Source organism: Zeus faber (assembly GCF_960531495.2).
Source record: "Zeus faber genome assembly, chromosome: 11".
Classification (NCBI taxonomy): Eukaryota; Metazoa; Chordata; class Actinopteri; order Zeiformes; family Zeidae; genus Zeus; species Zeus faber.
In genome coordinates this window covers 10,674,365-10,736,864 of record NC_137205.1, presented here as the reverse complement: position 1 = coordinate 10,736,864, position 62,500 = coordinate 10,674,365, and the positions used below count along the sequence as shown (strand labels likewise).

At 44.8% G+C, this 62,500-nt stretch overlaps 4 protein-coding genes across 4 annotated transcripts; 2 read left to right on the top strand and 2 right to left on the bottom strand.

Annotated features, from left to right (window-relative positions):
- Positions 1 to 2,924: 2,924 nt before the first annotated feature.
- Positions 2,925 to 22,474, top strand: card11 (caspase recruitment domain family, member 11; the record flags this gene model as incomplete). Its single annotated transcript, XM_080009570.1, has 24 exons — positions 2,925 to 3,150; positions 5,277 to 5,414; positions 7,556 to 7,732; positions 10,045 to 10,193; positions 10,289 to 10,468; positions 10,765 to 10,911; positions 11,041 to 11,166; positions 11,310 to 11,504; positions 12,274 to 12,438; positions 13,523 to 13,607; positions 13,692 to 13,891; positions 13,980 to 14,086; positions 14,229 to 14,269; positions 14,398 to 14,521; positions 14,741 to 14,942; positions 15,815 to 15,941; positions 16,023 to 16,266; positions 16,628 to 16,712; positions 17,399 to 17,482; positions 18,115 to 18,232; positions 19,035 to 19,220; positions 20,983 to 21,104; positions 21,185 to 21,300; positions 22,123 to 22,474. 24 exons carry the CDS (start codon positions 2,925 to 2,927, stop codon positions 22,325 to 22,327), a joined length of 3,549 nt encoding a protein of 1,182 aa, XP_079865696.1. The 3' UTR covers positions 22,328 to 22,474.
- A 3,949-nt stretch (positions 22,475 to 26,423) lies between these two features.
- On the top strand, positions 26,424 to 35,590 carry LOC307237031 (carbohydrate sulfotransferase 12-like). Its single transcript, XM_080009642.1, has 5 exons — positions 26,424 to 26,502; positions 30,109 to 30,766; positions 30,899 to 31,051; positions 31,468 to 31,647; positions 32,320 to 35,590. The coding sequence occupies exons 2-5, from the start codon at positions 30,383 to 30,385 to the stop codon at positions 32,866 to 32,868; spliced, it is 1,266 nt and encodes a 421-aa protein (XP_079865768.1). The 5' UTR covers positions 26,424 to 26,502; positions 30,109 to 30,382; the 3' UTR covers positions 32,869 to 35,590.
- Positions 35,591 to 35,954: 364 nt separating this feature from the next.
- c1qtnf6a (C1q and TNF related 6a) lies at positions 35,955 to 43,089 on the bottom strand. The gene is made up of 3 exons (XM_080009418.1): positions 43,000 to 43,089; positions 39,883 to 40,098; positions 35,955 to 38,161 (listed from the first exon to the last, which is right to left on the bottom strand). Exons 2-3 carry the CDS (start codon positions 40,088 to 40,090, stop codon positions 37,614 to 37,616), a joined length of 756 nt encoding a protein of 251 aa, XP_079865544.1. The 5' UTR covers positions 40,091 to 40,098; positions 43,000 to 43,089; the 3' UTR covers positions 35,955 to 37,613.
- Positions 43,090 to 54,170: 11,081 nt separating this feature from the next.
- On the bottom strand, positions 54,171 to 58,096 carry il2rb (interleukin 2 receptor, beta; the record flags this gene model as incomplete). The annotated part of the gene is made up of 9 exons (XM_080009569.1): positions 54,171 to 55,026; positions 55,142 to 55,211; positions 55,350 to 55,443; positions 55,703 to 55,886; positions 56,046 to 56,191; positions 56,667 to 56,760; positions 56,921 to 56,987; positions 57,179 to 57,323; positions 58,018 to 58,096. 9 exons carry the CDS (start codon positions 58,094 to 58,096, stop codon positions 54,235 to 54,237), a joined length of 1,671 nt encoding a protein of 556 aa, XP_079865695.1. The 3' UTR covers positions 54,171 to 54,234.
- Between the last annotated feature and the right edge of the window lie 4,404 nt (positions 58,097 to 62,500).

The window sequence follows — 62,500 nt, the reverse complement described above, 5'->3', positions numbered from 1 at the left end:
CGGGAGTTTGTTTCAGATATGTTGGTGCATAAAAACGGAACGCTGCTTCTCCATGTCTAGTTTTGACTCCGGGGACGGAAAGCAGTACCTGTCTCAGACGACCTGAGGGGTCTTCATGGTAGTAGTTAGAAATCAGTTCTTTGACGGACAGAAAAGCCAGTGTGAAGATCTGAGAAGTGGAGTGATATGATCCACTTCCTTGGTCTTAGTGAGGATTCGAGCAGCAGCGTTCTGAATCTACTGCAGCGGTCTGATCAGGAGACCTGTAAAGACACCGTTACAGCAGTCTAGACTACTTCACGTGAATGCACGGACAAGTTTTTCCAAATTGTGCTGAGACATAAGTCCTTTAATCCTTGATATGTTCTCAAGGTGATAGTAGGCTGACTTTCTAATTGTTTTAATGTGGCTGTTGAAATTTAGGTTCCAGTCCATGACTACACCAAGGTTTCTGGCTTGGTTTGTGCTTTTTTTTCCCGATTGAAGCTGAGCACTGACTTTTAGTCGTTCTTCTTTGGCTCCAAAAACAATTACCTCAGTTTTGTTGGAGAATATTCTGGCACATCCGATCGTTGATTGCTCAGTGATTGAAATTGGACTATAGTCCCCTGGTGATATGGTTGTGTAAATTTGTGTGTTGTCTGCGCAATTATGGTAACATATTTTGTTGTTTTCCATAAACTGAGCCAGTGAGAGCATGTAGATGTTAAACAGAAGAGGCCCCAGAAAGGAGCCTTGGGGAACTCTGCATGTCATTTTTTGTCCACTAAGCTGTGTCGTTACCTATCTGAATTGGCCTTCCTCAGTTGTGGTTTAAAACAGTCTCTGCCTTCGTCTTGGCTTAAACAATCTGGTTTCCAGAAGGAAGATTAGAGCTTATCGAGTGGAGGCTTAATTAAACCTGGCCAGAGACAGGTTTATTTTTGGATGAATGCACTAATTAATCTTAAATTATGCAATGTCTCAAAAGACATTTTCAAATTCTGCATTCATTTCAGTAGGATTAGCTTAGTCCTAATTTATGTTTAACCATGCATTACTGTGACTGAACTGTAAAGTCTGGGGTTAAGGGCTCGGGGGTGCTGTGGATTGCTATGTGAAATGTGATGAACTGTGATTTAGGGCTTTGTAAATAAACTTGACTTGATCCGACTTGAATTCAAGTCATACACCATGGGTCTGTTTCGCAGAAGGGCTTTCATCTAAATCCGCAATTAAAAAATGCCTTTCTGAGACGTTACTTAAGTTAAGATTATTTAGATCGAGACTAGGAAGTCCTAGACTAAGGTGATGAAGGACTAGTCAGCTCCTTCTGTCTTGGTCTTAGTCCAGATAATCCATTTCCTCTATCGTCAAGGTCGACCTGGAGGCCCACGTCCATTAATACAAAGATAAACCTGCCTCTGGCCTGGTTTAATGTAAACCTCCACTTAAACCTAGATTAGACCAATCTGCCTATTGGAAATCACATTGTTTAAACCAAGACTTGGGCAAGTCTGAGACTATTTTAAACCATGACAGAGAAAGGACAATTCAGTTAGTCCAGATTAAAAGTGTTTTACCAAGTTAATAAAGGTCTCAGAGGTCCCCAAAACACATTTTTGAAGTTTTCCTTTGCTGAAAATACCAATCAAGTTACGCATTCTAGCCATTATAACATGCTTCAAAACCATCCTGTTCCAAAATGGGCTGTTTAAGTGGGAGGAGCCACCCTCCTTAGGCCCCGGGTTCTGTGAGCCAATGGGATTTGAGCTTCACTTCCGGGTTCCGTTGTTTTACTGCATAAACTTTCACTGATTTCACCTTATCAGTCCACCAAAATCTGTTTCCTAACAAATTGGAGACGAGAAATAAGCAATCCAGTTGCTGAATCTTCACTCATATTACATCTACAAGGCCTCATTTAAAAGTTTGTCCTGACTTTCGTTGCCGTTCTGCAAGCTTGTGGGGGACACAGACACCGCAATGGGACACGCCACCCAGGGATTGTTTGTTTCGCGTAAAAGTTGGAAAATAGAATAAATACGTCCACAATAAAAACACACCTACAGTCTATCTACCTCATACATTTTCATAGAAAGAAACACATAGCAGAATCATTTTTTAAATACTTACTTCCCTTGTCTGCAGTTGGTTCTTTCTCTTTCTTCTTTCTCTCTTTCTATTAAAAGGTTTGTGCTGGTCTTCCCAGCAACGCTTCTTATTCTCTGGGTTATTCTGCAGCCGTGGGTGGAGTAACTCAGACGGAGGGCAGTTCTAATTCTACTGAAGCCCCAACTGACATAGTTCAGGGCTGCAAATCTGAACGGCGTGTTTCCCCAATGTATGTGCATTTTCATAATAGGTCCCCTTTGACATTCGGGGGAAATTCAGGTTCTTCTGTATTTAAAATGCAGAAAATCTTACAAGATATGGCTTCTGGTAGGACATTTGAAATCCTGTTTTCAGGATCCCCAGGACACTGGCACCTCGTATGGGACTGACATCCAACACAACCATGGGTATCGCTGGTTTCTCTCAACATCGATCGTCTTTACTTTACTACTTCATTGTCATATCTTTTATTTTTTATTTTTTTTAATTTAATTTAATTTCAATTTTTATTATTTATTTATTTATTTATTTGTTTGTTTGTTTATTTGTTTGTTTATTTTTTAAACCTGTCCTGTCAGCATGCTGGGCATACAACACAGAGTATTTGTGCCATTGCATCTAGGACAGAGTTAGTCTGCAAGTGGAGTTCAAGTTCTCAACCTGCAATGCAACTCTTTATTCAGTCTTAAATCATCAAGAACTCCTGCAACAACTCTGTCCTGTGGACGACCTGTAGGATGACGAGAGCACAGTTTTTGGTTATAAAGAACCACTGTCATACCTTTTAGCCGATCCTTCCTGTGCCCCCACCCTCCCCAAAAGGTCTGAGCATGGCGAGCGGCGGCGGCGGCAGCGGTGGCGGCGGCAGCGGCGGGGGCATGTCAGACGACGGGGAGGCTCTGTGGGAGCAGGTGTTGTGCAAGCGCTGCGAGCTGACCCGCCGCATCACTCCCTCCAATATCACCCCCTACCTGCGGCAGTGCAAGGTGCTGGACGAGCAGGACGAGGACGAGGTGCTACACTCCATGCTGCTCAACTCCAAGGCCAACCGCACAAGTAGGAGAGCCAATGAAGGCCTAGCAATGGGGTTGGGTAGCACTTTGTTCAATTTCCAATTAAAAAAAAATGTTTTTCTTGTCATAGATTTTTTTTTAAATTCCAATATTTTTTTAAGCATAAATATTTATACTTATAGCACTTATACGTTACATACAGCTTCGAAATACAAAAAAATCTGTGTATTTTCTAATGACCTTTTAATGTAAATTGAATACCACATGTGGTATTACTCCAATGGATTTATTACTTATGTATTTAAATGTCTTTTTTTTTTAATAAAATGAAATACAAATTTTATAATTCATGATTTTTTAATAGAATATTTGTATTATATAAGGGGTTAATATAATAATTAATCAAATACATTTAGATAATAATAATAATAATAATAATAATAATAATAATAATAATAATAATAATAATAATAACATTTATATGCATCTTTCATACACAACGTGCAACTCAAGGTGCTTTACATAAATAAAAAAATACAGTAACAATAAAAGCAAACCATTAGTGCCCATCCAGCCCTATATTGAATAAAACTTTATTTGGTTTACTCAATTTAATTGCTAAGTTAAAGTATCAATTTAATGCCAAGGCAACCGAAATAGTTGATCCGATTACTCAAATGTAATGATTATTCCATGTGTGCGTGAGGGCATATGCAGTGTTTGAGTGCTTTTCAGGTATAAACTACATTTTATTTTTATTTGCTAGTTTCTACTGGGGTGTAGTGTATGGCCCCAGGCATTAATTATGGGGATTTGTTTGAGGGGGGTTTCCTCCACCTAACGTCAGTAAGGACCCCCACCAAAAACATGCACACATCATCATCTGGCGCGTCGACGAATGCTGCCCACTGCTCCTGGCTGCCCCCCCCCCCCCCCCGGAGGAAGGACAAGCCAACATGAGTTAAATGCAGAGGCATCATTTCACCGGCCACCATCCAAAGCATGTGCATGTGTTGTAGTGTGGTGTGTTGTGTGATAATTAAAAAGATTCTTCTTCTAATTGGGAGATTGGAAATATAATTAGGCCTACATGAAAAAAAAAAACCCGGACCCTGCCATTCATTTCCAGTCATTTTTTTTGTTATTAAAATAACAGCCTACAAATCCATACAGGGCGCACAGAACGCACGCACCACTGCTTACGCCGTGTCGTGGCTCGTGTCGGGGAACATGGGCGATTACAAAGCGGCTTCTTACCAACTGAGGAAGGCTGTGAAAGAGGCAAAGCGTCCGAACAGGGAAAGTGTGGAGTCTCAGTTCCAGCTGTCTGACACCGGACACATGTGGCAGGGATTACGGATTATTACAGACTACAGAGGCAGAGTCACGGTGAATGCTGATGCTTTGGCCCCCTAGTTTGCACAACAGAATCGAGTTCTGCCACCAGAGCTGAGGACACACTCAGCATCTCAGAGCACGACGTGAGGAAGGCTCTGAGACAGGTGAACACCAGGAAAGCAGCCGGTCCGGACGGCATCCCATGTTCTGAAGTTGTGTGCTGACCTGCTTGCCCCGGTGTTCACCATCATATTCAACCTCTCCCTGGCGCAGGCCTTGGTGCCCACATAGAAAGTTGGGAAAGCGATAAATTGAGATGCATTGAGAATCGTCCTGCTTTCCAATCGTTGACAGGTGAATCGTAATCGAATCGGGAAGCCAGTGAAGATTCACACCTCTACTAAGAATATGCCAAAATGAAGTCACTTTGACAAAAATATGTGTTACCTAGAGCGGTCCTGGGGCAGTGGGTCTGAAGCAAAATTTGGGGCCCTTGCCTAATTTGAGGGGCCCTACACAACTTGCGTAGTAAGAGTATTAATAATAATAATAAGGGAGGTAATTTTAAGGGAGGTTTTTCACCATATCGTTCAAATTTCCCCACAAAAAAAGAAACAAGAATACAGACAATATTAATATGCTAAAAATGTGAGCTGTCACGCTAAGGGGTAATGTACAATGTGTGTGCTGACTTAACTGCCAGTTATCATTTATTTTGTACCCATCTCACAAAAAATAAAATTACAATGAATGTGTTGACCCGTGTGTGTGTGTGTGTGTGTGTGTGTGTGTGTGTGTGTGTGTGTGTGTGTGCGTGCTGCGCTCCGCCAGGCCGCATGCTGGATATCCTCCGCACCAAAGGAGAGCGGGGAGTCGTGTCGTTTCTCGAGAGCCTGGAGTTCCACTATCCAGACCTGTACACGCTGGTGACAGGGAGGAATCCCACCCGACGCTTCTCCACCATCGTAGGTGAGATGCACAAAATGTATTTTATTTCAATAAACACTACTGTGACAGTTTAAAATGACAATCCCACGACACACCACTATCCTCTTAACCTCTTAAACACGTCAGAATCATGTTGAACTGCACTTTCTATTAATGCCTTCTGATAGTGATGACTCGCAAAAGATTCGTTCGTAGTGAACAAATCTTTTGAATGACTCTGGAGTTGGGATTCATTCAAAAGAGTAATAACTGTAGTGACTAAATTGAGGGGTCCAGGGCAAATTGAAATTGAATTCATCTGATTTACTCTTTGCGTTCCACCAAAAAAAATAGCTTTGACAAAATTGGACTCGTAAGAATTCCATCCATTCAGCAACTGAATCAAACAAACAAAACGTAGGAAAACAAAGCAACTCTTTTAACAGGGAGAGTCGTCAGGAACCCAATCTCAAAAAATTTGCCCTTAGCTACGTTGGCTTTCAGAATGAAATGTGTTCTGATGAACACAGAGCTGCCGTTCCGGCCGGAACTGATGAATTAGTGCAGCCTTGGCAATTTTGATACTGCAACACAAAAGCTATTTTTGCAGTTGTACACTGTGACAGTTTCGCCTATCACACACCACCCAAGTGGCATTGTCAGGGACCTCTGGCACATAGACACGGACAAAGGGGTAGAAAACACATACGATTATTTTGGAGTGGGGGCTTGATAGAACGAGCCTCGGAGCAGATGGACACAGGTCATGACAGGGCTCCTCTCTCCTGAGTGTGTGTGGGGATGGGGGTTTTACCTGTTGCTCGTTAGACCAACCAACAAGCAACAGGTATGCAGCCACTCTGATCCTGGGTCCCCAATTTCCTAGAGCCAGGTCAGGTGTGGCTGCTCAAACCACACCACATACTCCCGACACCAAACTAAGGCCAGGAAGAATGCCTGGCCGAAGCCTTACCCCAGCCACCAAGTAGAGAACAAAAAATAAAAAAGCCTAAAATACAGACTCTGACATAGAGTTACTATACCTAAAATTACAGACTCTGACCCAGGGTTACTATAGCCAAAATTAATAAAACACCAGACTCTGAAACAGGGTTTCCATACCTTAAACCAACAAACGTCCAAAGAAATTGAACAGATCCAGGGGGCCTGGTTCCTCGGAACAGCACGGTCCACTGGCTTCCTTCTCCCAGAGCGACAATGCAGACTCCCCTCCTCCCTTCCGGAGCGTGCGGCCTCGAGCTGCTGAGTTGGCTGGTGAAAGCGTGGCCGGGCTTGGCTGTTGCGGAGGCTGCTTGGAGGGGTGGCCTGGCTACTGGGCTGCTGGATGGTCCTGGCGGTGGCTGCTGGGCTGAGCAGCCAGCTGCCAGCGGTTACCTGCGGTGGTTGCTGCAGCTGCTTCTCCCCCGGTCCCCCGGACGCCCTGGGTGCTGCTGCTGCCAGTCGGAATAGGGTCGGTGCTGGGGCCGCCCGTTGACCCATTGGTGGTTCCAGGGCGTCTTCGGACGGCCCTTCCCCGTGCCGGAAAGCCCCTGTTCAGGCGGCAGTTTCACCTACCACATGCCACCCAAGTGGCGTTGTCAGGGACCTGCAGCACCGAGACACAGACGAAGGGGTAGAAAACACACTTATTTATTGTGGAGAGGCCGCTTGATAGAACAAGCCCCGGAGCAGATGGACACAGGGTTCCTCTCTCCTGAGTGTGTGTGGCGGATGGGGGTTTTAACTCTTGCTCGTTGGTTGGTCTAACGCGCCACAGAGCTTATAGAGCTTATTGTGCGTAATCACCGCGTGTCATGACATTTCACTGCATATATGTATGACCGTATGTGTATGTATGTGACAAATAATCTCTTGAACTTGAACTTGAACTTGAACAGGTAAAACCCCCATCCACATTTTACCTGTTGCTCATTAGACCAACCAACGGGCCAAAGGTATGCAACCACTCTGATCCTGGGCTCCCAATTACCTAGATCCAGGTCAGGTGAGGCTGCTCAAACCACACCATCCCACACCGCATACACATTAGTTGTTGAAAAACACTTAAGGAAAGCGCTCTCTCTCTCTCTCTCTCTCGCTCGCTCTCTCTCTCTCTCTCTCTCATTCATCAAATAATGTGTCGCGAATTCGCCCCCCCCCTTCCTCTCTCTCACCCGCCCCAGTGGAGGAGGGTCACCAGGGTCTGACCCAATTCCTGATGAACGAGGTGGTGAAGCTGCAGCAGCAGACCAATGCCAAGACGCTGCAGCAGGTGGAGCTCAACAGGAAGAACTGTACGCTGGAGGACGAGCACAAGAAGCTGCGTCTGGCCAACCAGGAGCTGCAGAACTTCCAGCAGCGTGAGGAAAACACACGACTTCATATTCATTTAAGCACGTTTGAAATCGGCAATCCAAAATAATTACACTTTATAATAATAGGTATCTAATATAGGTAAAAAATATATATATTTGGGCTATAAGGGCGCAATGCTGGCAATTGGCCCCCTAGGACCACTGTGCACAAATCACTTCTAAGATGTAATAAAAAAAGAATATATGTCACACAATTTTGTTTCAATTCAAAACCATACCTATTATAAGGTTAAAGAGTTAAACCGTTGTACCAGGATTATTGACTACCATCAGTCGTTAAATAGCAAGACTAAAGACCATCAATTTAATGTTAATTCATTAATTACATTTCAAATTGGACTCAAACATTAATTATTTAATATTCAAATATATAATATTTGAAATATTAATAAATTTTACATACATATATTCATTGTTAATTTTAATTTATAAAATATTAATTGTTGACAATGAATCATTATTCAGAAAATCAGCCTTATTAAAAGTCAGACTATCAATTTTATTTGAATTAATTGGTAAATTAATTCTTGTATTTATTCATTACATTTTAAATTGTATTTAATTTCATTTCATTTATATTATATATTATATATTGTATATATATATATTCATTCTTTAATATGAAAATTTAAAATCGATAATATACAGTATGAATGATTTTATATTAATATGTAAATTTTTTATCTTGAGAATATACAAATAATTGAATATGAATTATTATTGATTATCGCCTACTTTCTGGTAACTGTTATTGACAACTAGTTGTAATGAAAATCAGCCTTATATAATGAATTCATATTCATGAATTATTGTATTTGTTTATTTAATTTACGATTGTATTTCATTATTTAATAGTAAAACATAAAATCATCAATATATGAATAATTTCATATTCATATAAAAATCAGGCTGAGAAAGAAAAGGCAGAAAAAAAATACTTGATAATACTTGATTGAATAATTGATTCTGAGATTAATTCAATGAACCCTACCTGGTAGTTCATCAAATGAACAAAAGAAACACAAATTGTACAGTTTTATTAAAAAATAAAAAATAAATAAACAAACAAACCAAAAAAAAAGCCTTATTTAACATATTCTTATATATTTACTTATTGTCTTACATTTATGTTTCATGTATGCATCAAACACCAAGACAAATTCCTTGTACGTGTGAACTTACTTGGCATTCAGGATCTGGTGACTCAGATACCTGCTACCCGTCTAGAATGGAAACCACACGTGTGGTGGCTGTTCGCAAAGTCTTGTGTCTGAAATGGGTCGACTTCACCACTCTCTGGTGGCAAAGTTATACACTAACAAACGACGTAATTCAAATTTGACTGTTTTCAATTCCTGTTTTTTGTTTTATTCCGATTGTAAGTTAGTTATGTTCCGATTCTTCCTCATTTCTCTTTGACTCTTACAGTGTAGTTAATAAATTGTGTGAGTAGAATGTAAGATAGCGATTGCAACACACTTTTAAGCAATTTCATTCAATGTATTTTAAATAGGGCAACATCTATCTTTTATGAGGAATGCAAAGGCCTGATATCATCTCTAGATAGATGGATGGATGGATAGATACTTTATTCATCTCTGGGGGAAATTACAGTGCCACAGCAGCTCGCACCAGAACAAAACAGGCAATTGAAAATTAAGTAATAAAAAATGGAAAAATAGGAAAATATACAAAAATTAAGAAAATACGAAAATATTTATCATTATTATACAATTATTATTATTATTATTATTATTAGTAGTAGTAGTAGTAGTAGTAGTAGTAGTAGTAGTAGTAGTAGTAGTAGTAGTAGTAGTAGTAGAAGTAGTATTAGTATTAGTATTATTATTAATACACAGTGTTATGAGCAGAGTGGATATAAACAATAATAGAAAACAAATAAATAAATAAATACAAATAAATAAATAATACAAAAATACAAAAAAAATCAATTAAAAAAATAAATGCGAAACAGTGAGTAAAACAATGTTCAATGATGTGATCAGTTAAATTTTAAACCATTTGAATGGAATGCATGTTGTTTTTATTTGCACACAATCCAGACTATAAGCTACTGATCAACGATCCTGACCACTCAGAATCAGAAACCACATCGAAGAAGAACTCGAAAGATTTCAGTTCTATTTTACAGATGGTAGTTTCAGTTGAAAAACTACTACAGTGGTGTTGAAGTTCCGGTAAATCCGCACGTTCTGGTCAAATTGCAATGTTGCCGTCTGCAAACGACAGCGATTTTTTTTTTTTTGTTATTTTTACTTTTTATTTTTTATTTTTAGGGTACAACAAGATGAGAGAAGACAGGAACAGCTACAATGACGAGCTGCTGCGGGTCAAGGACGAGAACTACAAGCTGGCCATGAGGTACGCCACGCTGAGCGAGGAGAGGAACATGGCAGTGATGAGGAGCCGGGACCTGCAGCTGGAGGTACCAAACCACGCAAATAGTCGAGAAAAAAAACACGGACCCATCACACGCCTGTCTAGGTCTCCCTTCCCTTCACCTACCACCCTCTACCCCAGTTCGACCAGCTGAAGCACAAGCTGAACAAGGTGGAGGAGGAGTGCAATATGGAGAGGCGGCACAGCCTGAAGCTGAAGAAGGACATGGAGAACCGTCCCAAGAAGGAGCAGATGTTTGACCTGGAGCACGAGAACGAGGTCCTCAAGATCAAGCTGCAGGAGCTGCAGTCTGTCGTCCAGGTGCTGTGAGAACAAAACGCACAGCCACACGAGCACACGACCCCACACGACCCCACACACACACACACACACACACACACACACACACACACACACACACACACAAACAAACAAAACTGGAAATTGAATGATTTTCCATTGGTCTCAACAGCGAGCTTAACTCTTGGATCACATCAGGTCCTCCGTAATCACATTAAAAAAATGCCCGCCATGTTCTACATTTGCATATATTTATGCGGGGGCGACGTGGAGGATGGTGATTTAATGTCAGCTTCTGCTGGTTGGTGGCGGTTTAGCCGGGTCCGCTGCCCGCGTCGGACAAGACCATCCTGGACATTCTGGAGCACGACAGGAAGGAGGCGCTTGAGGACAGACAGGACCTGGTCAAGCGCCTCTACAACCTGCAAGAAGAAGTGCGACAGGCCGAGGAGCTGCGGGACAAGGTTCGAAAGGGCATTGCTGTGGGATGGATTCACAGAAACCACAAATTGACGTAATCACACGCTCTATCGCAATCAAGCAATTGTGTGTGTGTGTGTGTGTGTGTGTGTGTGTGTGTGTGTGTTCCGCAGTACCTAGAGGAGAAAGAAGCCCTGGAGCTGAAGTGCTCCACCCTGCAGAAGGACTGCGAGATGTACCGAAACCGCATGAATACCATCACCGTGCAGCTGAAAGAAGTGGAGAAGGAGAGAGACCAGGTCACGCATGCATGCACACACACACACACACACACACACAGAAACACGTAGGGAAACTTACACACACATACATGTGTATGTTTACATGTTACGTGTCTGTGTATGTTCATGTTTGCTTACGAGGTGTTTGTCCTACCTAACAGGCGTTCCGGGCCCGGGACGAGGCCCAGCACCATTTCTCCCAGAGCCTCGTGGACAAAGACAAGTACCGTAAACAAATCCGCGAGCTGGAGGAGAGGAGTGACGAGCTCCAGATCGAGATTGTCCGCAAGGAGGCCAAGCTGGTCACTCTGGAGTCCCGCCTGCGACGCCTGTCCAAGGACAGCGGTCTGGAACAGGTGGGACACACAGGCACTTTAAACCACTAAAAACATCATAAACGTGCATAGCTGTGCTTGTTATTATGGCCCATTAATAGTGATGCAAGATTCACAAACGATTCGTTGGTAGTGAGTAAATCTTTGAAATTATTCAGGAGTCTGGAGCAATTTTCCCCTTACAAACTGAATATAATGACTGTGGACTTAATTAAAAAGTACAAGGCAAAAAAAGCCAAGGCATTTGTAATAATAGAAATTGAAATAATAAATTATAAAATTCAATAATTTTGACAGCATTAAATGAACTCTTTTTGCTGAGTGACTCGGCAAAGACCGAATCTCAAAAACGATTTGACCCTTTCATCCCCACAAATCTCACTTTCAGAGTGAATGTTGTTCTGCCAGAGCTAGTATTCTGTCCAGAACTGATCATTCAGATGAATTGGTACAGACTTTGAATTTTGATCTAGTAACACAAGAGCTAATTTCCATTATTTTTCCCTTTTTGAATGCAATTTGCAAATTTTTGATGGCACAACGGTTGAAAAAACACTGAGTAAAGTTTAAATACTGTATTGCTCAATGCCAATTGGTCAAATGACATGCCAGTCACAGAAAGGGTTACATCATTGGAAGATTACATTGAATATTTGGATGTCTATTTTTCTCCACCAAATTTTTACGTTCTCTGCAACACTTTCTTTGAATTTATTTTTTTCTGAACTCAAGTTTCCCCCTTCCTCCTTGAAAAACGATTTCCCTCTCCGGCCTCCCATTTTTTTCCCAGACTTTGACCAGGGACTTGCCTCCCACCATCATCTCACAAGGGGAGGAGTTCAAACTGGCCCCGGGCCAATCTGAGTGCTCTAGCGACGAGTCGCCGGAAGAGACGAAATTCTTCCAACCTGAAGAGCACCGCCTCAAAAGACGATTCAATGTGAAAGCAGCTGGGGTATGTGTACAGTATAATATACACCGATCAGCCACACGTTAAAACTACTGACAGGGAAAGTGAATAACACTGCTCATCTCATTCCACTGGCACCTGTCAAGGGGTGCAATATATGAGGCAGCAAGTGAACAGTCAGTTCTTGAAGTTGATGTGTTGGAAGCAGGAAAAATGGACAAGCGTAAGGATCTGAGCCACTTTGACAAGGGTCAAATTCTGGTGGCTAGATGACTGGGTCAGAGCATCTCCAAATTCACAGGTTTGTGGGGTGTTCCCGGTATGCAGTTGTTAGTACCGACCAAAAGTGGTCCAAGGAAGGACAACCGGTGAACCGGCGACGGGGTCATGGACGCCCATGGGCTCATTGATGCATGTGGGGAGTCTAGCCGGTCTGGTCCGATCCCATAGAAGATCGACCCCACCTCGCAACTCATAGAACTTAAAGGATCTGCAGCTAACGTCCAGGTGCCAGAAACCACAGGACACCTTCAGAGGTCTTGTGGAGTCCATGCCTCGACGGGTCAGAGCTGTTTTGGTGGCACAAGGGGCAGCTACACAATATTAGTGGTTATTTGTGGTGGTTATAATGTTTATGGCTGATCGTCACTTGGCTCCAAACTGGTACACCAGTGGATGACACAGAGGCAGATCAAAGTTTCAAGTGTAGAGGTAAAACAACAAAAACGAGAAAATGACAGAGAAGCTGTCTTCAAACAACAGGATTCTGGCGCGGACAATAGGCACGAAATAGCAACAACGGTCATAATAACAAGGAATAATGAGGCGATGGAGAACAGCGTGGATCACACACAGGGGAAGCTGGAGGAAGATTGAGGACCTCCGATGGCCAGGGGAGGAACTGCAGCAAGAGAGAGCGAAACCAGAGGGAGCCAGCCTACTGAAATACATTTCGGTGTGCTTTTGGACCAAAGAACTTATTCGGATAAGGGAAAAAAACGGTGGATTCCGCTATGTTAGTGACAATCTTGGCAAGCACATTTTACGATGAAAGCCGATCCGTAGCACTTTTCGTGAACGAAGCCCGATGTGTATTCATCTTAACGAAAGATATTCTGTGTTTTTTTAGAACAAAGTCAAGTCCCCGGTGCTTTTCTCCAAAATGCTGGACTTGCGCCGCAACTCGGAGGCCAGTCGACCAACACTTAACACAGGTAAAGACTTATGGATGAGTTTGAGTTTTGATTCAATTTTCTCTTTTTGCCATACCTGTATACACTCTTTTCTCCCACCCTCAGTCAACGGCATCGACTCTGGCACCGAGAGCCTGATCCAGTCGAACCCGCACACGGCCAGCGCTTGCCCCCCGCCCCCACTGGTTCCACCCTCCCCCACCAACCCCCCGTCCTCGGCCGCCTCCCTTGCCGCCGCTGCTGCCTCCTCCATCGCCACGCCACTACCGGTTGCCTCCGCGGAGCTCCCCAATCACGCCAACATGGTGAGGGTTTGTTCTTTGGCATCCCGGAGGTCCGGGGGGTTCCGGTGGTGCCCACCAGGTGCCACAGTGACCCCGTTTGTCCCCCTAGATACGGAACCGAAACCACAGCATCGTGTCCACGCTGCCGCAGCCACCGGACAAGGCCTCCCTGTACCGCAGAGAGAGGGAACGGGAGACCGAATTCTACCCTCGCAGGTACGAGTGCGGCTTTACAGAAAGGACACCCGGGGATGTCCAAATAGGCCAATAATTACCAAAAAATGGTTTGATGAGGGATGGTGTAGTGGTTTGTCACTGTTTGACGTTCAAAGTGGTGATTTTTTTTTTTTTTTTTCAGTCTCTCCGACTTCGACAGTGACAACGTGGAAATGGAGTTTGGTAAAGAACTCAGAGGGACCACAGCACTGGAGGGACAAGGTGGACATTGGACCATTGACTGTCTCTGACTTCCTGTTCTGACGTCCCCTCTCTCTCTCTCTCTCTCTCTCTCTCTCCCTCCCTCCCAGAGGACGAGGTGCAGCACGGAACTCCCTCGGTCCACTCATCCTCCTCCTCCCATCAGTCCGAAGGGCTGGACACCTATGACCTGGAGCAGGTCAATACCATTTTAAGGAAGCTCTCTTTGGAGAGGTACACACACACACACACACACACAAATGTACACAAACTTGCTGGAACCCCCACAACCGCACGTGTATATAGAAATGGTAACGGTAAGTATATGTGTGTGTGCGAGTGCGTGTGCCCGCGCGTGTGTGTGTGTGTGTGTGTGTGTGTGTGTGTGTGTGTGTGTGTGTGTGTGTGTGTGTGCGTGTGCGTGTGCGTGTGTGTGTGTGTGTGCGCCTGCAGGCCTTTCCGCCTCTCTCTCTCCTCCATCACCCGGGTAGGCTCCTCCCTGAAGCCGGTGCAGGAGCTCTCGCTGCAGAGCGACTGCCTGCTGAAGGACTTGGCCCTGGTCGGCGGCAACGACAGCGGGATCTTCATCTCCTCTGTCCAATCAGAGTCCAGCGCTCAGGAGGCGGGGCTACGAGAGGGACACCGCCTCCTATTGGTGAGTATAACCGGGCCCTGGTGATTTTGTCTGTCTTATTAAACAACCATACTTCGGAGGTAGGGAGCAATTTTTTGGAATTTGGCCACCTAGGGTTAGGTCGTTTCATTAGTAGGGACATTTTCAAGGAAATATCGGGTGGTTCAGTATAGGATATTCTTTCCCATTCTTTTCCAACCTTTTTACTGCCACGGCACACCCTTTTACATATGAAATAATCCCATGGCACGCTACCATCCTGTTAGCCAAAAAAACAGTCCCAAATATGTATTATGTATTATATGTATTATCTTTTATTATGGTCTACTAAAAGTGCTCACTTTCAGTGTAAAACTGAAACGTGTTATAATGAAAACAGAGCTGGTACCCTGGAACTGATGAACTGGTAACAACTTTGCAATTTTGATCTTGCAACAAAACAACTAATTTCCTTTTTTTCCACGTGTATTTTGACACTGGTTGGAAAAACACTGTTGTAAGAGACCAAACGGTGCGAGCAAATGAAGTAAATAAAATACAACCACTACAAATACAACTAAATAAATGAATAAAAAATATAAACAACCCACAAAGCCCCTGTTTTAATTGTGGTCGGAAACTTTGTTTGAGACTTTTAGTTACACAGGAAAACAAAAGTTCCAAAAAGTTAATTCACACCTAAATGCCAAAAGCACTGCCAGTCTATTCTTAAAGAGGTTACTATAGCAACTGTGAATATAACCTCCCCGTCAAGGTGATGGTGAGGTTATATTCACTAGTTGTTTTCCAATTTCTTTGGCAATGTGAACGAGCTGTACGTTTCCCATGACAATAAATAATGCCAAATAATTGTTTTTTTATTTAATTGACTTCTTCACATCTTTCCCAATCAGATCGAGGGCTGTATACGCGGCGAGAACAAAAGCGTCTCCTTGGAAGCGAGCACCCTAGAAGAGGTCCACTGGATGCTGCAGCACTGCTCCGGTCGTGTCCAGCTGCACTACCAGGCCAACCACGAAGGTGAGGTTTTTCATATTTATGTCGACTTGCGTGTGATGTCATATCTGGCGTCTGATGTCACTTTTACCGTGTGTGTTGCAGCCTACAACCGACTCCAGAAGGAGCTGGCCGAGGGCACGGTGGCGTCTGGCGACTCCTTCTTCATTCGGGTGAACTTCAACATCTCGGGCCAGTTGGACGGCTGCTCCCTGAACGTGCTCTGCGACGAGGTGGTGCACGTCCTGGACACCATGCACCAGGGGCGCAGCGACTGGCTGTGCGCCCGCATAGACCCCTACACCGGCGCCGACCTGCTGGACCGAGGCACCTTGCCAAGCAACTCACGGTACCGTTCTTTATATTTATATTTTACTGTAGACGATCTCCACTGTAGCTCTTTTGCACTTAGCGTTAAAGTATCTGATATTCTTCTGACTCTTGGGATTGTATTATTAGTATTGTTTTGTAATTTTTTTGGTTTGTTATTATTATTATTATTTTTATTTTAAAAGAGCATTAAAAGGCTTTAAAGTTTTTTTTCTATTATTTGATTATTATAGTTTATTAAAATATATTTATTTAATTTTTGAATAATTTAACATTCACATTGTGTGTGTGTGTGTGTGTGTGTGTGTGTGTGTGTGTGTGTGTGTGTGTGTGTGTGTGTGTGTGTGTGTGTGTGTGTGTGTGTGCGTGCCTGTGCACAGGGCCCATCAGCTGCTTCTGGTGAAGATACAGAAGTTGATGTGTCGAGGAGGAAAGGAGGAGAGCGAGAACCATCGTAGTATCAGGGTCAGACGTCTTCACCTTCCTCCCGAAACTGTTTTCTTTTTGTTTTAGTTAAACGGGAGGCGGGTAGGGGTACATTGTTTTTAGGATTACAACTCCAAACAAGGATACATGTGTGTGTCCTTTGGGGGCAGGGGTGGGGGGTGCACACACACATCACCCCTTATAGATAGATGGATAGATAGATGGATGGGTTTATAGATAGTGTCAACCGTAAAGTCAAATAAAAATATAGCAATACACAATAAACCTGTTGATAATAAATATAATAAATAAAAATAAATCATGAATAAATAATATAAACCTTATATCATATAAATGTAAAAATGTACTAAACAACAATAGAAATTACCTAAAAGAAAAAAATTTGAGTGTACCTACATGCAGACCTAAACACTGAATAGAAGATGAATACATTTGCCATGTGAAATAAACTTAAAGGAATTAGAGTAATAAACAATGAAATAAACCTAACAATAAACAAGAAAAATGAACATAAGATCAAGATTTGGGAATGAATAATAAATATAATAATAAACATAAAATATAGTCATTTTGTCCTATTTTAAAACCTTTCTCTCATCTCTCTGTTTGTGTGTGTGTGTGTGTCTGTGTGTCTGTGTATCTGTGTGTATCTGTGTGTGTGTGTGTGTGTGTGTGTGTGTGTGTGTGGGTGTGACTCCTTACAGCCAGAGGAGGCCAGCCACTCCACAGATCCCAAGGCGAGCCCGCGCCTGTCCAGAGCCAGCCTCTTCCTCACCCAAATACTACAGGTACCTCCGCTCTAAAAAATGAAAATGAGCTTTTATTAACAATTTTTTGGGAAATACTTTTGTTGCTATATTTCATTGGATTGAAACTCTCCGCATTGTGCGATCATATAAATGCAGTGCAACACTTGTACTGCAATAATCTAGTAAGCACATGGTCATAATTAATATTTATAATGTATACACTAAATACCTATTACAATCATTTATCCTGTGCATAGTATGATGTTTTGTATATGTTTATATCTTTATTTATCTGACCTTTTCTGCTTTTGAGGTTTTTTTGCGTTATTTTTATATGTATTACAATTTTAATCTTTTATAACATTTTTATTTCACTTTTTACTCAATTTATTTATTTATTTTTATTCTCCATTCTCTGACTGTTAAGTTTTTTTTAATGCTCCATAGTAATCATAATTTTTTTGGGGGGGGGCGACTATTTGTATATATTTGACCATTTTGATTTAATTTTACTTCACTTTTTATTCAGTTTTATTGTATTTTTATATTTATTCTCCGTTTGTTTCGGACTATAAAGCTGTGGTGACCAACACCAAACCTCGCCATGGCAAATTCCTAGTATATTAATGTAGCTAGTGACTTAAAGTGACTGCGATGGGTTGTCTGTACAGTTTGTCAGCAGGATGGACAACAAGTACAAGCGCATGAACAGCACCGAGCGCGTGCGGATCATCAGCACCCCCAACGCCACCCTGCCCAGACAGGGCTGTGAGGCCGTCAGAGCCGAGGGTGAGTCCTGTACAACGGTGGAAACCTGGACCAACAGATATCGGGAATTTGTGGCCGTTAATGGCAAGGCTTGAACTTCAACGCCAGTAAAAATCCAGGGTATATCGGCCAGAAATAAAGATAGGATAAGATGCAACTTTATTAAATTCAGGAAAGGTCAAGTGTAACTGTGTAAGTCAAGCGACGGATAAGAAGTGAGATAAACATGAAAAAAGATACGAAGGAAAAAAAAAATATATAAAATTAAAATAAAATTAAAAAATGTCCACAGAGTTAACCCTAGGTTTATACTGAAGTTATCCTGATCAAATTATTTCAAATTGTATTTTTTGGGTAATTTTTTTGTGTTTGTATTTTATTTTTTACTGTTTTTCTGCTTTTTTTTAAGGATATATTTACTGTCTATATTATTATAGTGTTATCATATTTATTGTGTACGGTTAATTGTTAGAACTGATAGTTAGGCTTTCCTTTTGTGCACATTGTCACTGTTTGAGGCAAACCTCATATTTTCTAAAATCCTTATCTTTTGTTAGATGGGGTGCTACACCTAGGATTTTTGACTGATGGATGGATTCCAGTACAGCTGAATTTGAATACATTTCCATGCACTGAAAAATTGTGAATAGTTCTGTGCGAACCCGTTTTTTTCCAACCTAGGGGATGTGAGCATCCAAAGCAGACTTGAATGGGGACCCCAAACTGTGGCGTTCGCATGAACAATCCATTCCGGTCACTAAAACCAGAGTTAAATCAAAAGCAGGGTTTTGTAAACCTTGTGCACCTCTGTGTTTCGGGACAGACACCTCGGACCCGGACGGCGAGCTGAGCAGGAGTCTGAACTTGATCCCCTACAGCTATGTGGTCCGCCAGTATGCCCAGCGCAGGAGGCCCGTGCTGTTCACCCCTGCCGCCCTGTCCAAGACCATCATCCAGAAGATGCTCGGCATGGGGGGCGCCGCCATGGACTTCCACACCTGCAACCCTGGTGTGTGTCTCTGTGTGTGTGTGTGTGTGTGTGTGTGTGTGTGTGTGTGCGTGTGTGTGCGTGTGCGTGGAAATCGTGTCATCAGATCCCCCTTTCACCCGGTCCCACCACACCCAGCTCAGTCAGACCGTCCCAGTGAGGCCAGGGGAGAGTAGCGGCGAAAGAGAACAGAGGGAGAGAGGAGAGACAGCTATCGCGGACAGATGAAAGGAAGATCAGAGGAGAGGGGGGGGGGCAGCCGGGTATTCAGGCTCAGGTATTCAGGTCAGTTATTGTGAAGGCGGGACTCACCGGATAGAGAGTGCGTTGGGGGGGAGGCGGCGCAATGTCCCGGCTGATGAAACCCACATGATGAAGATGATGATGATGGTGAAGATGATGACAGTGAAGCGATAGGCGATTATGGTAGTTTGATCAGCTGGACATTTACCATGTTCTATGAGTGAGAGAAAACTCCCTTTATACTCCCTCCCTTTATGTTGGCACCGTGCTCCCAAATAGGAGCCTTTCTGTGTGGAGTTTGCATGTGCTCCGGGTGGGGAATCTCCCAAATAGGAGCCTTTCTAACGTCAGTAAGGACCCCACCAAAAACATGCACACATCATCGTCTGACCAGCGATGGACACTCGTCCCCAGGCGCGTCGACGAATGCTGCCCACTGCTCCTGGCTGCCCCCCTGGAGGAGGGACAAGCCAGCATGGGTTAAACGCGGAGGCCTCATTTCACCGGCCACCATCCAAAGCATGTGCATGTGTTGTGGTGTGTTGCGTGATAATTAAAGATTCTTCTTCTTTTTAAATAAGTGACTTATTTACTTTGTTTTGAGCCCAGTTCTGATTTTAAAAAACCCTTAATGGACCTTTAATATACATTATCTATTTTGACATGACTAATTACAGTACATTTCATGAAATATGTATGAGATCTAATAGGATAATTGTTCATGAATTTTGCATGATCTAATTTTCCTTATTATTTTCCATTAGTTGTTAAAAAGGTATAGTGCATGTCAAATAATGCAATTCATGCACCAATTTTATAATATAATAATAAACGATTATCGTTTATTTATTTTGCACAATATAATTTACATTAATTGTGAAAGAAAGGGAGTACATCAAATAAGTCATGCACTAATATGACATGACATATTTAATTTAATGAAAGATCGAATGTGATATTATATAATTATAATATTTATTATTATTATTACAATTATTATTACAATTATAATAATAATAATTATTATTATTATTATTATTAATAATAATACACAGTGTTATGAGCAGAGTGGATATAAACAATAAAAGAAAACAAATAAAGAAATAAATACAAATAAATAAATAATACAAAAATACAAAAAAAAAAAACAATTAAAAAAATAAAATAAATGCGAAACAGTTAGTAAAACAATGTTCAATGATGTGATCAGTTACATTTTAAACCATTTCAATGGAATGCATGTTGTTTTTATTTGCACACAATCCAGACTATAAGCCAGACTATTTTCCATTAGTTGTGCACCTTTCTGCCTCCGATAGCCTGAATAGTGTGTGAACGGGCGATAAAAGCCACAAATGCATGACTTCTCGACCTGGTTTACGATGAACTCCGTTAGTTTGAATATGTCAATTATTTTTATTCGTATGCTTTTGAGAGGGCGGGGGCGTCAAGTCCTTGAAATCCCAGGGAGGGGGGTTGGGCAAAAAAAAACAACAGTTTGAATCCCGCTGTACTTATTCTCTTCTCTGCTGTTCCACAGACATTCTAACCAAGGAGGAGTTCCACCTGAAGCGGAGCGTCGAACCCTTCATCCACTACAGAGAGAAACAGGCCATGTTCGAGTGCATCACCAGAGAGAAGATCGAGGCTGTTGCGGCAAAGGTGTGTGTGTGTATGTGTGTGTGTGTGTGTGTGTGTGTGTGTAAAGTTGTGCTTCTAAATTACGCAACCCCCGTCGACAGGGCAAGCACTGTCTCCTGGAGGCCGAGCTGAGCTGCGTCAAGGACCTTCTGAAGAGGGAGATCTACCCCATCATCATCTACATCAAGATCTCAGAGAAGAACGTCAAGAGGCTACGGTAGGACAATCACGTCTATCTTCATTTTTCCCTGTGTTCTTTTCCCTAAATGGGCCACTTCTGCTTTCTTTCTCATCACCTGGACCGATTGCCCTCATTCCGAACCCCCCACCCCCCCATATCGGAAAAACCAATCACTCCAACATTGTTTTTTCTCTTTGTATCTGAATTATTATGTCAATATCAAGGAAACCTTTAGTTTCTCAATGTGTTTTTGATTGAAGTCATATAGTTGAAACAAGGACAGCATAACAGCGCCATCTTGTGGGGTCCGGCCCTAATGCACATGCCCCTAACTGACCGTATGACATACAGTATATGTCTTATGACATTTTGACCTTAGGGAAACCTACCTACTATGTTCAAACAAATCAGGATCAGAATCTGTTCATTCTGCTATTTATGTATACAAAGAATTTGTGGTAGTGAGGATTTGTGCATGGCTATACAGACAATTACCATAAGAAATAGCCACATATACAAAAATAGACAAAGACAAAGAACAGAAATTGCCATAAGAATATACGAGTGCTATTCTATGCCCAGGATACATCCTAGGAATATTATAGGTATAATATAGTAGCATAGTAATTACAGGTATGGGTATATAAGGATAAATGACTACTGTGTAGTTACTATTGCCAATGAATTCAAATTGGACGCTGTTGCTAAAGCCTCTGAGAGTTACATCGAAGTGTACAGAGCACTTCTGCAGAACTCAGTTTCACTGTCATGTCACGTGCTCCTGGGGTTTTCAACAATTGCCGGCGCTCACCCACCCACCCACCAGCGCCACTTCCTTCCTGTTTCCTGTCCGCACAGGAAGCTGCCTCTGCGCATGGAGCTGGAGGAGGAGTTTGTCAAGCTGTGTCGCTCGAAGGAGAAGGAGCTGGAGGGCGTGGCCTGCCTGTATGCCAGCGTGGAGCCCGACACCTGGACGGGGATGGACGACCTGCTGAGGGTGATAAGGGACAGGATCCTGGAGGAGCAGAGGAAGGCGATCTGGGTGGAGCAGGACCTTCTGTGAAGCCCCACCAACCCCCCCCCCCCACACACACACACACACATACTCACTGACTATAAACTATGCAAAGAAACACAAGCATGTACCTGTAAAAAAAGGGCTTTTTGCACTGTACCTCAGGCTATACTCTGAACACACGCTCGCTCTGAGTTTCCAGCTCCTGGGTAGTGTCAAACTGTTACAGTGTCACTGCATCAGACTCTCATAAGTTCTCAAACGTAAAATAAACCTCTTGGAAATGACCCAGAACTCCAGATCTCTTGCTGTACTTCTGAATTTCCCTACGCTCCCTACCAATCGGAGGCAAGTGAGTGTGTCCATATTTCAGCCGGTTTTCCCTAATTAGTCCCAGGTTTTCTCCCATCCTCTAGATCAGGCCTGGCCAACCCGCGGCTCGCGAGCCTCATGCGGCTCTTTGGCTGGTTTCATGCGGCTCTTTCACATGACAAGCGTCAAAAACTCAGAAAAAAAAAAGCGCAGCCATTCATTCCCTATTGTGATTATAAAATCGCTATGATATATCACTCGTTTTCCACCGCGGATCACTTCCTCATTTACTCAAAGCGAACAGCAGCAGGAGTCATGTCCCATTAACGCCTGTTTTATTAGTCCTAATGCCGCGTTTACACCAAAAGCGCCGGGGCGGCGCGCCTCCATACAAAGTCAACGTATAGACGCGTTCCAGTCGCCTGGAACGCGTCTAACGCGGCATTAGGACTTAATAAAACACCAAATAAGATTCAAAAAAATTTGGAAGTTTATTTTCAACACTATTGACATGGTTAGTAGTCAACATATAAGATGGATCGGCCGGTGAATTGCGTTGCGTATCGAACATCTCCGATGGAGAACTGTGAAGGCTGGAGGGGTGTGTGTGTGTGTGTGTGTGTGTGTGTGTGTGTGTGTGTGTGTCGCGACTCGCGAGCTGCAGGAGGAGGACCGACTGAAAGCTGCTTTAAGGGAAGGGACCATTGAGTTCTGGAGAAGTGTGCCAATGGAAAAATGCCCCAATGTCAAACGGGCTGCGCTTAAGATACTGTCAAAGACACCCATGTGAAAGAATTGCTTCGAGTGGCAACAACGGAATTCAAGCCAGATTTGAAGAGCATTGTTCAAGACAAGGAATGCCAGAAGTCCCACTAAGCAACATGCATAGTAAGAGAAAAACGCTATTGTTAATTATTATATTTTTGTTTGTGGACTTGGTTGAACTGAGAGGTATACCGCGGAAACGCAGTACTTTCAGTACTTACAGTACTTACTTTTTTTTTTTCAAAAATGTGGCCAGGACTCCGGAACACCTAGTCCCAGGTATATGTGGATGGCCAAAGCATCAGATCGTGTATGGTAGGCAAGAGCCAAAACTGATTCTTAAAGGTTAGGGTTTAAGGGACACTATTGAATAAATTGACCCAACATGAAAAAAATACATCCTTATCATTAAACTCGAAGTCCAATTCCTCCCTCTATGAATAAATAAACAACAGTACTTTTTGAACTGAGAGTTTGTGTGTGTGAGACAGTGCACACAATGTTATATTTTTGTTTGTGGACTTGGTTGAACTGAGAGTTTGTGTGTGTGAGACAGTGCACACAATGTTAATTGTTGAAAATAACTGGCCTGTGGTCTAAGTACTCCATCCATCCATCCATCTTCAACCGATTATCCTTAGTCGGGTCGCGGGGGCTAGGAGTCAATTTCTGTCATTATCATGTTGGTGTGTGACATTTACAATAAATCTGGCTGAGCAGAGGTCTGTGTGTGTGTGTGTGTGTGTGTGAGGAAGGGATGGGGTGATGTTCATGTGTGCCCATGTGTATGATGTGGCTCTTTGCAGTAACACAGTAAAAAAAGTGGCTCTTAGTCTCTGACTGGTTGGCCACCCCTGCTCTAGATGTTTACAAGGTGTTTTGGACACCCATTCATTACCAGCATATGAGGTCATTACGGTCAGCTCATTTTATTTCACCTTTATATAACCGGGTAAGTCTCATTGAGATGTATTGAGATCGTATTTGAGTAGAGTAGATCTCCATAGTCCAGCACGGGCAGGAAAGTTGCCGACACAAGATATTTCCCAGCTCCAAAGGATATGCATGATTTATTTCTAAGAAGAAACCTAGCTTCACCTAAAGCTTTGAGACACGTCCGTTGATTAAAAGAGTTTTGAGAATTTTGAAAGAGAATTGTAATCAATGACGATCACACTCAAATACCTGTAACTGGAAACTAGGTTGGTTTCATCCACATTGAGGCACAACTTAAGTCGCTGCAGACGGGATTTACAGTTGTTACAATTACCTCCACAGTATTTAAAGCAGACTGCAAAAAGTCAAGGGCAGACGAAGAGCGGTAAAATAACAGTGTCATCAACATAAAGAGTGGTTATTCAGGTCCAAGCACAGAGCCTTGGGGGACCCCCTCGGAGATGCTGAGGAGAGAAGAGGTGGAGCCTGGACGCATGTCCTCAGAAAAAGTGAGTGACCCATCATATTTGAGGCTCTCAAGACAGGTGTTACAGGTAGAAATGCTACATGGGAACACAATGACTGAAAGAAAGTCGATAACCCCATGACCCCCAGCGCTTCGTGGATGTATTTGCAGGAAGCCTGATTTATTTTGCTCATGTAGAGTGTGAAACTACCTTACGCAGCGAGCTCTTTCGGGCCAGGGTAGCTGGCTAATACAAGCGCCACGCCACGCTCCGCTGATCCCCTCCCAGCCGCGCTGGATTATCGCCTGGCACAGCCGATGCTGATGCCAAACGCCAGCTGTTGTACGCGTGGTACGCGTGACGGATCAGCCGGACACGCATTCGCGCTTGTCAGTTTCTGCATGTTCTGTTCTGTGCTGCGTTTCATTTGGACAGGCGGACGCCGGGGCACAGGGGTTAATCTGGCGCGTCCGTACATGGGTGAGTCGGTAGTCATTTTTGGTCTAACAAGGAGGGTGTTGACGTGGTGCGCTACTACCCACTGGATGACGAAAAACCCCCTCACCTTCAGACTTCCTGATCGGCTCATCGTCACATGATGTGGAAATTCTATAGGTTATTAGGTGGTGTTTGGGACGTCACATTCAAGATGACACAGTCCTGTGTGATGGCCATTCTGTACTATGCAGTGCATATACAATGGAAAAGATGAGTGTGTGTGTGTGTGTGTGTGTGTGTGTGTGTGTGTGTGTGTGTGAGATCTGCTGGGTGTTTTTGGGCAGAGAGGATCAGCTGCTTAGAGGGCACTCTGCTTCATTTAATCTCACACGCGCTGAATACGGTTCTTGAATAACAGGATTTGACGCCATAATCCTAATTTACCATCTTCCACAGCATCATCCACGGCAGCTGGTGGAAAGTTAGTGAAGAAACGTGAAAGCGGCTTATTTTGTTTTTCATCTCTTCTATATCATGTTTGCAATGCAATTTGTCGCATTATTATATTAAGGGAACATATTTGATGAATTTGAATTTGACCCAATGGAAGATCAATTAAAATAAACACAAGAAAGCCTGCAGAGAAAAACAAACAATGAAATATAAGTGAGGGAAAAAAACGACATATTTAAATGAAGCGGGCATACAATGAAAATGAATCGTAACAAAAAGGGCAAGCCTATAAAAACGATCTCAAATACTACTTGAAACAATATAATACAATAAAACATAAAATACAGGAAAATACATAATCAACGGAGAGAGGAGGCATGTTTTTCCTTTATTACCACTGTTGTTAGCGTGGTATCCCTTGCTTATTTCCAATGTATGATATGCATTAGAAATAGCATTATATTATTGTACTATATCCTCTCCTTTTACGCTTTTAATGTTTTTGTGAGGACCGTGGACCGCTTCGGCAGAAAATGTGTACCTTTGCTTTTGCCGACTTGGCGTCTTGAGATGGAGTTGAATGGGAAGCAGAAGATGAAGAAAACGTTCTCGCTCCGTCCATCCTCGGGAGCCTCTCCGCGGAACTCTCGCGATGTCTCCCGCGCTACTCTCTGGGCTTGGAAGAAAAAAGAGAGAGAGAGAGAGAGAACACACACACACACACACACACACACACACACACACACACACACACACACACACACACGCGCGCGCGCAGCCCGCCGCTGCTCGCGCATCTCCACGCACAGGTCGAGCCGACGCGGCGCGGACGACGGACCGTCCACGCGGCAGGTGAGCAGTTTACCCTTTGGGATTGTTTAGGTGGAGGCGGTGGTGGTGGTGTTTGTTCTAAAATGGTGGCGTTGCGGGGACGGTGACTGGAACCGGCCGCGGCGTTTAAGCTCCGTGTCGCGGACGGCGGTGAGACAATCGGTGCATTGATGAGGTCCACGTCCGGCAGCTTTTCAGCTCATCTCTCCCGACCGACGGGTCCGCGAGTCCGTTATTTGAATGTTTTGATTTGGGGTTTTTTTTTTTTGAAAAGAAAGTCGTTTCCGAAAGACGGAGACGCACCGAGGCTCACACACATTCCCGCCCCGGGTTTCGGGCGGTGTGGCTCGTGTGAAAGGCTGCATTGTGTCCACTTAGACCCCGGCAGACGGGTTGGCATCCGCCGCCGCTGCAGACGGGACGGTGATGGATCCGCTGCTGCGGGGTGTTTGTCCACGGCTTGACCCTCTGTTTGTACAGGTGCTATAATGTGTGAACGCGGAGCCGAGGGCAGAGAGAGCTGTGTCCCCCACCTCCTCCGAATTGATAGGACCTGTGACCGGGGAGTGGAGGAAACCCACGGCTCTCACCTCAACGCCCTGCCCTCATCGCTCGCTCGCTCGTGTGTGTGTGCGTGTGTGTGTGTGTGTGTTTTATTCCAAATATAGTACAGTACTCTGCTCTCCCCGTGACTTTTGAATATGCACAGAAGGAGGAAAGAGGAAGCAAGGGACGCTCATGTGACTATTTGTCATTTATGTGTGATTATGAAATGTACTTATCTCGCATAGTTTTGAAGCCTGACACTTCATATAAAGTGTTTTTCCTTTAAAGCCACTATTACGCTGCTGCATGCGTGCTCTGCACTTGCTTGCATAGTGGTCAGTGGTGACCGGCCAGTAGGGGGCGCTAGGGCGCCAGAGTGAAAGTTTTCATAAAATATTTCAAGATCCAATTTTTTTTTTTTTAATATATCTAAAATACTAAAGCCATATCAAAAAGTTTCTGGTGAAAGGTGATGGTGTTGATCAACCCTTCCTTCCTATTTAGTCTAGTTTCTGTTCTCTTTTGCTAATCTTGCATCCTGCTGTCAGCACATTTGCCAGCATTTGAGTGCCATACTGCCGTTCAACGGAGGGGTGTGTTTTTTGGGGGTTTTTTTTTTGCTTCCTGGTGTCTCTGCAAACAAGGGAAAAACATACTCTGCAAGGCTGCTTTGCAAAATGTGTGCTCTCATGTTGCTGTATACATGTGGTGTCCTGTCGAATGGTATTTCTAGCCCCCTTCCCACTTGCACTGAAAGCTGTAAATCTATTGGCAATGTTCCGCAACGGCGTCATGTGGGAATGGGAGCCGGTGTCGATGTTCCGTAAAAGTCGTTCCGTAAATTTCCCCACTCTTGACCTAGTATAATTTTCGGCAAACTGCCGGAACGGCTGTGATTGGTAGTGTGTGGAAATGGAAGCAGTACTGTAACATTTTCCTAAAGTATGGGTGGAATGCTGTGGTGAAATCCGTGCACAAATAGTGGGTGCAAATATTAAAAAATATATTTTTCGGGAAATGTGGACCTCAGCTGCAAAGACGAGAAAATGAAACCCGTCCAGCCTCGACAGAGACAGGTCTTTTATATTTTAAAATTTTATTATTTTTCTCCTTAAAAATGCCACCCAGGTCCTAGTGTCTTTACAGTTAGGGGTGCGGTGTGGGGACATCGGGCACAAGCGCTTCACTTGCCCGCCGGCTGCACCGCAGCGCGGAGCGGAGGGAGTGGGTGGACAGGGAGAGGTGGAATGGCTGGAGTGTTCATGCTCCGGAGGCAGAGAGTGTAAGACAAGTGGAAAATTATCACGATGATTAAGTATCATTGTGTTAGGGTTATTGTGTCCGGGGATGGGGGCTCTGTCCCCTCTCAGTCAGCGGAGGGAAGAGTCTGTGGGGCGGGGAGATGGGGAGTGTAGCACGGGTCTGAAAAACAATTATTTTGCCTAGTCACGTGTAATAGTAGACACCTCGCGTGAGCATCACATCATGTATCCGGAACAGTCTTCTGTGTGGGAACAGTTTCCATACAGAACTTCGCCGTAAAGGAGGCCAACGTGGAAATGACTACCAACTGCCTTCGCCGGATATTTTTCATCCAGCAATGCTACAGATTCCATGTGGGAAAGGGGCTTATGTCCATTGTTTATTGCAGCACATTTGCAGTTCATAGAGCTGTCAAAGCAATTACATTATTGCTTGATGGTGATTATTTGAGCTGATTGCACACCTTCTTTAAAACAGTGAATATTTTCCAATCTTGTTTCCCCAAATGTTGTGAGAATCTTGTGGGAATTTAGAGCCAGAATGTCACGTTTTCATAAGGGATGTTAAGGCAAGGCAACGGTCGACCCAAGATTATGTTCCAATATTCATGGCTTTTCTTGCTAAAGTGGATGTGTATTATTACACTGATACAGTGGCATAAAATAACATAAACAAAAAGATTATATTATTAATCATAATTATTTGTGTGACAATCGCCAACTAGAATGTAATGATCGTGACAACCCTCTCTGTTCAAGCCAAATGCCTCCCTTGGGAGGCTAATACAGTAAAGCTTATCTTAGCTCAATCGACACTTTGAGCCACGTAGGCCCAGTAGTGACAGACCACTAGCTCAGTGTAGATGTAGGATTTATGATGTGACCAACCCCAGGGCTCATTCGACAGCTACCTGTGACGTGACAGCGTGGAGTGGAGTTAGACCGCATCAGCTCCAGCAGAAACACTGCTTTAGTCAAAACCTCAGTGCCGTGAGCCAGCAGGGTTGTTAACTCAAATACACTTACCAAACTGTCTCACATTTACTTAAAAAAGTAACTGCATTCACAATCTGACTCACCATGAAAGAATTTCCTGTGTTTTTCTCGTCCATGGTCGTCTAAAGCCGAAATCCGCGTGTGCACGTCTGTGTGCACGACCATAGGGTGTATGTGCCTGTGTGTGCAGCGTGTGTTTGGGTCATTTTCTCATCAACGTTAAGTCTGAGCTTGTTCCTGTATGTGTACATGCGAGTCTAATTCCCGCAACATGATGACTTGTGTAATGACATAAGCGCACGGCCGTTAAACAGGGGTGTAGGATTATATGAGGTCAAGTGTTCTGGAAAGATTATAACCTCATCTCTCAGGAGGGTGTGGTCACCGGGAGGGGGCGCCACTGGAAACATTTCAGTCGGCCAGATGCAGCAAACAGTTGCTGATTATTGTACATCCAAAAAGTTCCTCATTCCTTCAATGTTCATCCATCAACCTGCATGAACTTCTAGAAAAATGTGCCTGTGTCATAATGTGAAAGTGAAAGAACTTGCAGTTGTTATGAATGATTATCCCATTGACTGGGTGCCTATTATAAGTATATTTATGCATTTAACGAAGGGATTGTGGCACAACCTAGTGATGATTTCCTTTGACGGGTGAGTGGAACTATTTTTTTTATATCCGTCACCATGAGCCAAACCAGAATCCAGAAAGAGCCTCAGTAGACCAACTCTGAGAAAAGTGGTGGCGGTGTCCATGTTGTTTTCCTTTTTCTTTTCTCTTTTTTTCCCATCAGTTATTTCATCGTGATATCTTTCTGCAGGGTGTTGACCGCACGGAGCAGAGAGGGCAAAGTGAATTCACAGTTTGACGATCTCACTCCCACCTTGTTTACACCGAAGCATCATGACAAATCCGCTCCTACAAGAGACCCTGCTATAGCTGCCGTCCACCCGGTCACTATGGTGAGAGCGAGCTCCCGGACCCTGGATCTGTTGCCATGGTGACCCACTAGAGAGAGCTCCGGCACTCCAATCGGTCGCCATGGCGATCCTGTAGCGCTGCCCAACGACCACGGGAACCTCGGGGGGGCCGCCATGGGAACATCCCGGCTGTTTCGGATCTTCCTGGTCCTGGGCTCGGCCTTCATGATCCTGCTGATCATCATCTACTGGGACGACGTCGGGGCCTCGCACCTTTACCTGCAAACCCCCATCTCCCCCGGCCCCAAGACCCCCCAACCGCCTCCTCAGCAGCAGCCGCAGCAGCAGCAAGAGCCACGAACCTCCCGGACACCCTCCTTCCTGTCCGACATTGACGCTTTTGTCAATCAGTTCCTGGAGCCGGGCACCGGGGAGCCTACGGACCCGGCTCCGGCCGACACGACCAATCAATCGGAGCGAGCGGAGGAGCGCTACGTTCCGAGGCGCGAATGGAAAATACACCTGACGCCTGTGGCAGCAGAGCTACGGGAGAGACAGGTCCATCCCCAAATCTATTTGTAGCACAATCTCATTATATCACTATTATTACTATTGTCCATAGTAGTAATAATTTTATTCGAGTTTTTGTTAATGCTGTGTGCTTTTAATTGCCTTTAAATGACGGAACAGGAGCAGAGGCGGAGGTTGCTACAGGAGATATGCAGTACAGATGCTGTGTCGTTTCCTGGGAAGAACCGCTCATTTGATGACATCCCTAACAAGGAGCTGGATCACCTGATAGTGGATGATAGACATGGCATCATTTACTGCTATGTTCCCAAGGTACATGCACTTGTTATTGGCCTATTAACCACCAGATGGGTTGGTAGCAGATAGCAGAGATCCAATATATATCCCTTTTTAAAAGCCTCAGTGAGCTGTCATGTATACTCTATGATGGAAAGCATTTCATTATAATCCACAAAGTGCATTATATTTGATTTGCCAACATTTCAGACACAAGTAAATGTACGATCAGAGATGGAAACATTCTGAAATATTTTATTCTCAGTCACATGACTTCCATTTCTCCCTATATCCACAATACTGTAGAAATTATCTATGGTCCAAAAACAATTAAAAGATAGATATTGGCTGTTTGTATGGACCTCCATCAACCTCAAGTTATTTTTTTTTATATTCTACGCAACCTCAATCCTAAATCCGCATCCCTAACCCCCCCACCGCCGCCGCCACAGGTGGCCTGCAGTAACTGGAAACGGATTATGATCGTCCTGAGCGAGAGCCTGCTGCAGGACGGCGTCCCCTACATGGACCCGCTAGCCATCCCCCGGGACCTGGTCCACAACAGCAGCATGCACTTCACCTTCAACAAGTTCTGGAAACGCTACGGCAAATTCTCGCGCCACCTCATGAAGGTCAGTCCGGCAGCCGCCCCAGCATCGCTGTGGGGTTGGATTTGGATTCAAATGCATTCAAATTGATCAGGTCATTCCTCGGGTGTCTCGTGCGTCTCATATTGATGCCGATGCAAACAAACAGATAAACATCAAACAATGCACCATATTTTCTATTGTATTACGTATTCAAATTCAATTCTCAAATTGAATAATCAATCAATTAATATTATATATTTTCCAAATGATATATTTTATATATAAGATATTGACAAAAATGTTTTGCTAAAATTTGATTTGCTACGCGGTACAGTAGATAAGACGACACCTTGTACCTCTCTTCTGGAGGGACAAGAGATATTGCTTCCTTATAGGGCAAATCTGTTATTTCCCAGAACAGGGATTTGATGTTAGTCACGTCATTGTGGATTCCTTCGTCAACTCCCTAGGTAATGGTCAACATAAAAATACATACAAAATACAAATTCATTTTTTTCGCATGAATGTCACATTTTGACAACGACCCCGTGAGACTGGGCTGATCATAAAGTGCACTGCAGTATTGCTTATACTGTTAAAATATTCAAATTCAAGGTTAAAAAATATTTTTTCATTCAGATAATAATCCCATAACCCTTTCCTGCAGACGTTTTCCAAGTTCACAAAATTCTCAAATTGTACTCCTTCTTCAAGGTCAAGCTGAAAAAATACACCAAGTTCCTGTTTGTGAGGGACCCCTTCGTACGCCTCATCTCCGCCTACCGCAACAAATTTGAGCTGCGCAATGAGGACTTCTACCAGCGTTTTGCACAGGTCATGCTCCGTCGCTATGGCAACCAGCCCACGCCGCCCGCCTCCGTGGACGACGCTTTCTCCGCAGGCCTCCACCCCTCCTTCTCCCACTTCATCCAGTACCTGCTGGACCCCCAGACGGAGAAGGACATGCCCTTCAACGAGCACTGGCGGCAGGTGTACCGCCTGTGCCACCCCTGCCAGATCCAGTACGACTTTGTGGGCCACCTGGAGTCGGTGGAGGAGGACGCCGAGCAGCTGCTGCGCCAGCTGCGGGTGGACAACGTGGTGGAGTTCCCCACCTCACACAAGAACCTGACAGCCAGCAGCTGGGAGGCCGACTGGTTCAGCACAGTGCCCCTAGAGGCCCGGAGGGAACTGTACAAGCTGTACCAGCCCGACTTCAGGCTCTTTGGCTACGACAAACCGGACTCCATCCTCAACGAGTGACACGCCCTCCTCCAAAAAGTTAAAAGAAGATACGGACACGAGACGTGACACACCATGTGAAAGTGACATCTCCCTTTGTTGCGCATGTGTTGTGCAGTCTAGTGGAATCTAGTATTTTAACTGGAACCTTCATGCCAAGTCTCTGCAGTCCTGACTCAGATGTCAAGCCATGCCTGCTTTTTTTGTGATGTGACTGTTCCGTCGTGGCACACTGGGGATGCCACAGAGGGCTCGCAGCCGTCTGTCAGGGATGTCACAAATCCTTCTGCCTGCGGCGTCGCCCAGCGATCACAGCCGTATGTGATGTCCAAACAGTGCCCGCGCTCGGGTGGCGATGTCAATAGTGATGCAATTGGATAGGAATTTATAAGGCGACTCTGGTCCTTTAGGGCATTAGGTTAGAGTATGTCAATAACTTAGTGTTGAGAAGTAGCTGCGGAGGTGGTAGAACCTTATTTGGATGCCTAACATGTCAGTGCAATGGTTATGTTCGCATGCAAGGGGTGTTTGCGTTGAACATATTTACATAGGGATGTAATTTAAAACATTCTAGCTTGACTTCTTATACCTCATGAACAGATTTATTCACCAGTTACATCACAATGTTACTCTTTCACCTATACGCCTGTACACCAACTCCTACTCGCTTGGGCGTATTTGTTTTCTCTGCGGTGTCAGTAGTTTATGTTTTTTGTTTGTTTTTGCACAGATAGTTTTACCATGCCGAGCCAGTAGACGTAGATTGTATCAGCTTGGTATTGCTTCATGATTTCCAAAGCTTGCGACAACTGGCTTAAGGTATAAAATTACAGGTATGACTAGACCCTAGAGTTGGATAAAGCAAAAAAAAGACAACCCCAAGCACAATAGCTCCAAATTAAAACCATAGGCTGAGCTCCGAAAGAATGGCCGTATTTGTCTCAACATGTTGTCTAGGCGTAGACTCGACATTCTTTTCAGAGTTTTTGTTTTTTTTATGCCATTTCACAGCGGCTTTGTGCAAAAGGCGACCCCTGCCTCTGAATACTTTAACTGGACGGTTATCCAAAGGGAATATTTTTATATGTGCTTTGTGTTTGTCCATATACCAAACAGTGTCATTAGTAGGAAGATCACACTCCGGCGTTACCTTTGCAACAGTGTTTTAAGCGACTCGGCCACTACAGGTAACATGTTACCGGTAACGTTTCCCGGGACATTACACCGAAGGAGTGATGATGTTGTGATGGGGCCAGGCGAAGGAGACACATAAAACATTTTGAGTTTGAATGTCGTGACTCGACGTGCAATGCTACTGCTCTGTTTGTAGGGATAAGTCTCCAGCCAGTTAGGACGGGGTTGGGGTGGCGGGCGGCTAATGAGGTCAGGGCATGCGCTAGAACGATAACAGTGATTCCTAAGTTTAGTTTTCGTTCGGCGCCGGTGTCAGAGCCGGACAGGCTAAAGTTTAGTGGGAGTCGTAATTACAGCACGTTCTGACCAAACCAGGGTTACAATTTTCCATCGTGATTGGGAATTATAGGAGCGGGAAGGAAAGACAGTGCCTTTGGTTGCTATGGAGACAAAGTTACTACAGCAAAAAAAAAAAAACATATTTTTCTAAGAGGACCTAATTTTCACTTGAACTTTGTACAGTGTTGCCTGTAGGGGGGGGAAAAAACAACAACTGAGTACAGTATATATGCTGTTTGCCCCTGACTGAACCTTTCTGTGTTTGTACCGTCTGTGATGCCAATTGGCATGATCCGTGCCACATTTAAGAACAAGACACCCGTTTAAAGTGTTACGTGTGTTGACTGAGTGTTTGTCTTGTTGCCTTTTGACTTGATTCTATTGTTTTTGACAAGTGCGTGCAGATATATCGGCAGAGGACTTGACGCTTTTTAGTTCAACTCAACTTAGGCCCACGAAATTGCCCAGTTCACGCCTGAACTGTACAATTGTATTTTTGCATAAATCTGCGGGCTGCTTCTCCCACAAGAAACTCCCCTCAAGGGCCATGGCTACTCGCGACAAAAAACAATCAAAACGATACGGTAAAAACAAAACAAACAACAAATAAAGCATTTATCTGAACCAGGCCGCACAGTGGGTAGCTCAGGGTGCCGCCCCGCCTTCCGCCTGTAGCAAGTGGGGAGCGCTTCTAGCCCCGTGACCTGAACTGGGTAAAGAAAATGTTTTAGTTGTTTTTATAATGTTGAGTGAAACAAAAAACCTACTTTAGCATTTTACTTTAAAACTCGCAGCACCATTTACTTTGAAAATTGAGCAAAGAGAATGTCCAGTGTTTACCTATTGGCTTATGAGGGAGAAGACATCCCAGCACTTAATGCTGTTAGAACCAGAAAAGCCATCCTTGGAGACTCATTTATGTTTGTGGATAATCTGTTTCCAAAACAAGAAATGAAGACTGTACTGGGGCCAAAATTGCTTGATTAATTGCAGGATTTCCGCTGTCTGCATCTGCAGTGCCAAAAACATTGTCATAATTATGCGGGAATTAGACGAAACGAACCATTATGCTGTATATCAAGAGCGACACATCAGTGATTACCAGGCAGTGATTACTCAGTGTCAGCCCGGGGTGTGACGTTGGATAGGAAATAACTCCTGCTCCTTGCAATGTTCAGGAATGTCACCAGGATACTTTTAATTTATTACGGTGTTATGTTTCTGTCCGTATTCTGTGCTTCGATTGATAATCACACAAGGGAAATAAAGTTTTCGGGGCATGATAAAGCTTTTGATTTGTCCTTTTTTTGCACCATATTGTCTTGGCCTGCTGTTTAATAAATGTAATATTTGCCTGCAGCTTTGCAGTGGCCAAAATAGCTCTTCAAGGAGAGAGGTTGCTTTTTTATATAAAAAAAAAAAATCATTACTCAATCATTACATTACTACCTTTTGCATGTAATACAGTTGAACATTTCACGTATATTTATAGCTGTAATAGCTGTAATATTGACAATTGCGGCAACCCAAAGAGGACGAATGTCTGCAGTGAAATCTCAACCGATGCACCACCATAACCTATAGGATGTCATTAAATTATCATTAAATTAGCACTATATTTTATTGAGGATGAAAACACTTGCGAATGTTGTGCAGCCTAAGTACAATGTATTTATTCATATTCACATTCACAATTTATAGACAGCACGTTGAACATATAACAAAGGGGATGAATATTGCGAAATAGCAACAAATATTCAAGTATAATTTAGGAGCATATGATGTAGTCCATATGCGTTTCAGATATATGCCAAGTTTAGTCATGAGTAGTACAAGGTGTCGTCTTGCTGTGTTCCATGTCTATTAAAATCACTCTGGCTGCCGCATATCTTTCTTCCACTCGGTATTTGACAGAAAGGGTAGAATCGCACACTTCACTTTTTGTCACAAAGACATTGCTCAACTGACATTTGAATGTATACTGTGCATACAAGTTATTCTGGGTTTTAGCACCAGGTTTTAGCACCATAATATAACACATACATAGCAATGCTCATCACTGTATACAAGTACCATGTTAATAAAGTAGATTAGCTTATTAACTATCTCCGAAGTTGAGGTAAAATGATCATTATTAAATATGTTGGGGTTTTTTTTTACTATACCATAAATCTTTTCTATATCAGTAAAAGAAAATGTGTCAGTAAAATGGATGTGAATTGCCGTATAGGTCCAATGGAGCAAAAAATTTCCCCTCAAACATCAGCCTTCTCCCAATCCTCCTTGTTTCGCTGAAACGAGGTCAATGCAAATTACTCTGACGGTCCCTTGATTCTTGTGTTTGGAATTCATCGTGTCTCCCTCTGCCGTATCCGAGACGGTTCTCAAAATATTATAAGGCATGTAATCCATGTCGGCTCCTGTCAAGAAGGTTCAGCGGCTCGCTCATTGTGCCAGCAAAGCAATTTGCACATCAGGCTCTGACTAAAGGAAGATTAAAACTAAAGTCTACAAACCCTGCAATTGGAATGTTTTTTTTTTTTTTTACTGCCTGGAAGTTTTGGGGGAAATGGAACCTGAACTAGGATTATGAAGACTGCCGTGTGAAGCTCCATGAGCTTGGATCCATGGATCCATGGGATCCGTTAGTCTTGTTGTCACGGCACACCACTTTCCTGTTAACCACTGAAAACCATATTATAGCTTAATATTATGTCTGACTGATGGTGATGCGAAACTCGCGAACGAGTCGTTCGTAGCGAACACATTTCTTAAATGACTCAGGAGTCGGGAGTCACTTTGGGTGAGTGAGTGAATCTTCAATCTTCAACGGAGGACTACATTTGAGTTCCAAGGCATAAAAAGGCCAATGCGTTTAATATTGCACCATTGATATTGAATGTGACACAAAAGGAAAACCCTTAATCCCATTGATCCCTACGAATAGTCCTCACTTTCAGTTTGAAACGTGCTCTGATGAACACAGAGCTGCTGTCCCGACCGGGAACTGATGAATTCGATGAGTTGGCACATCCTTGCAATTTTTTATCGTGCAACACGAGGACAGGTTTTAATTTTTTTTGTTTTTGTGCGGAATTTGAACAATTTTCACGGCATATCTGGCAAAGCTCTCACGGCACATTAGTAGTTGAAAAACACTCCTCAAGCAATTCAAAGTGCGAGAATCAAAGAGAATGCCAAACCACAATTGTTTTTTTTTTGGACATGTAAACGGGGAGTCACGCGGTGAGAAGCCGGGGCTCCATCCCACCTCCCGGCTCGTCTCCCGGCGCTCACTCGTCGCTGGCTTTGATGAGGTATCCGTTGAAGGTGATGTAGATGTCGACGTCGTCGCTGTAGACGGCGTTCTCCCTCTCCCTCTTGTAGAGGCGGACCCACACCTCGTCCCCCCGCGCCAGCTCCAGCATCAGGCTCTGGCTCTGCATGATGGAGCGGTCGCTGGGCTGGGCGTAGACGATGGCCCGCTCCGCCTCGTTCTGCATGAGGTGCAGGTAGGTCTCCTTGAAGTTCCACGTGTGGATGTTGACGTTGAAGAAGTAGACGCCCGCCGTGGCGCAGGAGAACCGGCCGCCGAACATGTCGAAGCGCCCGCCGAGGTTCACGAAGACCGTGTCGAACACCAGCGGCTGGTAGGACTCCAGGCTGTGCAGGGACTTGCGGCGGCCCACGGAGAAGGCGGCGTGCTGGGCCTTGCAGGGGTCCCCCGGGGGTCCCGCCCGGCCCTTGGCTCCCTCGGGGCCCGCGGGGCCGACGGAGCCCGGCGGGCCCTCCGTTCCGCCTTTTCCCGGAGTCCCCCGGTCACCGCGGTCCCCCTTGTCACCTGTGAGGACGCATACAATACAACACCCCATATTATTTTTTTGTCTGGGAATGCTTTAATAGTGAAGACGTTGGCTAACGTGGCAACGTTTGGCAAAATTGGCAAAACAGGACAATGATTACGAATGAAAATTAGAGTAAAAATTCATTGAACGCTATACTGTACTTGATACCTTCAACGCTGATCCATTATGTGAATTTACCCCAAACATTTGATGCTCTATTTAGATTGTTAGACAAAGGAATCATAAAAACCTGTTTAACAAATAAGGTGAATAAAAATGAAATCATTGATATTAATTGTGGATGGATTTATCCCATTGCTCTACAGTTAGTAAGGCTCACTTTGAGTGCAAGGCAGTTTTAAGGCTGTGGGTTGGCTGCCGCCGCTGCCTGCCATTGGTTCTAAATTACCCACACAGGAATATTGTTGGTGCCGGTTCCACGTGCCACACTGCCCCGTAGCCGTTTTCCATTCCAATAAATAAACCCAGAGGTTCCCGGCGTGTTTAGTTTCTCTTCAAAAAGTAACATTTTTCTGCATAAGTCAAGAAAACCCACAGTACTTCCCGCCGGACGCGGTGCGTCTTCCTTTGAAACAACCACACACGCACGCATGCACACACACAGACACACACACACACACACACACAGACACACACACACACACACACACACACACACACACACACACACACACACACACACACACACACACACACACACACACACAAACACACACACACACACACACACACACACTGAGTAGTGTTTCTCTCGTCAAGCAAGTTCATTCCAGGTCAAGCCTGAGAGAGCAACATACTTAAACTAAGGAGAGACTCACGGACGTGGCCCAAAATCTGTTTGACAGAAGAAAAATAAACCAACGGGGAAAAAGCGAAGCCCCGGGGTAACGCCGGTAAATGGCTGCTTCCCAAAACTACACCTGCCAACATGGGTGGCGAGGGTCCAACTGGGATGCTTCACACACTTAAGTAGTTTTGTTTTTCTTGCACTTGAAATGTGCGCTTTAACGGGTTTATGCGCAATGGAGTGTCAGATGCATTTATCCATGAGCTAGTTTCCTCTTAAGTCGCATAACTCTCATAGGCATCCATTAGTTCAATTAAGTATTACAGGCACTGATATAAAATATTTTTATTTTTCCAAAAAGACAACATTTACTGAAATACACTGTTTTGTCATCAAAGAATGAATGCACAGCTCTGGTCAAAAATGTTACTCGTGCTGTTCTTTGCACTCTTTGTGTGTGTTGCTTGCGTGTGTGTATGTGTGTGTGCGTGCGTGCGTGCGTGCGTGCGTGCGCGCGCGTGTGTGTGGGCGTATGGAAAAGAAAATGGAATACAGAGGGAGTGATGAAAATCGATCTGAAACCACAACATGAAGATGCACCGAGACACCCCAGGAATGATGGACTTGAAGGCTAGGTTCGGCGTTCTTCAAGCCATTCCTTAGAAAAAATGTCGGGTCCAATCATTTAAAAACTGTTCAGCGCACCACCTGGCGGAACGTTTTGCTATTGCAAAACGTACCGCTCTGCTGCGGCTTCCCATGCATTCCAATGGGGCATACGTTCAAGGCTTAACAAAAAAACAAAAAACAGTTAAATCGAATTTTTGGAAAACGGGAATCGTTGGGTTTTAACCGAGGGAAACCAAAAATGGCGAACCTATCCTTTTAACACGCATGAACATACTGTACCTTTCAGAATGGTCATGTTGATGTAAGTGCGGACTTCAGGCATGGGGTTGAAACCTGTTGCGGCCGAGTGGTCTGCGCTGCCCTCTGCTGGATTCAGGTGGTCGCAGCAGCGCCTGCAGGGTGCAGGGGGAGTAGCGGGGGGAGGAACCGCACCCGCCGTGGTGCCGAGGGCGAGAAGGACGGGGAGCAGCAGGAGAACGCCACACATGGCTGCACCTGGAGGGCAAAGGACGCGCGCACTTCAGGCATGAGGTTGAACCCTGTTCATAGATGTTCCTGGGATCAAAACCCATGGTCCATTCTAATACTTGGTGATCTATCACAGTAAATCCCAAATTGGAAAGGAGCGCTATTTGAATTACTAGGAGGCTAGGTGAGATGGCTTCCATGGCTTCTGAGGACTCTTTTGGAAGCTCTTTTTTTGGGGGGGAATTCAAACTTGAATTCCACTTCTACAAATCCAGAGAGTCGAGAGTCGTCCCAGAAGATGGTTTGTTTGCTGGAACAGAATGTCTTGAGATCGAGGGGGAAAACTGGCGGAGCGGCGGTCTCCAATCGTGCGCAATCAGGAGCTGAGGGCATAATCACCCGAGCTGATTATAATTTCAGCCCGGCGCTACTCTGTTAGACTCCTGTAATTAGTTTCTCCGCCCTCCCGACAGCGAGTGGTCTCCACGGAGGGATCTGGAAAGGAGCGGGAGCCAGCGGCAGAACCTGGATCCCTTCGGTCCTCCGCGACGCACGATTTGAGACCCCGGCTACGCAGGGGTAGGTTGGCAATCGTCTTTTGGTCCCAAATGCAGAACGGTAAAAAAGCCCAAAAACAATAAAACTGATGTTGTCTGCACTGACCACCGTATTGGAAAAGAATCTGAAGGCATTCAGATTGTGAAGCACATGCTCCATGTGTGCGATGCATTGTGCTTCCTCCATGCCTTTCCCAGATCGCTGGAAGGAAGTGTGGAGGAATGCGGGATCCCGAGCCAGAGAAAACACTGACTAACTCATCGGGGGGAGGGAAAGAGGCTGGAATCAGGGAGTGGGGGGTTGGGGCAAGGTCATCAAGTTCTTCCTGTCACATAAGGCGACGATGAACACAGCTGTATTTTTTGGTGTGTGTCCTTTAATAACAAAACGCTGAATGGACGGACATAAGTAGGATACAGCTGTAAGCATCACCGACCCAACGTCTGAGGAAAGATGCCGCAGAGGTTCCACAAGGGACCCCGAATGTTCCAGAAGAAAATGTTCCATACTTCACAACAGCAAGCTTCAGGAAGAACCTACAGTAGAAAAAAAGTGTTGTTTTTTTTTTCCACAGGATCACAACTCTCGGAATGACCCCTCGGAGAAGCAACACCCAGGGAACTCTGCAGCTCTAAACAACCGTGTTAAACGTCGGGGGCTTTCACTACCTCCGATCCAGTGGAACCCGGCTGAACGTGAGACATGTTGGATGAGGGTAGTAGCAGGGTTTATGCTTCAAAAATATCATCTGCCTTAACCTCCGCCTGCTCCCTGGCGCGCGCTATTCCGTAGCGGACACCTTGATCTGACACCTCGCTCCGGTTGCCGGTGAAGGGTGAACACAGGGGAGCTCGGATGCAGTGCACCAAGAGTTGTATTTCTTTCCATGCTGGGGCGGCTTAATCAATACACCGTTCAGGACGCTAGGTCTCCTCAGCTGGGGCTTTTCTCTGCTTGAATGTCTGGCTGGATACCAGGAAGGAGGCCGAAGGCTTCTCCCGGTACGCTCCTCAAATTCCCCCCCATTCCACATTAACATACCCAGAGGTCTTCATGAAATCTCAGCTTCAACGTCGTGTCATGGCGGCGGTCAACAAGCTTTTCTCGATCGATGCAGGTTTTCCTACTCCTGCACCAACCGTAGTGGGGGTCTAGTCACATTTCCCTGTTTTACCTGCCATTCTTCACAAATCGACAAAAAATATCAAATATGCCATCCGCCAGTATACCCCCAAGGTTTATATTTGATCCTTAGTCTGAATTTTCAAATGTGTGCACCCCTACAGGTTTGAATAGAATCAGTTACATGCGTAATCAAATGCAGGTTGAAAAACAGACGGTCATGGTTGAAGGACACCGACAAAGACCGATTAGAGTCATGAAACCCAAAGCCTGCGTCTCTCCTCCACCCGTACAGTTTGGAGACAACTCCTTTCACATTAATGTTACAGTGCGGTGATGAAAATGAACTATAGAATGGAACCAACACACAAGCAGCGTGTGCGAGTGAAGCACCGGTTGATGGATGGAAAAACTATTGGCCGCAAGGTTGGAGGGACTCCAGCTGCTTCATATAAACACATTCATCTGCCAGCGTGGGCAGGCCTAACATAAGCAAGCCTCACGGATTTTGCAGAGTAAATGTGCCCTGTAAGTAACTGTGTGTAAGTGTGCATGCACGCCGTGGATACAAGATCATAAATATTTATGTCAAACGTAATTAAAAATGCAGCTCTGGTCAAGGGAATAGCACACAGTCTGGTTTCAACTGGAGATACTGTATGTCCCATAATAAGCTGAAGATGAAGAACCAGTTCATATTTTAGACAGAGCAGGCGGATTAAAGGCTTCTCTGTGTCTGGGGGTTTGAGTCTGTGACTTTAAAAGGCAGTGTTGTAGTTTAGAAAGAGAGAAAGTGCATTTAAGTTGAGGCGAATAAATAAGATAGATAAATACAATTAATATAGTATAGAGAATATATTAATTAATTAAATAATTAAATACATACATACATACATACATACATACATACATACATACATACATACATGCATACATGCATACATACATACATACGTCAATTGGAGAATTTATGGACAAAAGCTTTGGAAATGATTAGGGACTATTTTTTTTTATTTATGCCTCTTTTTCCTATTTATTTTTCTTTGTTTATTTATTTGTTTTTGTGTTATTTTTACACATTACGTAACAGAATCGACGCATGCTGTTTTATTTTACTTTAAATACGTTTTTAAAGCTCCACAACTTCTGCAGAAGTTCACCTCCGCCCCTTAAACTAGTAGTAAATCCATACTTTTGCCCATGCAATAGTGGAAAAAACACACAACAATCCGGCAGAATAAATCTCACCTCGTTTGTGCAAGTGTTTCAGTCCGCGGATGAGGGATGAAAGGAGAATTCCTGCAAGTCACTCGCTCTCTCTCTCTCTCTCTGTCTCTCTCTCTCTGTCTCTCTCTCTCAGTGTCTCTCTCTCCTTCTCTCTCTCAGACTTCCCCTCTAACTTTCCTCCTCTTTCCCTCCCTCCCTCCCTCCCTCCCCCTTCTCTCTCTCTGGCTGGGACTGGCATTCTTTACGTCCTTGATTGTAATGCACCTCCCATAACTCCACCGAGGGGAGAACATCCAGAATAAAAAGCATCCGCGACCCCCATGTGTCCCCACCCCCCAAGAACTGGAGGATCAAGTGGGAAAAATCACTTTATCTCCAGTCCTTGAGAACACTTCTATGTACTGCCACACAGCACCTGTAAGTACAATGAATATTTTAAAGTGGTAACCCATAAGATTTTTTTGTTGTAAAAAATATAATAATAATAATAATAATAATAACCCCGTGTTTCGTATTTTTATTTTAGCTGGCACTTTATAGTAAACAGCCATTTGATGGATTTGCATTATGTACAGTACGTGCCCCTCTATGTGCTGTTGGTGGCGGGGTCTGCCTTTCTCAGATAAAAAAATAAATAAACCCCACCACCTCAAAACAAATCAAGTCAAATCAATTTGGAAAGAAAAAAAGCGAAGGTCTCGGACGAGGATAAGCCCGCGGTTTTGAGTGGAATTCTGGGACACGCAGTGTACAACACTACGACACTGACAATCTGATGGATTTGCACTTTACGTCTCTGAATGACACTGCTCAACATCATGACAGTTGCTGGAAGCTGTCGTCCATTGTTTCCTGTGCAGGAAAAAGCTTTGCAATTTTTGCGGTGGGTGACACCAACACAAATTATTTCAACAGATAGTTGTGATCTTAAATTACATTTTTACGTTAAAGGGGTACCTCAGTCATGGACACTTTGTACTTTGTGGGCTTTTCCTTTGCACATTCACTTGAACTGATCATTTCCCTCAGTTCAGGATTCCCATGATGGCAAATTCCTCCCCTCCGCTTCTCACGACTCCCGTTCTTCCGCAGCTGCATCCACAGTGAAGGGAAGAGAGGGAGGGGCAGCTGAGAAAGAGAGAGAGAGAGAGAGAGAGAGAGAGAGAGAGAGAGATTCAAGCCTCAGGGAATGGGGCTCCTGAGGACAGCCAGTGCTGCAGGGAGAATAAAGACATCTATCTTCACGGCCATAAACATACACCGATCAGCCACAACATTAGAACCACCTGCCTAATATTGTGTAGGTCATTGTGGAGACGCATCGAGGCATGGACTCTACATGACCTCTGAAGTGTGTCCTGTGGTATCTGGCACTAAGACGTAAGCAGCAGATCCTTTAAGTCCTGTAAGTTGTGAGGTGGGGTCCCCATGCATTGGGCTTGTTGTTCCAGCACATCCCACAAATGCTCCATCGTATTGAGATCTGGGGAATTTGGAGGCCAAGTGAACACCGTGAACTCTTTGTCATGTTCCTCAAACCATTCCTGAACATTTTTGCAGCGTGGCAGGGCGCATTATCCTGCTGAATGATGCCACTGCCATCAGGGAATACCGTTGCCATGAAGAGATGTACTTGGTCGACAACAATGTTTAGGTAGTTGTTACTTGTCAAAGTAACATCCACATGAATGTCAGGACCCAAGGTTTCCCAGCCGAACACTGCGCAGAGTGTCACACTGCCTCCGCCAGCTTGTGTTCTTCTCATAATGCATCCTGGTGCCATCTCTTCCCCAGGTGAACGATGCACATGCACCTGGCCATGATGTTAAAGAAAACGTTCACAATTCATGAGACCAGGCCACCTTCTTCCATTGCTCCATGGTCCAGACCTGACGCTCACATGCCCATTGCAGACGCTTTTGGTGGTGGACAGGGGTCAGCATGGACACTCTGGCCGGTCTGTGGCTACGCAGCCCCATACGCAGCAAGCTGTGATGCACTGTGTTTTTCTGACACCTTTCTTTCATAGCGGCATTAACTTTTTCAGCTATTTGTGCTACAGTGGCTCTTTTGTGGGATCGGACCAGACGGGCTACACTTCGCTCCCCACGTGCATCAATGAGCCCTTGGGCGCCAAATGACCCTGTCGCCTGTTCACCAGTTGTCCTTCCTTGGACAACTTTTGGTCAGTACTAACCACCGCATACTGGGAACTCCCCACAAGACCTGTTGTTTTGGAGATGCTCTGTCCCAGTTGTCTAGACATACCAATTTGACCCTTGTTAAAGTCGTTCAGATCCTTACGCTTGACCATTTTTCCTGCTTCCAACACATCAACTTCAAGAACTGATTGTTCACTTGCTGCCTCATATATCCCACCCCTTGACAGGTGCCACTGGAACGAGATGAGCAATGGTATTCACTTCACCTGTCAGTGGTTTTAATGTTGAGGCTGATCGGTGTATATTTTATATACATATAAACGTGCAATAGCTTATTACATTTGCTTCGCACGAACGCCGCTTACGACGTAGGAGCGTGTAGAACTGTGAGAGCTGCCGTCACTGTAATGAAGGACTCGATAAACTTGATATCGTCAATAGTTATCAGTCGTCTAAAGTACGTCAAAAGTCAGGCGCAAAGCAAAAGCTGGATTTTTCTCCGTCTCTTCTGTTGCTTTCAGTGAAACCAAAAGACGTTTTCATGGTATTGCGTTCCAATGTAACGATAACTCTGCTCTTTGATAGAGACATGGGCACAACCGTGGAATTAACCCAATGAATGACAAACCACATGCCCTCCAATAACAACAACGGCTCTAGGGGCTATGAAGTAGCCTACCTGCTTCATAACCTTTATAGACGTTGTTGCTGTTTGAGGACTATAGCTCCTACTACCTCGGCCAGGATGCACACGTGGAACACGTGCACAGCTGTTTTGCGTTACCGCCTTGGGGAGGCCAGGACTCTTATGCAATTATGTCAGGACGCACCAGCCCCTTGCCCTGCTTCCACACTCCCTAAAAAATTAATTTAAAAAACATCCAAAATCAGAGAGTTCTCTGCTTTAAATATTAAATGCCGGGCGTAATATTATTCATATTGTGATGATCTTTGTCGGCGAGGTTCATTTATTTGAAAACTCCTCTGCTCCATCTGCCTTTTGGGATCCTCTAATCCTCCACTATCCCTGGCCCGGGGAGGAGAGGAGGGAGGGAGGGAGGGAAGGAGGGAATGCCTCATCAGGCACATTGTATATCTTTCAGTTTATTGGACAAACTGTGCTTTTGGGGCTTGTTGTTTTAACCGGCTGAGCTTGAACCGGGACGCCGTGGTCACTCCTTGCTTACGCTCTTATTCTTGTCTGTCATGTTTTCTGAATAATGCAACATGTTCTGGGGGCGTATAACAATATTTTATAAAAGAGCGCCTGCTAACGATTACGCCGTCCTTCAGATGACACATCAGAGGTTCCTTTTTGATGAATGGAGCACGCCAACGGCGAGAAGGGAAATGTATTGTGGAACGAAAAAAAGGAGATGGGTGATTCATTTTAGGTGTTCATTTAGAATTTTATTTTATTTTATTTTTTCTCTCGTATATGGTTAGAGATGATTAACTTAAGGTTTAACTTAAAGGTCAAAAATCCTTATGTTTAGAGATTAGGTATGAGGCTGTCATGTTCAGGTATGAGGTGTTAAACTTACTTCACACCGAATCCGTTATCACATCAGTTCGATCCTTGCCTCCTAGTGGCTCAGAACTGCGTCTGAGTTCCGCATCACAAAAAAAATATAGTAGTTTGCTCAGCTCCATTTACCATTTTTCATGAATGACAGTTTTCAATTTCCTTTATGTAGCATTTGCAAAGTGCAAATTTTATTTTTATAGTGAACATGGTGACATCCATGGTTAACGTTAATAATGTTATTATTTTATGTACGCGATTTATTTACTTAGATTAGAGGTCAAGCATATTGGTGTGGTTAAGGTTAGAGTAAGGTTATATTCTACCCAGGTTAAAGATGAAATCGGCATCATAACACAATTTGGGGACCTAGCAACAATCCTGACCATTGGCCTCTAACCTCTGACCAACAGGTGAACCATTTCGCTGGCCACTGTAAACGCCCATTTTCACGGCTAATAAAGCTGTCCCAGCACTCCCAAGACACGGGTCTTAATGCAGATTAAAAGAACAAAACAACACAAATAATAAATGGCGTGATGTACTGAGTGGCAAATTCAGGGGCGAAAAAACGACTGCTTGCCGTTGTCCAAAACCCAGCGTGCTTGGACCCCTCAGCCGCTGATTCACCTTCTCCAATCAGACTTTTCTCTCTTTCTGCTCTGTCTCTTCATTTCCACGCCATCTGGAATAAATGAGGCGTAATAACCAACCTCCAAACCCAGTCCTACATTAGTCCTGGCTCGGCACCCGGTTGTGTGAAACAGCAAGTTTCAGTGTGTGTGTGTGTGTGTGTGTGTGTGTGCACGTGTGTGTGTGTGTGTGTGTGTGTGTGTGTGTGTGTGTGTGTGTGTTAGCCGGCGCCCCCCTCCCCTCCCCATGCTGTTCCGACCTCTGGGTTTCCCGTTCTAAAGCATCGTAAAGAGGCTGAGACACATGCCGCCCCAACCCATCCCATGATCCCACAGTGGGCTGTTGGACCCACAATAATCGACCAAAAAGAAAACCGCATTTTTAAAAGAGTAGCTCCTGCTCCTTGTGGTCTCCTCCTAACCCCCCCCCCTCGCCCCCATACTTCCTCTCTCTTTCATCCTTCCTTCTCTTTCATCCTTTCCTTCACTCGACCATCTGGACCAAAGCTGACGACGGTCGACAAGGCAACCTGGTGAAGTTTCGATGGGCCGAGAACCTTACAAATACTGTACCACCCTCTGATCAAACCCATGGTGAAGGGAGGTGTCAGGTCATACTTTAGCCCAAGCATGAAAAAGCAAATACCTCAACATTGGTTTTCACCACAGTAGTTAAATAAAAAGAAAGGTTTGTGAAGCAATTGGCCAGTTAGTTCTGGACACTCTTTCTTTGCAAAGCCGAGACACTGACTATGCCCCAAATCCAACAGGGGTGATCCTGAGTTCTGTTCTGCATCGCCACCTAGTGGCAGAATCAACATTTTAGAGCACCGGTTCACGTTGTGGGGTCAGAGGATCCAACAGGGGTCTTTCCAGAAGTTCCGCAGGGTCCCAAGCAAAATGGTTAATAGTTACATGTAAACTTCACCATTATTTCATGTACAGGAGGCCAGCACCGGGAGAGAACGCACAATGATGACTGTTTGTATCCTAGCTCAACTGTTATCTACAGACAAGTAAGGACATTTGGACCAAATCATGTCGAGCAATAAAAAAAAAAACCTTCTCAGATTGGGTCCTAGAGACACATTTTTTATCCAATTGAGGGTCCTTGAAAATTAAAAAAGGTTGAGAATGACTGGAGAACACCTAGAGTGAATTACCATCTTATTCCATTTTTAGGGGTCCAGCCCCAAAGGGGTTGTTGTGCTCTATTGTTTTTGTCAATGAAAAGCTGACATCAGTGGTGTGTGGATGTCATGGATCTCCCAGACTCCCAGACAAGATGAATAAAATGTGTATTCGGGGCAGTCCCGACATGCCATTGTTCAAGTTTGATCTAGATCGGTCCATTATTGTGGAATAATTTAGCAAAGAAACTGTATTTTTTTACTCGTTGCTGTTACGCGAGCACATGCTCAAATGACGGCTCGCACAGGTCACATGATAGCATTGCAGTCTAGCGATTGGTCAACAACCCGGGTCCGCAGCAAGATGGCACCACATGTAGATGGGACTGAAGTCACACTTTTATGGATGTCATGGATCCGAGAAACCCCAAAGATATGTATTCGGGCAGTTCAAACATGGCGTCGTCCTAGTTTCATCCAAATCTGTTCAGTATTGTGGAAGGAGTTTGTCATCAATAATAATAATAATAATAATAATAATAATAATAATAATAATAATAATAATAATAATAATAATAATAATTAAATTTGCAAAGCGCCTTTCAAAAAACCCAAGGTCGCTTTTTATAGGAGAGGGGCGGGGGGGGAGGGACAGATTAAGGGAGAGAGGAACGAAACAAAACAAAGGAATAGCTAAACTCACTAACTAATGGGGAAAGGCCATGGTGAAAAGGTGGGTTTTGAGGGTTGTTTTGAAAGTGTCCAGGGTCGGGGCGTTACCGATTACGGGAGGGAGAGAGTTCCAGAGGGTGGGAGCTGACAATAATAATAATCAACAATCGCCACCTCACCAAGATGGCGCCACGTATGCTACAACAGAGAAATTGTTGCGCACATGCATGAGTTGACGGAGTACACAGATCACATGAGTCAATAACTCAAGCCTTACCAAAATACTGTCAAGTACGGATATAGTCACGACTGGACTTTAACTGCGGGAGTATAAGATACAAACTCTTAACCAAACAAACTTACAAAGTCACAGGTATTATTTTACCACAAGACGTTTGGATTAAACAAAGTGCAGCGAATTAAATATCATAAATATATGCACTTCTGAGGACACCTGAAACGCACCAAAGTAAGTTCTACAGAATATAAACCCAATAATATCACTCACAATTTGTACCCATTCCAGAGATATCAATGTATGCAATCTTCCAGAATCATAATAACTGGTAACAATAAGTATAAGTAATTACATAATAAAGGGAACATGTATTTACTGTCTATGTGTTTGAAAATATTAATATTGTGCACATATATTGCCACATTTATTTATGTGTCTATGTATTTATAGATTTATTGACATATATATTTATTTTTACATTTATTGACATTTATTACTCAGTGCAACCCAAACAATCAGCCCGGGCGGCGTGCTGTGGTCCACATTTAATCCATATCGGGCAATATTTCAAGCAGAAATTCGTGAATTGTAGGAATTAGGGGAATAGGGAATAGGGAACTCAGAAATTTGTAATTGCTGTTGATACAAAATGATGGTGTGTCTTCTGGAAACTGAAAACTGTAATACATACCTAACACGACTAAACTAGACCCATGTATTGCTGCCTGCAGCTATATTTCCTATTGGGATTGTACTTGTCCTTTGTTTTTGCTCTCGCAATTTGTTTTGTTTTTTTGTTCGAAGGTTGTTTTTGACTGCGTCTCTCTCTCTCTCTCTGGGCTGCCTCTCTCGCCGTGGTTTATTGTTGTTAATACCTTGTGAGGTGAGCGGATGTCACTGGTTGTGCGAAAGTTAAATGTCAAACCACACTCTAATACACACACTTCTTCTCACATACAAAGGACCACAGGACATGTAAACACGAGTGTGCACACAGGCCAAAAAAAGAAGAAAGAAAAGCGGACAAGAGCAAAGCACATGTACACCTACTCACTTGCACTGGCAGGCACACGGGCGCACACACACACACACACACACAGACACACACGCACACACACAAAAACGCACACACACTCACACACACACACACACACACACAAACCACACACACACTCAAATATACGCATACACAAACCACACACACACACACACACACAAACCACACACACACACAAACTGCACACACAGAGTTTGTCTAGAAAGATCAATTTCAACATACTGTTGATTTATTTGGTGTATAAAAAATTCCAGGTTTTATATGAATATACACCCATCAAATCTGCTCTAATGAGCTGATTAAAGCAGTAACTAATATTTTAACGCACATATTGGACAAGTCCCATTTTACAACCGCTCTCACACACGCCCCAGAGACAGGAAGCAAGAGGGTGACCCATTTTAAGCCTCACGGTCTTTGGACACGCAAGCCAGCTAGTGTGATGGAAAATACTACAACAGGAACACCAGAGTAACACAGCACGCTGTGTCACGTATCAATTATTTTATTTCTTAAAAAATACTTTATCTTTTTTTTAATGGAGCTGGCTTCAAATAACATGCCTCGGTGCTACAATTAAAATAAACACAAACACATAGCTGGCAAAAAATATATAAAAATAATTAAAAAAACATTTTTTTTCAAGACCTTTGGTAGCACACGTATTTTATCCAATAGGAACATAGTTTTCAAACACTGATATTCTGATATTTATAATTCAAAATGCACATATACACCGATCAGCCACAACATTAAAACTACCACTGATAACCACTAATATTGTGCCGCCATGTCAGCTCTATCCCGTGGAGGCATGTACTCCACAAGACCTCTGAAGGTGTCCTGTGGTATCTGGCACCAAGATGTGAGCAGCAGATCCTTTAAGTCCTGTCAGTAGTGAGGTGGGGCCCCCATGGATCGGGCTTGTTGTTCCAGCACATCCCACAGATGCTCCATCGGATCGGAATCTAACCCCGGCCATCCACATGATGGAGAAGAAAACGTGATTCATCGGATCAGGCCACGTTCTACCATTGCTCCATGGTCCAGTTGTGATCACCTGCCCATTGTAGGCGCTTTCGGTGGTGGACAGGGGTCAGCATGGACACTCTGACTGGTCTGTAGCTACAGAGCCCCATACACAGCAAGCTGTGATGCATTGTCTGTTCTGACACCTTTCTATCACAGCAGCATTAACTTTTTAAGCTATTTGTGCTAAAGTAGCTCTACTGTGGGATTAGACCAAACGGATGAGCCTTCACTCCCCACATGCATCAATGAGCCCTGGGCGCCCATGACCCTGTCCCCGGTTCACCCGTTGTCCTTTCATAAACCACTTTTGGTCGGTACTAACAACTGCATACTAGAAACACCCCACAAGACCTTGTTTTGGAGATGCTCTGACCCAGTCGTCAAACCACCACAATTTGGCCCTTGTCACGGCGCTCAGATCCTTACGCTTGCCCATTTTCCCTGTTTTTCGAACACATCAACTTCAAGAACTGATTGTTCACTTGCTGCCTAATATATCCCACCCCTTGACAGGTGCCACTGGAGCGAGATGATCAATGGTATTCACTTCACCTGTCAATGGTTGTTGTGGCGGATCGGTGTAGGTATTAAATGAGGTGTAGCTTGCAGAGTTTACTTCTGTCAGACAACTTGACGACGCCACATGCTGCCACGCCCTTATGGGCCAGCCTATTTAAGCAGCTAATTCCTCCTGCCCTACCTGCTTTGCTGCCTGCTTGCTTTGTTGTGTTGCTGCGCTCCCTCCACCTCACCTCCCTCCAACTTGCTGAGCAGTAGAGCCCCAGACGCCAAACTCAGACGATGCAAAATAAATAAAGATTTTAAGTAAATCCAAGCGCTGTCTGTCAGAAATACAGGTGGCTTGAGCACATTTGTACCAGTATAATTCACTTTTTCAAGACAATCAACACACAGGCCAAAACTTAAACCAAAATTACAATTTATTTTTTGCGAAATGCACCAAAACTCTCAAAACATAAACTACATGACACAAAATCAACTATCTTCATCAAAACATACGACCTGTTATCTAATGAAAAACCCTTGCAATCGTAACACAATGGCCCAATAAATACTAACTACAACTACCAATATATCCTACCAATGTTAATCCCCTATAATTATAGAATGCGCAAAAAAAGGCCAACAAACATATCACAGTATGAGCTGTATTATTTTATCCTAAAATGATTTCACCAAAGATGAGCAATGCAGAAAGAATGATGAACAGAACTTGTATGAACAGAGAATACAAATAAACTCCAGCAAGGCAACAAAACAAAGCAATGTCAAAAAAAAATCGAAAACAAATGCCTGTATCTTGAGTATATTTCAATACGGTATAAGGCTACTGTGGAAATGTAGCGAGTCGATGTCAGAAGAGAGTATGTAAACAAGTGCACAAAGGGCTGTACTGTAGATGCGCAGAGTTTTGGCCGGCGGTTGGGTTTGAGCGAGAAAATGATTTGTGAATTTTTGAAAGATGCGCTCATCGAACGCACTTTGTGTCAGATCAACGAGAAATGATCCCCCGGTTTAGTCCACGCAGGCTGCCCTAACCGTGTGAGGGGTTTTAAAAAGGTGAACCCAGTATTGAGAAATACATGTAACCTCAAAAAAACCTGTAAAAAAGATAGGTTGGATGGATGTGGGCTATAATCCTCGCAGTTGACCTATAAAAAACTAAACTTTTACTTTTGCACCCCCCCCCCCCCCCCCCCATTTACTACTTTTAGCGGTGGCATGTCTATCACGTATACTACAATACTTGCCAATGCTGTCTGTATTGCTGTTGCCATGCTGAAGCAACCTATCTTCGTTCCGTCCCCAATTCCGTGGAGGTCTATCATTCAACCATATTTACATTTTCATTGAGGTTGCTCGAGAGTTAAATATTTATTTCACATAATGCAATATTGTCATGGACGATACATGTGTTTCGGGGGAACTAACTAACGGTGAATAGCGCAAAGCGAATGATACGTTCAGTGGAGCTCTTATCCCTACCCAACCGCCCCAACGGACCCATATATTGTTATTTTTTACTGAGTAGTCTTGACTCAGCCGGCGTCGGCATCGATTAGAAACCGCAGCTACACTTGAGCGTGTGGAATTAAAGACTTTGCTGTTGACATTTAGACTACACAATGCGGTGCACACGAGCAGGAGCAGGGCAATTCTGGTTGTGGTCATTGTCCATATTGTTAGCACCAAAGTGTTCCTTTTGTGCTCAGCCCTCATATTAAAAAATGTCACCCTACTGTAAATGTTGGTTTGTTTATTTCACACCATATGAATTGATTGTGATTGAAAGTATTTTTTTTTTTCAGGGCCTCAGGACAACAGTCACACAGTAAGTCTCACATAGACACAGCAGCTTTCTCACGATATTCGAATGCCAAAATAGAGTATACTACAATTAGCAAAGGATAATCAATCCACATGTGGAGCGCAGCACTTATAACTTATTCGCAACATTAGGATAAGTTGAAGAGGCTTTGGCATGAAGTTTTATCTAATAACAGAGGGACAGCAAAGGTCACAAGCTCCCAGGACAAGTACTGCGAGGTTTTCTTGCCCTTGTATCATACCGTGTCAGAATGTGCTTTATTGCTAACTAAATTAATGTCGCCAAGATGAACTATTGTCCATTAATTGTACTGTAGAAGTCATTTAGATTCCTGAATGATCGTAGCGGCAATTACAGCAAACGACGGAGTCTTAAAACTCGGCGGTTTTGGATGCATTTGCTCTACCCAGGCATGTTGGAAGACGTCAAACGGTTCAATATGGATGGGGAGCAGCGGGTCAGATGGACTTGTTGCTGCAGTGGGTCTGCAGCTCTTTGACGCTGAGATAACCTGTGTTGCAAGGCTCCACTGGCATGGAGCTACACCTTCCCAAGGGCCAGGCGGCGTAGCTCACACCATCCAGCAGCGCGGGAGCCTCTGGCCCCGAATTGTCAGCATCATCACCACCACCATCATCAGGGTTGGGCGGGGAAGGCAGGCAAGAGGTTTGTGATGAGTGCTGGTGGTGGTGGTGATGTACCAGGAAGAGGACGTTGGGAGGCTTGCCTGAAGCCACCTCACCGTACTCCTCCTCCGACAACCGCCCGAAGGCCTTCTCCTCCGCCAGTCCTTGCTCCTCCATCCCCACACCAAAGCCTGAGTCGGGGCTCTGGGGCTCACTTAGCTGTCGGGCCCCTGGTGGACAAGGGCGCAGCTGGAGTTGCGGGGTCCAGTCGTCGAGGGCGGGGCCTAAGCAGTGGCTGCGGGGAATGAGGAAGACGGGGCAGGGGTCGGCCAGTGACGGGGGTGGGGTGCTGGCGGATTTAAAGTGACCCAGGTTGGAGAAGCAGGAGGACGGGGAGGAGGAGGAGCAGGAGAAGTAGGTGGAGGAGACAGGGCCACTGCTGGAGAGGTGGTCGGGGTGGGGGTGAAGCAGGGCGCTGGTGGAGGTGGAGATGGCGCCACAAGAGGAGGGAGAAGTGGCGCCGTCCTTGTACCAGAAGTCAGACGACACCTCCACCCGGGAGACGCTGTCGCAGTGCGGGGTGGTGAAGAAGTACTTGTCCGCAGATTGAGGATTCAGCCATTTCTGAGGAAGGGTTTAGGGCAAGTCAGGCTGCGGCTTTTGTTTTTTTATTGTGGCCCCTGTATTAGCCACCGGTTTAAATGCACATAGCCTACATCAGCACAATTTATATATTCACCTTGAGGTTTCCGGAGTGGAGGCTCTTGAAGTATTCTGAAGGGTCCGGCACTGGCTTCCCCTTGAAGAGCCTGGAACGCAGGGATCACAGAACGATTTAAAGCTCACGATTTAAAGAAAGCGCCTTTCTAAGGCGACGCCTTAGAAAAACCAACAGCCGTAGAGAGACAACACTTTTAAACACAAGCACTCGTGCACACTGCACTTACTGTCTGCTGATGCGAGACCTCAGAAGAACCAGCAGTATGATGATGACAAAGATGAAGATGACCACTAAAGACAAGGCCAAGACCAGAAATGACACTGGCAGAACAGAGGAAAAAGAGGACAGAGATTTATCGTCAGCAAAGGGGAAATATCTGAAAGTATGTAGAAGTACAACAGGTATTCCTTTTGAGATCTAGCAGAAAGAGGCTCTTGGAAGCCGTTGCAAGCCATTGGAAGCCGTTGGTAGCCATTGAAAGACATTGGAAGACATTGGAACCCATTGGAACCCATTGGATGACATTGGAAGACATTGGAAGACGTTGGAAGGCCAAACTTTGGAGGTACTGTATCCTACCTTGGTGTTCTAGTGTGGAGCGTCTCTCTCTTATCCAGGACGTGATGGGACTCCAGTCGCTCCAGTGGGGGTTTGTGTAAGGCACGGGGGGCTTGACTCTCACCCTGACCTGGTAGTTCCCCGGCTTCCTGCCCGAGGCAACGATTCTCAGCTCTTGGTCCTGAGTGTACAACAAGCTGGCCTCCTGAAATGTATCAAGAATAGCCAAGAATTAGGTAAGGAGTGTGGCTACTTTGAGAGCTTACCATCCAACAATACATGGAGATATTAATAAATATGTATTTATTATTATATATACAATTAGACCTGAAAAATACATGGATTTTTGTTTCCTCACACACACCTTCCATTGTTGGTGACTCTGTTTGATCTGAAGTTGAAATTCAAATTCTTTAAAATAGTAGGAACGTGGGCTACCCGGACTCCATAATATCCACGTCTCGTTGGGGCTGGTGCTGACATTGGGAGTGCTGGGAGGGTGCATTTTAACTGTTGCACACACCCACGCATGCACGCACACATGCACACACACACACAAAGATTGAATACATTTGACTTAGTTTTGTTCAGTTAAATAAGAACAACTTAGGCATTTTTCTATTTTTTCTTCTCTGATACCGAGAGCAGTTTAAAGAAACCCCCAAATTAATTTATCATAATAATTCATATAGTGTTGACCTACCTACTCACCTACTAATGTGCATGTAGTTTAAAAAAATTATAAAAAATGTAAAAAGCGAAAAATGTACATATTTAAGCATTCTATTATTTTTTACCTTAAATGTTCTGAAACATTACATTGTGGACATCACACAATGTTTTGCTTTTGTAGTATACTTAATGTCTATAATTTCCATTCACAAAAATTTAATTGTAAGGGTCGCTCACGTGAAAAACCCACAAGGAGAAACCAGAAGGGAGAAAAGGTAAGTGAAAGGCGAGGGGAGCGGTACGGGGTACCCACTGTGATCGCACGGTGCGTAGTTTGTGAGGTTCTCCACCTGCACATAGTTACACTCCACCCAGATGCTGGGAAGAACCTCGAAGGTGGAGAACTCCTGCAGGGGCACAAGTCGGTGCGTTCAATAAATAAGAGTCTTTGTTTTTGTTCCAATGCGTTTTATGGTGATACTGCCCTGACTGCATTTATTTTTATTTTTTTGCAAATAACAATAAGTGTTATTGTTATTTGCTAGGAGTTTTTCCAAGTGTTCCTACTTTGTTTTCAAAGACAAAGCTGCAGTGTGGCACGGGGCTTCCCAGCCGCTTCAGCTTGCAGCTTCGACTAAATTGAAAGAAAAAAACAAGATAGAAGAAGAAAGAAAATTGAAATCTCAGCCCTTGGGATAATGACAAAATCAATGCAACTACTGTGTAACTATCATTAAATAGTCTAATTTGTAATATATTTATATAATATAATATTCATATCAAATTCTCCGCCGTCTCATTTTTGCAGTGTTTCTCGCCCCTTACATCATCAGGCGGTGGTGTCTATCAAACCCACTCCGCGTCCAGGTGTTCTTGGCGGCCAGGACCCAGCAGTCGACGCCCACGTTCGGCCAAGAGTGGTTCCACGTGCAGCTGACGTTGTTGACATAGTCGTTCACACAAGAAAGTCCTTGGAGGGCGTAAGACACAACCACGGTATCCATGAGGAGCGAGAGAGTGAGAGAGAGAGAGAGATTAAGGGTGAACCTCCATCGGGGTCGTGGGGCGAGCAACCCTTGGCGGAGGGCAGCACAGCGACGACACAGATAGCACATGGAAGTCAACTTGGGACTTTTTGTCTTAGAGACACGGGGCAGCTTATAGTTGTTTTTAGTTTTCACCCTTTTAATAACAATTCCAGAAGCGATTTAGAGTCGGGGGTTCCCAATTTCTCTTCCCTGAGAGACACCCTAAATCACACCTGATTAAATCTGGACCCCCCGCCCCCCCATTTGAGAGTAAAACATGTATCCATTAGTGGTCATTTTTTTCCCCCGAATTATTCATGGCTTTTGTTACAATTTCTCTTTGAACTGGAGTTTTGAACCAATACTAAATGAATTTAGTAAACATACGCCTCATATCGGCCCAGTCCAGACCCCCCTCCGCGATCTCTCGCGTACCCTTTTCGGGGTCTAGCACCTCGGTTTGGGAATAATCGCCTTGGAGTGTGCGAATTGACCGACTGACTGTGCTTCACCATGGACGTGAAGCACAATCCATCCATACAATCCATATCGATCCAGGAAATAGTTACACAATATTATACACAAAGAACACAATCTGTCTTGTGTGTGAGGGTTGACGTGAAGGCAGTACAGTACCTGGAGGAGTCTTCTGGCTCTGAGCCGGATGGGAGAACCAGAACCCCAGCAGGACGCAAATGGGCCACGTTAGCGCCATAGCAACGGCCGCCGCGGGACTGTGAACCAACATCAAAATCGACTGGACAGTGTCAAATAAAAATAATATAAAAAATCGGAACGGGGCGCATGTCACCCCTCAATCCCTCGCGCTTTCATTTCAGGGTGTAATCGCTGTTAGAAGTGACTATAGATACAAAAGCGTGAGGCGGGGTCACTTTTAGCTTTTTGCGCCGTCAGAAGTGGGTAGGGTTCCAATCAAGGCCTCAAAAACATTGGGTGACACACAGACTATTTCCAGCGAAAGTGCGAGATGTGTCACCGTCGCCCACCCACACACTCCGAGAAAAAACCTTTTACACACTGCAACTAATACGAAACCGAAGCCCGAAAACCCTCCGCAGCCTTGGAGGGAGCGATACCGAGTGAAGTGGAAAACTGTATTTACTTATAAACGCCTGGACCTGCATGTACATGTTCATGTGCTATAGAATATGCTTATGGTGCAAAAATAAGTAGTAGTCTTATTGTCTAATAGTCTTCTTCGATAACAGGAAAGCATGTGTGTCAAACACTGCAGGAAATGTGGCGTGCAGCTCTGCACTATTCATCTGAAGAGAGATGTGTTTTGAATTAGTCGATAAAGCCAATAAATAGACACAACAACGTAGGGGCATATAAAAACATGTGCATGTTTCTTCGATGAGAGTGATGACGCAGATGCCTCTCACCTTCGGGTCCAGCCGGGTCAGCGGGGGTTAGAAGTGAGGGAGGGCAGTCATTCTGGTCCCCCTCGGGCGTCTCTCTCCTCCCCAGATCGATTGCAGAGTCTCTCTCCTGTCTTCTTTTGGTCGCCCTCAGGTCGCTGCCTCGCTCGCTCTGCTGCACAATCTACCCCTCTCTCTCTCTCTCTCTCTCTCTCTCTCTCTCTCTCTCTTTCTCTCTCTCTCTCACTCTTTCTATTTCACTCATTCAGCTATCACTTGCTCCCTCTAGCAGAGAGAGAGAGAGATGGAGAGAGAGAGAGAGAGAGAGAGAGAGAGAGAGCAAGCGAGCGCACACGCCCGCACGCGAGGGAGAGAGAGAGAGAGAGAGAGAGAGCGAGAGAGCAAGAGGCATTCTACGCTATCCTCTCTCTACCACCAAAGTTATTAGCAATAACCGGGCCCACGATGTCAGAGAAAACAAAGAGTCCAAAAAAAAAAAGTCACCATCCAGTAGAGTCAAAACATCAGTGAGAAGTTCACTGTAAGGTAATCTTAAAAGAGAACCTTGAGAGAAACAGGGCTTCCTAAAGTGGTCGAGTCCAACCATTGTTCACCGCATCTGATGAAGTTCAGCTGGGAGCCATTTCGGTATGGGGTGACGCACCACCACCGCGCACCACCAACATCACCAGTTCCTGTCTCCACCTAGCTATGGATACGCTTCTTCACCCAATCTTCCTACTCCCTCCCTAATTTGTGATATCTTATCACCATCATCATCATCATCACTATCATCATCATCATCATCATCATCATCATCATCATATTCACCATCATCATCATCTTCAACATCACCATCATCATCACCTTCATCATCACCACCATCATCATCATCATCGTCACCATTATCATCATCACCTTCATCACCATCATCATCACCAGTAGCAGAAATATTTTCTGGATGACCCTTTGCACACTGCATCTAATAGCATTCTGGAGTGCAGCCTACGCATTAAGACCGTTACTTATTACGAGTGCCGTTATATTAGGATCTTTAGTGCTATCACCCTTATTACTACTGTTATTATGGGCTGCTACTGTCATTGGATGTCGCTCTATGACTGTTTTTACAAATGGACGCCGCATTATGATTGTTGTTAATACTTGAAAATACTTTTTCCACTGCTGTCCTTAGTGTATGTTAGTGTGGAGGCGGCTGGCGGAGCGGCTCTCGGCTTCGGCGCTGAGGCTCCGCCCGTGTCGCGTCGATGACCTTCAACCGAGGAGGGAAAGGCAGACGTTGGCGCGGCCTTGAGCGGGTGCTTTGGCTTGACTTGAAACCTCGTTCCGCTTCGCGCCCTCCGCGCACTTCAATAGAGGGGTGTTGTGTAACGCATGGAGATCTAAACAAGCCGACGTAGCACACTTTAACATTTAGAAAACGAACCTGTCGCAACGCCGTACGTAGCCCGCCCCCGCGCCCCCCAGCCGGCGGCCGGGTGGGCTGTGGGGGTGGAGGACCCGCCGTGGGGCTCATCTCCAAATGTCGGCGAGGAAGTCTTGCATCAGCACAGCGGCGCTGCGGGGGGCTGCTCTGTGAGTAGAGCGCTGCGAGCGACAGCGAAAGGTTAAAGTCCGCGTCGGGCCTCGCATGGCCGGAAGTGCCCCCTATGTGGGGAGGAGGGGAGGGGGGCACAGAGATACAGGTGCGGGAGTAGAGGCTTTAAAATGAGGGGGAGGGGTGTGGGAACCAAACTGAAGAAGAGTGAGAAGGAGGGGGAGGAGAAGAAGAAGAAGGGGAGAAAAAGGAGAAGAAGGAGGAGGCGAAGAAGAAAAGGAGAAAAAGGAGAAGGTGCGGGAGTAGAGGCTTTAAAATGAGGGGGAGGGGTGTGGGAACCAAACTGAAGAAGAGTGAGAAGGAGGAGGAAGAGAAGAAGAAGAAGAAGAAGAAGAAGGGGGGAGGAGAAAAAAAGGGGAAGAAGGAGGAGGGGGAGGAGAAGAAGGGGGGGAGAAGAAGAAGGGGGGGGGAGGAGAAGGAGAAAAAGAAAGAGGAGGAGGAGAAAAAAAGGAGAAGAAGGAGGAGGAGGAGTAGAAGAAAAAGGAGGAGGAGGAGAAGGAGGAGAAGAAGGAGAAGAAGAAGAAGGAGGAGGAGGAGAAGAAGAAGAAGGGGGAGGAGGAGAAGAAAAAGGAGGAGGAGGAGGAGAAGGAGGAGGAAAAGGAGAAAAAGGAGAAGAAGGAGAAGAAGGAGAAGAAGAAGAAGGGGAGGAGGAGAAGAAGAAGAAGGGGGAGGAGGAGAAAGAGGAAAAGGAGGAGGAGGAGAAAAAAAGGAGGAGGAGAAGAATAGCAATGAGGAAGAAGAGGAGGAGAAAATAAGGAGAAGGAGGAGGAGGAGAAGAAGAAGGAGAAGGAGGAGGAGGAGGAGAAGAAGAAGGGGGAAGGAGGAGAAGAAGGGGGAGGAGAAAAAAATAAGAAAGAGGAGGAGGAGAAGAAGAAGAAAAAGGAGGAGGGGGAGGAGAAGGAGGAGAAAAAGAAGAAGGAGAGGAGGAAAAGGAGAAAAAGGAGAAGAAGAAGAAGGGGGGGGGGGAGGAGGAGAAAGAGGAAAAGGAGGAGGAGGAGAAAAAAAGGAGAAGGAGGAGGAGAAGAAGAAGAAAAAGGAGGAGGAGGAGAAGAAGGAGAAGGGGGAGGAGGAGGAGAAGAAGAAGAACAATGAGGAAGAGGAGAAGAAGAAAAAGGAGGAGCGGGGGGAAGAGAAGGAGAGGGAAGAGAAGAAGAAGAGGAAGGAGAAGAGGGGCCCCGCCTCTGTTTGCACCAGGGACGGGACACGCGTAGTTTCACAGTTAATCATCAGAAACGGTGACATGGCTTCACCAGAACGCTCACTTCCTGCTTGACTCATATGAGATGATGACCTGACCATGCGGAGGCACCGCCACGCATCCAGCACCTCAGCTCGCGCACCCGCCTCTATCGGCATCTCCGAAAGCTGCGAGGCGAGGCGCGTGGTCACCCTGAAGGTCACCAGCGGGTGGAGCGAGGGGTTGTGACGGAGAAACGTGAGCACGAGGGTCCGCCAAATCGACAACGACACGGCCGCGCGCGGCGACGCCGTCGCCGTTCCGGGGATGAGGCCTCGGAGGGAGATGACAGACAGTCCCCGGGGACAAGACCCGGCGAGAGCGCGCGTCGGGGTTGTGACAAAAAGGTGAGTTTCGGTGGTTGCTGCCGAAACCGCGCCAGCAGGCGCCGCGCCGCTCGGTGACACATCGCAGGAGCGGAAAGAAAGCGGCGGCGCTTCCTCCCTTTATCGTTTTAGCAGAATTTGGGTGATTTAATAACCCCACCCGCCCACCCGCCAGAGCAACAGACCGCAGATCGCAGACAAAGTTTTATCTCACCACATCAAACAATACTATTTTACAGAAACAAATCTTCATAGAGCCCGAGCCATTCTTTATCCAATGCCATTTTATTGCCAACAGTTCCACTGTTATCAGTGTGTGTGTGTATGTGTGTATTTGTGCATGTATATGTGCGTGTGTGTATGTGTGTATGTGTGTTTATGTGTTTGTGTATGCGTGTGTGTGTGTGTATGTGTGTATGCGTGTGTTTGTGTATGCGTGTGTGTGCGCGTGCGTGTGCGTGTGTGTGTGTGTGCGTGTGTGTGTGTGTGTGCGTGTGCGTGTGTGTGTGTGTGTGTGCGTGTGTGTGTGTGTATGCGTAGGAAGCAGAGGCTGCTC

What these genes read in the sequence shown, in the direction of transcription:
- LOC307237031 (XM_080009642.1), top strand. Translation starts at nt 30,383, where the DNA reads ATGGGAACATCCCGGCTGTTTCGGATCTTCCTGGTCCTGGGCTCGGCC. An exon ending in TTTACTGCTATGTTCCCAAG is followed by an intron (nt 31,052 to 31,467) that starts GTACATGCACTT and finishes CCGCCGCCACAG; the next exon opens with GTGGCCTGCAGTAACTGGAA. An exon ending in TCTCGCGCCACCTCATGAAG is followed by an intron (nt 31,648 to 32,319) that starts GTCAGTCCGGCA and finishes TCCTTCTTCAAG; the next exon opens with GTCAAGCTGAAAAAATACAC.
- c1qtnf6a (XM_080009418.1), bottom strand. Translation starts at nt 40,090, where the DNA reads ATGTGTGGCGTTCTCCTGCTGCTCCCCGTCCTTCTCGCCCTCGGCACC. An exon ending in CAACATGACCATTCTGAAAG is followed by an intron (nt 38,162 to 39,882) that starts GTACAGTATGTT and finishes GCGTCCTCACAG; the next exon opens with GTGACAAGGGGGACCGCGGT.